Source organism: Onychostoma macrolepis, chromosome 09 (assembly GCF_012432095.1).
Source record: "Onychostoma macrolepis isolate SWU-2019 chromosome 09, ASM1243209v1, whole genome shotgun sequence".
Lineage (NCBI taxonomy): Eukaryota > Metazoa > Chordata > Actinopteri > Cypriniformes > Cyprinidae > Onychostoma > Onychostoma macrolepis.
The window spans coordinates 26,921,908-26,978,736 of record NC_081163.1 but is presented as its reverse complement, the minus strand read 5'-3'; the positions used below and the strand labels follow the sequence as shown (position 1 = coordinate 26,978,736).

The window sequence follows — 56,829 nt, the reverse complement described above, 5'->3', positions numbered from 1 at the left end:
CAAACTCAAAGTCATGCTGTTTCAAAATCTGTCTTCTGCGTAACACAAGCATTGCACAGAATGTTCATGCCGATTTTTTCAGCATATTGAAAGTAAATAAAAAAGCACCATGAAGTATCAGCAGTAACTCAAAACTTATTTGCACATATTCAAATAATGTGTTAATGTGCACCAGGTTTGATATCAATGGCAGTGGTCATGTGTCTCATAACTGATCGTAATGAAGCAAGATTTAATGTACAGAAATGCGAAGATTTAAGAGATTTTAGTAAATAACAAATGCAGCCCATAAAGACTTGGAATATGACACTTTAATTGTGTGGGAAACTACGTTTCATCCCTTTCCATACTGTTTCCAATGTCTGGAAAAAAGCAGCATGAACATTCTTCCAAACATCTCCTTTTGTGTTCTACAGAAGTCATTCGGTTTGAAACAACATGAGGGCGAGTAAATAATGAGAGAACTATTTCTTTGAAAGCAAGCATCTCCTACACACACACACAAGTCAAACCACTTGTAGATTCGAGAAGAACAGAGTATAACGGACTCTCAAGAGATGCGAATCAACAACAGATAAATGGAGGAGGAATTCTGCTTGAATGCATACAAATCAAATGATGTAAGAGTCACATATCATGTTTTAGATCCCAGTTCAGATCATCTCTGGCTTTTTGCATACATTGTGTTAAAAAAATACAATTTATCATGATGGATCTTCAGTGAACGTACTCTCCAAACCATGTAATCATGTTTATATACAGGATGTACAGATGTGTGTGTGGCTGAAGCAGTCGGCCGAGGGAGAGATGCTGACAGTCTTTGGTAGAAACACAAGGAAAGATTTGATGCAGATCATTCAGATGATCAACCAAACCAGATCCACACAGTCCAAAACTTCTATCAGCCAGCCGTGCTCGAAGACACAACGTCTCTGTTTAACCCCACAGTGCCGGGGGGAGATTTCAACAGATCTTGCTCAATACACAAACTGCACCTCTTAATAGGGTGAATCTCACAAAAATGTCCAAGTCACATTTCATCTCCATAAGAGAGAGAGAAATGTAATGCTTTTACAATAAGGTCACATAGACTAGTAAATGCTTTATTTTTTAAATTACTACATTTATAATTCGTTTTGTGACACGTTTTGTGTGTGTGTACACATGTGTATATACTGTATGTATATACACCTTATATATATATATATATATATATATATATATATATATATATATATATATATATATATATATATATATATATATATATATATATATATATAGAGAGAGAGAGAGAGAGAGAGAGAGATACACATACTCTTCATATTGGTTCATAAAAGAACTGAATTAAGTATTTAAGTGAATTTAAGTTTTTCATTAAATTTTACAATGAAATTAACATCAATCAATATATATATATATATATATATATATATATATATATAAACAAACATGAAACACTATCAATAAAATTAAGAAATGTTTTTTCATTTTGTAATACAAATAATTATTTTTAATTAAATTATTTTGATTACTATAAGATTTTTTTTCATATTACCATAGTGAGATCTAACGGGAAATTAGATCCCCCAAACCTGGGGGAAAAAAAACAACCTTAATGGTCCAAAACAAATCAGCTATTTTTTGTATTTGTTTTCCCTTTTGATTCTGGAGTGAAATACAAATAGGGCATTTTTTCATGAGATTGACCCAAAAATTATATTACACCTAGTTTGACAGATGAATAGAAAAGGCAAAAGTACAGTAAGCAAGAGAGGATAAAAGAGACAGTAAACATTTAGCCACTCAGAAAGAGGAGTGTAAGACAGACAGAAGGCACACTGCTTTAAAAAGCATAATTCAGTCACTGCTAATGTACGAAACACAACAGTAGTGCCAGACACAGAGGTATCCAGACGTTACAGTATCAAAAACTTGTTTGATCAGAAGAGCAATGGGAAGACCGGCGAGAACTGAAGTCACGTGATCGCGAGGAGGCAGGATGTTACGGACGCTCGAGTCCTGCCACCTCACCACAGATCAAAGGTCAAAGGTGACAATAATGCAAGAGGATGGTGTTAATGGGAAATAGAAGAACGGTTTATCGAATTACCGTGCGCACACACCAAGAAACACAGGAATATGAAGTTTAAATCAAATTATGACTAGAAGATAATAGAAAACGCATGAATACAGAGTGTGTTAGTGAATTACAACAGGTTTCTGTTGCCAAAAATGTTCTGAGGGTCCACATACTCCTTCACCGACTTGAGCATGCCGAGCCCCACGCCGGACACGCTCTCTTTCATCCATTCCTTCCGCAGTTTTCCCACTGTGAGAGAGAGAGAGAGAGAGTGAGGGATTGAGCAGACGTGTGCGAGCTGCTGTAAGCGCTGGATGATGGATGTTGTGGGGTGGGTGGCACTGCTGAAACGCTGAGATGTTTTGCATGATGTGATTTATGGAGAGCAGCAGACTATCAAACTCATTATACTGCCTGCGCTCCCAGCGGAGAGAGAGAAACTCTTCCTCTGTCTGTCTGTCTGCTTCTCTCATTTTCAGACTAAATACCACCAAACATACATCAACGTCAACTAAATTATCACACCACTTCAACAAAAAATAATCATTAACACATAAATTAACACCAAACAATGTACCAAAACTACTTGTAAGCACAATTCAAAAAACGATATGACACTCAATCATAAAACGAAGTGTGGGTAGATGCCAGGGTGTTGCGCTAATCTAAATGTTTTTAGCATTGCTAGGGCATAAGCCCACTCGATTGATTACCAATATTAAAACCTATAAGCTGATGATTAATTTCATGTTATGGCCAATAAATGGCTGTAATAAATAAATAAAAAACACTCAAAACTAAAACCGTTTTAAATGCTTCAAGTGAATTTAGGCATTACAATATTATATTTTAGTTTGAAAATGAATATTAATTCCAATATTTGCTAAAGATTACATTGAACAGTGTTATTAAAACGTTTTTAAAGACTATTAAATCATCATGAAATTATCATCTTTATTAAGTCATTATTACTATTGTTGTTGTCATTATTAAATAATAATTATTATATCATTATTGTGAACTTTAAGTGTTAGATGAAGGAAAAAGTCATCTAAATGCAAAAATGAACATGAACAATAACCTAATTTCAGTCAATGCAGATTCATTTAAATGTCTTATCAGCAGAGATTCAAACCTGAAATTATACTAATAGATACAAATAAAACTAAATTCCAACAAGAATATAATATAATATAATATAACAATATTTCTCCCACATCTTTAAAACAATGGCATGTCCTTTTTGTTTGGTTTGGTTAATATAATACCACACAACACATTGTTTGCAAGAGCAATTAATCATTAATTACTAAATCACTATAATTAAACCATTATTGATATTGCTGGTGTTGTTACATCATTATTATATAATTATTGTTGTTGTTTTAAAATATCAACTTTGCGTGTTAGATGAAGGAAAATGTACTCTTAAATGCAAAAATAGGGGAAATGAGCATGATCAATAATTCAATACCAGCCAATAACAATACATAAAAAAGACATTCCCTAGATATGATTCACACCTTTACTGTATGTTTCTATAAAACTAAAAAATTACAAAAACATTTATTGGATAATAAAAATGAAACCAATGTCCAAAAAAGATAATGTAATTATATAATATAATACTGTTATGATTTCTTTCCCAGATCATTAAAACAATGACATGTCCTTTATGAGTGTTCGGGTAATATAATACCACACAGCATATTGTTTGAGAGAGCAGCAGTTTAGGGAGCCTTGATGTCCTGTCCCTGTCTCCTCTCTCTCTGTGTGTCACACGCTTAATATGATTGATAAGCGAACAGACGGCATTTCGTCATAATACGTTACTGTTTGAGAAGGGGGCGGGGTTTAGGGCAAGGGCAGCTCACTATTGGCGACACCCCAACCAAGGACTCTCTCATACATATGCAAATAGGTCTTGCTGTGACAGAGCCAGTCACCTCACACGAAAGAACTGAGGCCGGCCCACCGAACACACAGCTAGCCAATCAGGAGGGTGCACATCGGCCCCTCCTCAAACCCCCAGTGGTGTATTTGTGTCTCTGCTGGGCGACAGACAGAAACAGAAGGAGGCATGACTGCATCATTGCCTCCATCACGGAGATAATTTACACATCTATCATCTCACCATCAGCCCATATTCCCGCGCTCTCTTTCCATCACTATCCTGTCACTATTCATCTCTCATAACCACTTTCACACAGCTGAGACATGCAAAAAACTCAAGCCAGAGACAAAAGCATAGGTGTGTGTCCAATAACGGCTGAATGAAGCGGAAGCAGTCGGAGTGTGTTTGAGGCTGATGCACTCGTTTGCCCTATAACCCCTGCTCTTCACCTGCACAAACATGCGCATGCTGTTCGTAGTCCTACGCTGTCCTCAGGCATGCGTTTACACACGCTGTGCTCTGAGACTCTGCCATCAGCTCAGAAGAAAGCTTTAGGCATGTCTGCATGGTGCCAAACAAACAAACCCGAAAAACAAAACTCCTGCTGCGAAGTCCAACAAGAATTCATCTGATCCGGGTCACGGCACCAAAAAATAAAACGTCGTACTTCGTAGCGGTCACATTAGTCTAAAACATATACTACTAGGAATGTTGGCGGCAGAGGTGATTGTTGTTCTTGTGAGCGCTGGAATGTTTTATTCATTTTAGTGAATCGGTTCATTTGGACAGTTCATTTCACAACTCACAAATGATTCACTGATTTGAATAATTTTTTGATTTTTTGAGACATGACTTTCATAATACAGGAAGACCTACTTTTTGTAGTGAAATAAATGTTTAGTTAGTTCTCTTTGTTAAGGTTGCTAGGTTTGTTTGGACAGTTCGATTCAATGAACCACTTACGCAAATGATTCACTGATTTGAATCATTACTTTCAAAATGTTCTTGGAGGCCCTTTTTTGTTATTCATTTTGTTTGTTAGGTTTGTTTGGTTGTTTAACTTCAATGAACACACAAATTACTGATTTTTTGAGACCGTTTTTGTAGTGAAATAAAATGTTCAGTAAGTTCTGTTTGATAGGGTTTCTAGGTTAATTTGGACAGTTCATTTTAATGAACTTTTTAATTTCACTAATGGTTCGTTCTCTTTGCTAAGGTTGCTAGGTTTGTTTGGACATTTCAATTCAATAAACCACTTACACAAATGATTCACTGATTTGAATCATTACTTTCAAAATGTTCTCGAAAGCCCTTTTTTTGTTCTTTTTTAGTTTGCAAGGTTTGTTTTGTTGGTTAATTTCAGTGAACACGCAAACGACTCACTGACTCGCACATAAAAAACCAACAATATACTGATTAATTTTATTATTACTTCCAAAATATTATAGGAAGCCCTACTATTTGTAGTGAAACAAATGTTTAGTAAGTTCAGTTTGATAAGATTGCTAGGTTTGTAAGGAAAGTTCATTTCATTGAACTGCTTAATGTTTAATGATTCAGTGATTAATTTGAGTCATTACTTTTAAAATTGCGTTCTGGCGCTCTACGGCTGCCACCGCATCATCCAGGTGGATGCTACACACTGTTGGTAGATGAGTAGATCTCCTCTCACAACGCAAGAGCTTTGAGTGCCTAGAAAATCGCTGTATAAATGTTACGAATTATTATTATTAAAATATTCTCAGAAGTCAATAGTTTTCTAGGGTTGCTACGTTTGGACGGTTCAATTCAATTAATTGCTTTATAAATGATTCACTGATTCATTCCTTTTAAAATGTTCTCAGAATCCTTTCATTTTTGTAGTGAAATAAATGTTTAGTTAGTTCTGTTTGCTAGGGATAGGTTTTTTAACTAATCCATAGTGTTAAGTATCAATGTCAGCCACCTCCCAAAGTTATACAGTCAGATGACTGACAAATGCTTTGCAAATTGGTTTGACCAAATCATTAAAAAGGACTCAGTAAAAAAAAAAAAAACACTCATTAACGAATCAGAAATCGTTACTTCTGGTAATTCCTTTCCATTCTCCATCTTGCTCTCCCTTAAGGCTGTTTGCATGGCCTCTCTTTAACCCTTTATCTTTAACAGAGCAGCAAATCTATTTTAACTGTTTATCTGTTTAATGACGTGCTTTTAAAGTGCAAAGGGCATCTTTTTGTTAGTTTAGTTTGCTTAGATGTGTGTACACATGGCCAACGTGTAACAAAGAAACTGTGCGCGCTTGTGTTTAAAGCGAGTTGAGGTCTGGCAAACGTGCTTGGTTGCATTCACAGCTCTGACCCGCGGTAAACACAGGTTAGTAAACTGTGCCTTTCTCTCCTGCGCCCTCCCACCTCGCAAGTCCAGACTACATCTGTTTTTCCAGATACACGCACACACACTTCATTTGTCATGCTGTGATTGTGTGTAGACAAAAGGGCCTGTCGGCAGGCAGATAGTACCACAGTACCGCTATTAATCACAATTACAGAGCACTCCCCCACCACACACACACACTATCAGCATGGCTTGCTTTCTTTCTTTTAGATCGCAGTCAGTAAAGTTTATAAATATCAGCTTACCATTTCCTCTCATTTTAAAGGTACAGCTCACTCAAAAATTAAAAATCACCTGCACGTCATTTATAAATGACAATTTTCTTTCTTCTGTGGAATATAAATGATCAATTTAATCTTTTCAGTGAATAGATCTGAATAATTCTTTCACAAATCTGATTCTCACTGATTCGATTCGTTTGCAGCACGTGACAACTCACTGGAGAAGATTGTTAGGTAATAATCTTAAATTTCTCACAAATAATTTGATACATTTTTAGAACTTAATGTCCTTTTGAAGCCTGAAACTTACATTTTTTTCAGTTATTATTCTTCAGAATTTTGTTTTGTGTTCCACAGAAGAAGAAAAAGTCATTCAGGTTTTTGGAACAACAAAGCCTGAAGGTATACCATTAGGTTAAGAAACGACAAAAGATCTGTAATCTTTGAGTGAACTCTGCCTTTAACAGTCCAGAATATAGCACTCGACCTCATGTAGGCTACAGTATGAGTGAGTGTGTGTGTGTGTGTGTGTGTGTGTGTGTGTGTGTGTTTGTGCCTGTGATTAATGAGTGTGGTGATGTTTAGCCAGCAGCTGGCGAATGGTAATGTTGATAAGTCATGTGTTTCAGACCCAATAAACCAGGACAAACCACTGACCCAAACTCTACAATTCTCTAAAAAAAGCTGAATTGTCGAGTCTAGAGACAGAGTACTGTATATGTTGTGTCAGGTAGAGATCAGAGTGAGGGAATATATTCATTTATTTCAGATATCGTGTGGTGAAATTCACCTCCATGGTGGTGAGACAGACTTCCTCCGTTGGCAAGAATCTCCTCCCGGGCTGCATGCTACATAAAAGCAAAAAAAAAATTGTCAATATCTACTAGGGCTGAGAATCGAAAATCAATTCCAATTTCAATTCCACCTATCAATTCCTGTGTGCGCATATTTTTTTAGGTGGCGAAAAGAGGCTGTTAAAAATGTATTTGTCTTTGAATCATTCATTCAACAGATTCATTCAAAAACTGATTCATCCAGTAATGAACCAAGTAAATCTTGAGTGAGTCATCGAATCACTCCATTCATAAATTCCATGAGATTTTGTTTAGTTGTCTAATGTTTTTTCTTCAGAATTATGAGAGAACTACAACCTCCATTTAAAGAAAATCCATTTATCCAGAATCGTGCAGCTCTATTTTGCACACAAACAGCTCTTAATAAAGTCCAGTTTTATGAAGCTGGCTGATTTTTGTTCATGGTATTAAGCAACAATTAAATGTTTTGCAAAAAGAGAATAAATGTGTTTGATATCAACCATACTGGAATCGAAACTGGGAATAGATAAGAATCGAAATCGATAAACAGAATTGGAATTCCAATTGGAATTGGAAAATTCAAACAATACCCCACCCTAATATCTACTTATTTTAAGCCAAAAACAGAACCATTTCTTTGTTTTGAATTTAACAGCAGTCCACTAAACCTACAGCTGAAACAGCACACTGTGATGGCTTTAAAATCGAGAAATACATTCACAGGTACTTATTGGGGAATACTGTGCTTGTTTCAAGAGTGATGGCTAATCTTATCTTTCTTACTGTACGTACCTCCACTTGTTCATAGACGTGAACTGGATCACTCAGACCCCGGTAATTAAAGGCAAAATAGAAATACACACAAGCGCCTGCATCATACGTCTGTGTAACTCTAGAAAGAGGAAAACAAAGATTTTAAAAAAGTCAAGTTACAATGCTTTCAAGCTCTTCTGGGAAGTTCCTACTTACTTTTTCCTATATTGACACCTAGTGGTGTGGATGTAGCATCATGCAACAATATTATTTTTCAGTTCAGTTAGATGCAGAAATGTGCCATTAGCAGTAAGCCATGATTTTTTTTTTTTTTTTAATATATCTAATATTTTAAAAGATCTATTGTCCTAAAATTATTTTAAATGATTTTTAATTTTACTTTTTATAAAAAAAAATATTTTAAAATATCTATTGTCCTAAAATTATTTTAAAATTATTTTTAATTTAACTTTTTATAAAAAATAATAAAATACTAAGTGCACTTTCATGTAATCATGAACAGTACACAAAATCTATGAAGGTGATTTTAAGTTGTTGTGTTTCCTAGAATTAAAGACGCTGGACAAAATGTAGTTAGTAACATTATTATATCAATTAGATATTTGCTTGGAAAGATTTATAGTCATTCTCCATCAGTAGTACACAAAAAGCATGTAAAATAAATTGTACAGTTCATTTTCACAATCATGATACCAGTTTACTGTAAATTATAGATGGCATATCTAAAGTGCATGTATCCGCCACTATTTCTTTATTTGACCAAGGAAGTCAAAAAGTCTAGGTTCAACTGAAAATCTAAATTGAAATTAGGGCTGAACGATAAATCGCATGTGATAATCATGTGCATCTCGTCAGTAAAGCCGGTTCTGTGATTAGTAGTAAATCTCCATCACGTACTTTCAGATGGAGCGGCATTTAATACACAGAGCCGTAATTCACTGACAAGCTACGCAATACCTCATTCATAATCACAGATGAATCGCCTTCGATTATGAACGTGATATTGCGTAGCTTGTCAGTGATTTACGGCTCTGTGTATTAAATGCCGCTCCATCTGAAAGCCTGTGATGGAGATTTACTACTAATCACAGAACCGGCTTTACTGACGAGATGCACCTGATAATCGCATGCGATTTATCGTGCAGCCCTAATTGAAATCAAACTAGAAATCAAATTTTGATAAATTTCTCTTAGTTTTCTATTTTTATGTTAGAATACACACCTCTAACCACTGATCTGCGATAGGATCAGTAGAGTTGGATGTTTCTATAATTAGTTATCTTAATGTTCTTCCTGCTAAATCAGATTTGCGGCTTCTGTGGGATCTTTTTTGCCCCCAGAAAGACTCAAAAAGAAAGGGAGGAGCATTGACATGCTTTCTATCCAGGGCCTGCCTTTGTGACCCTTGACTTTGAGACAGTGAAAGTTTAAGGGCCGTGAGTTTGTGTTATCTGGTTTTGCAGAGGTTAAATGGCCACATCAATCATGTCACACACAGCTGGATAGAGAAAGACAGGAAATGAATGACTGAAAAATGCACTTCGGCCCAAATCTCCCTCTCTTTCTGTGTGTGTGACGGTAAAGGTGAGGTCAGATTGAACACAGAGTTCATTAATCAATATATCAAATAGCGTCAAACTAGATTTTTACAATTCCCCGAAGTTGCCACCAACATTGCTAGGGTCTTGAGGGTAATTTATTAAGCATAATACTATATGTTAATATCCCAGATGATTGCTAGGTGCTTAGTTATGGACAGCAAATCAAAGGTCAAAGAGATAGACGTGTGTGTGTGTGTGTGTACCTGCATGTGGAGAGTGGAGGGAACTGTACTCCTCTCTCCTTACACTCTCTTACAATCCTCTCCTTCACATTCCTGCACAAGTCCAAAACCCTGAAAGAGAGACAAAAATGATAAATACTGATGATGTGTGAAGACTAGACAGAAGTGGCCAAAAATTAACCTACCTATTCACTGCTTACTATTACTATTATTCGAAAAATGTTAAAAAGAGTGAAATTACTAAAGTTGTTAAGACTATTAAATGGCTAAATAAATAGCACAAAAAAAAAACAAAAAAAACAGTACAACAGCACTAAACAAAAGAAAACATATGTAAGACACTCGTATATTTGAGCTTTTGAGTCTTGGGATGTTTTAAGTTATAAAGACTTCACAAGTATGTTGCACACTTGACTGCTTTAAGTTCACAATCTGTATAGGTTCACATGAAGTCTGAAAGTTTGTGTGTCTTTGTGGGAGGTCAAGGTTTTTCATTTGACTTTGTGTCCTTGAAAGCTTCCCACCTCCACTAAACCATTCAGACAGAGACAACAAAAGCACCCAAGAGAGTGTGGGCAGCAGTGGGTGACAAACAGAAAGTGCACAGTGCAAAAGTGATGGCAAAGCATTGCACTGTCTGAGCATTTACCTGTCCCAAGGCACAGACGTCTCAAACGACTCTCCGATCACATAGTAGTCCATTCCCAAATCCTGCACACATACACAGATGTTACATCAATGGACAGAACTTTACTCCGTATTTGGGGATTTTAGTTTCTCAATTGTTCACATTGAGAATAAATAATGTGCAAGCTAAAAGTTAATTCAGTTCGAGCGTACATTTAAGTACAAATACACAACACATATCAACACACCGTCTTCTATTTCTAATATATATACATATACATTTCTGTTCAAAAGTTTAAGGTCAGTAAGATTTTCTAAAATGTTTTTATTTATTTTTTAATGTATTTTAATGTTCACCAAGGTTGCATTTATTTGATCAAAAATACAATAAAAACAGTAATATTGTTAATTACTATTACAATTTAAAACAGCTGTTTTCTATTTAAATATATATTGTAAAATGTAATTTATTCCTGTGATTTCAAAACTGAATTTTCAGTAGCATTACTCCAGTCTTCAGTGTCCCATGATCCTTCAGAAATCAGTCTAATATGCTGATTTGCTGCTCAAAAAACATTTCTGATTATAATCAAATGTTATCAATGCTTTATATTATTTTTGTAAACTGTTTTTTTTCAGGGTTTTTTTTTGTTTTTGTTTTGGATTAATATAAAGTTCAGAAGAGCAGCATTTATTTAAAACAGAAATCATTTGTAACATTATAAATGCCATTACTGTCACTTTTGATTAAGATTAATGTGTTCTTGCTAAATAAAGTGTTAATTTCTTTCTTTAAAAAAAAATTAAAATTAAATAAATTAAAAAAAAAACTTACTGAACCCATGCCATGAAAACACAAAAAAAAAGTTTCATGAAGGTGCATTTTTGAGTAATTTGAAGTCTGGTGTAATTAAGGAGAGTAAATCAGTGTGAGGAGCTTCATAACACACCCGCAGATACGCGATGACAAACGTCAGCATGTAACCCCTCTGACCGTTATCCTCTCCTGCTGCCAGACCCCTAAAACACACACACACACAATCACACAACAGAGTACAGGTCACTGGGAAGTGAAGGAGAAAATATACATTATCAGCACAGTCAGTGTTGCAAAAGAGAAATCATGAGATGTTTGTGGTCCGGTGAACATTTCCTGCATGCACACACACACACACACACACACTCACACACACACACACACACACACACACACACACACACACACACACACACACACACACACACACACACACACACACACACACACACACACAGAAACAGTGGATCAATAAGGTCAGCTGTGGGATTCCCCTTCTATCCATCACAATCAGCCTCTAATTAAATATTCTCAAAATCAACACAAGCTTTAACACAGAAATCATTCAATCTGTTCACTCTTCTCCTCACACACCCATCACTGCCACTGAAAGAGTCATGATGAATGAGGGAGGATGAAAAGACAGAGACAAACGCTCGTGCTTCTGTATACAATCAGAGAGATCAGTTAAGGTCAAGGGTCACGACCCTTACTGGTGAAACAGTAACTCTGGTTCCACAGAAACAGCACAGATTAGAAGAACACACAAAACTGAGTGCATTCTCACCCGAATTTGGCTGCGATGTCGTAAACCTGTTTTTCATGCTGCAAAACCTTCCCACGATCCCCTTCAAATAACAGCGTCGCGACACACAGGTGGTGCGGGTCGAATCCTTTAAACTGAGAGCGGTATTGCATGATTAGATGACATAAAATCAAAATTTATCAGTACACATTATTCTGAAAAAAAAAATTGTGACTATCTATTATCAAAATGTATGAGCCTTTGACATTCTCTGCCTCTAAAATTAGTTTTCATTTCTGTTCTTATTTCAAGGCTGCGTGGGTGGGGAAAAAAACTGTCACCCAATAATATCATAGCCTACTTCACACGAGGCAATCAAATCAGAGGATAAAAATCAATAGCTATATTTCTTGCTTTGAGGGCAGAATGACTGACCAAGTATTTCAGAGAGCAGAGCGGTGTAATAGCAGCATGGACAAATACTGAAATCCTTCAGTAGCTGTGATGGCAAGAGCAGCCAAAAATTGGCACTTATTCTGAAATGTTGAATAAAGATAATAAATAAAATAGTAATATAAAAGTCTTCAAAATTATGTAATAACAAAAATGGAAGTATGGGAATTATGTAGTGAACAAAACACACACACACATACAAAGAAAACAAAAAACAATCTTTTATTTAAGCTTCTTTGTCTGATTCTGTTCACAGATTCAATCAGCCAACTTCATGAAGTGCACCCTGAGATGCTTAGATGCTCTCCCTCTAAAATAAGTTTTCATTTCTGATGTAATTTCAAAGCTGTTTGGGAAGGGCAAAAATAATATTAGGATGTAGTAAACAAAATAAAACAAAAACCAAAACTAATGTAAATCTTGGGATACTTTTAAATTACATTGTAAATTGTAAAAGTATATTTGTACGTTGCACGTTGCACATAGTAAACATGAACTAATAATGAACAATACTTCTACAGCATTTATTAAATCTTAGTTAATATTAATTTCAGCATTTACTAATGCATTATTAAAATCAAAAGTTGTGTTTGTTAACATTAGTTAATGCACTGTGAACTAACATGAACAAACTCTATTTTCATTATCTAACATTAACAAAGAATAATGAATAGTGTAATAAATGCATTGTTGATTGTTTGTTCATGTTAGTTAATACATTAACTAATGTTAACAAATGACACCTTATTGTAAAGTGTTACCATAAAATAAAATAAAAATAAAATAAAATAAAAAAACAAAACACAATTTGCAATTGCAATTTGGGTGCTACCCAAAAACGAAACATAAAACAGAACAAACCAAACCAAAATTAAACAAAAAAACCCACAAAAAACAAACAAACAAAACTCACATTTAAGTTTCTTTGTCCGAATCTGTTCACTCTAGAGATTCAATCAGCCAACTTCATGAAGTGCATCCTGGGATGCTTTTAAGATGCTCTGCCTCTAAATTAAGTTTTTATTTCAGATTTAACTTCAAGGCTATTTGGGTGGGATAACAGAATATTACTTTGGTGTGTTTTTGTCCAAAAAACACAAAATAAATGCATAAATAAATTACACAAACAAACAAACAAACAAAAAAAACATTTATGTTTAAGGCAAGACACTGCAGGCAAAAACCTTATTTTTCATGCACCTCTCAATTTTGAGATTTTTGGCTTTTCATTAAGTATTTTTTTTCAAAATAGTGGAAAGAAAACATCCAAAATTCACCTTTAAGTGTTTCTTTTATAGCACTTTATCTGTTTGTGTCTGTAGATTTCAATTTCAATACATATCTTTAAAGGCTGTTTTCTCAAAATAAGATTTTTCTCCTGCACTGAGCCAAAAATCTCCACTTCAGTAATACATACATACACTAAACTTTAGATAGTAAACAGTTTTAGTACGATCTATATTCTGAAGGTTTTTACAGAGGGGTTTGTTCATATATAATTTGCCTGGCTGTATACAACATTTTATTTAAAAAATAAATAAATACAATTCTAGTGTGATTTTTTTATGACGTTTTACGGTGTGATAAAAAGAATATCCAAAATCCCCTCTGTAAAAACCTTTGAGTCTAATATGTCAAAATAAAACAAGAATTTTGAACCTGGCTACATCCTGGATTTTTGTTCTAGAAATGTATGCAAATTAGTGCATATTCAATCTGATAACACCTCATTTGCATATTTCAACATAGCATTTCAGAAAAACATTTAATACAAAAAATCTTTGTAATTCTTATTGTAATCAATCAACTGTGTAAGTATGGTGATATCTATTTTTTTTTCTTTTTACCTGATTCACCTGGGGTGTCTCGCCTCAAGTTCTGACGGTCTGATTCTGTTCACTCAATCAACATTCAATCCACCAATTTAATGAGGAACATACTAAGGATGTTTCATTTCAAGGCTGTATGGGTGACTGATGACATTAGTGCATGAAATAAAATCTTGCAAATGCTCCCTGCTTTAAATGCAGAATACTGTGACTGACCAATCAGAATGGAGTATTCAAGAGAGCAGTGTAAGAGTACCTAAATGTTGTCTTGACACACATTGACAGTTCTTTCTCACCTTTGTGATGTAGAATTTTTTCAACCCGTCCAGGAACGACGTGAATATGGTGGACACTTGTGGCTTGAGTGCATGACCTGTTAAAACAGGAATAAAAACATAAATAAACCTCAGTATTAAGCATGCAATCATTTAGCATTTTTTGTGTGCAGTCGAAAGCTTTCCTCCGTTTAAAAAAGGAGAAACGAATGACTCTCGTACTGTTCTAACGTCACCAACCATCCCTCAGTTTTGCCCCTTGGATTTCCCAGAGGCCTTTGTGTCAGATTTATTAGCGGTGTGAACAATAGCACAGTAATGACTGGAGACAGAGAGGGAGAGAGAGCGAGAGGGAACGCAGTGAGCATGTTTCACAGGGGGTTTGTCATAAATCATCCTGATAGCAGCTGCTCTGATATGAAACGCTGCTAAATCTCACATACAGAGTCAGAATTATCTCAGAACGAACACTAAATCTCAGATTCATTCAAATCAACTGAAAACTGACATGAATCGGTGTGAGAAATATCTCAAACATGCTAGTCACGTCACAGTCGTTGAATTCTGGTTTGTGTTGTGTCCACACACACTCCCCCTGTCTCTGGCTATCATGTCCTGTGTGCTATATGGTCTCTCAGTGCTGGGCGCTATGATGATATATACCACGCAATGGTAGAAAAAAAGATTACCGATGACCGATTTCTAGTAAGTATATTTATCAGAATTTACACACAAGAATGACTAAACTTAGAAAAACGTGTCAAAACTGAGCAGGACGTGTCCCACATAAGTCATGAAAATGAAAAACTTGTTATTAAGTAAGGCATCTGTTATGTCAGTGAATTTAGTTTTAGTTTGTGGATGCTTTATAACGTCACAACTTGGTGCATTAATAAAAACTCATCTGAGGTACAGTGCACACATGAACTATTTAGCAACAGCTTCAAACATGCCTCACTTAATCAGAATTAAACTAAATATTTGTACATTTCTAATATAATAAATATAATATTTTTACTCATTTCGTGAAATGAGTTTGAACTTATTTATTCCTTTTTTTGGTAGTTTTTGCATTTATTATCTTTTGCATCCAATATTTTGCTTTTGCATTTTTGCATCCAAGTTAATAAAAAAAAAATCAAATAAAAATAATAAACGAACATAATATAATGAGTTGTAGTTCCTTTGATTCCTTTATGTATTAATAGTGATTCCCTAAATTACCCCAAAACAGCCATTACCACTGTTATGTAATGTTTAATTTCTTTTTTTCTTGAATTTCATCAATATACACTAGCATTAAAAGAATTTGGGGTCATTTTTATTATATTACTTTTTTTTTTTAAACAAATCAATACTTTTATTCTGCAAAGATGCATTAAATCAATCAAAAGTGACAGTATTTTATAATGCAGACTCTTATAATGGTACAAAAAATGGTTCTAGTCATCCATTTCTAATCCTAAAAAAAAAAAGTTTCATGGTGTCAAAAGTAAATAAAATAAATATGTAGAACAAGAGTTTTTCAACACTGATAAGAAATGTTTCTTGAGCAGCAAATCAGCATATTAAAAAGATTTATGATGGGTCATGTGACACTGAAGACTGAAGTGAAGATGATGAAAATTCAGCTATACATCACAGGAATAAATTATATTAAAATTGAAAACAGTTAATTTAAATTGTACTAATATTTCACAATATCCTCAATAACTCACAATAAACTCGTTTTGCTGCACTGAATATATAAATTCAATAAATGAACTAGGGTACTTTACCACGATGTAAAATTACTTTATTCTGAGACAAACTTTTTTTGGTCATACACTTTGCAGTACAGTAATGTTTACACAGAACAGATTTTCAGTCATTTCAGTCACATTCAGCCCCAGCGACCTTCAGTTTGTGAGGATCCAAACCCTTACAATGCATCTGAATGCACTACAACGCTCATTATAACAACACTCATTATCTCCCCTTTCTTCTGTTTGCGATTATAACACACATATAAAAATAATACAGCCACACTTCTGGGCTTAAAGAGTGTGCATGCTGCAAAAAGCATTAAGATTACAGAGACTGGAGTCTTCATTAAAGAGTCAATACATCTCTCTGCCTCTCAGAAGTGCACCGTCGATGAAAACACAGAGCCGAACAGGAGTTAATGAGATCCCTGGAGACGGGGGAACTTTTCCAGATATATCTGGCAACCCCTCACAAATTCCCCCACATCTCCGCATGTAACGTTATAAACCTCGGCTGCACTGTGAGCTTAATTGCTGCCAGGGCCATTTTTCATTGTTCCTGAATTGTGTGTTTGTGCATTCGCTCGCTGCTCAGCTGGTAAAATAATGATCAATTTCACTTTATACGAGGCAGCGCGAGTAGGGGTTCTCCAGAGATAAATTATACCAGACCAAATTAAACCACTTGATGTAATGAATACACAAAACAACAACAACAACAACAAGTAATAAAAACCAAAACAAAGCTCTCAAATGCTAAATCTTCCAATTCATCTCAGTGGAGTGGAATATGACAACAAATAACTGTCTCTAAAGCCAGAAATGGATTATAACTGATGACTGTGGAAACACAGGCTCTCTGTGTTTCTCTACTTCTTGCTCTCAGTTTTCCCATATTACATAACCAGCTCGTATCACTCAGATAATATTCGGTTATGGATACACAGTGTTGTAGGGAATTATGTACCTGTCAATGACTGTACATCACAAAAGAAATAGTCTAACTAAACCGTGGAAACCGTGTTTGTGATGTCACAAAACACAGAAGGCTTAGCTTATGAATATTAATTAGGCTTTGCGCACATAATTTAAAAATGATATATTGATTTTGAAATCAGGTTTGTGGCAGAGTAATTACTTATTGTAAAACTGAAACGTAAACAATAACATTAAGATTGCCGTATAACTGTTCAATAAACAAAAAAGTGTTATTATTACACAATTTTACAGAAGTGCTTCAAATAAATGATGTAATTTCTTTTTGTTTACACACACATATACATACATACATACATACATATGTACACACACACACTCATGTCTGGTTTGCTATCCTTGTGGGGACTCTCCATAGGCGTAATGCTTTTTCTACTGTACAGACCACATATTCTATTGCCCTACACCCAAACCTACCCCTTACAGGAAACTTTCTGCATTTTAGATTTTCAAAAAAGGTCATTCTGTGTGATTTATTAGCTTGTTTACCTGTGGGGACCTCAATTTAGGTCCCCACCGTGACATGAGTCCCCATGAGTCTGTGTGTATTCAGGTTTAAGTCCCCACCTGAATAGAAAAACAGGTACACACATATATACACATACATATACACTAGTATTATTTTAACAGTACTGTAATTAAACCAGTATTATATTATGAATAAAATATATGCTACCATTTAAAAGTTTGGAGCCAGTAAGAAGTTTATTTATTTATTTATTTTTTAAAAGGAAGAAATTATGTTTATTGATCTAAAGTGACAGTTAATACATTTATAATGGTACAAATTATTTCAATAAAAAAAAAAAAAATAAAAAAATAAAATCTGCTCTTTTGAAATTTCTATTCATAAAATAATCCTGAAAAAAAGTATCACAGTTTCCACAAAAAAATATTCTGCTTTGATAATAAGTAATTATGTAATTACAAATGCAAGATACTGCTTCCCAAAGCAGACAGGTGACTGCATGTGTAACTAGGGCTGTCGCGGTTAAGGAATTTCCCTTGCGGTAATTTTGAGTGGCTCAATAGCGCGGTATGCGGTATTATATATATAACCTGTGTCTGTCTGTCTGTCTGTCTGTGTGTGTGTGTGTGTGTGTGTGTGTGTGTGTGTGTGTGTGTTACGATGTAAGGAGGTCATATTCAGAAACCAATCAAACCGAAACTACATCGCGTCGAAACAGGAAGTGAAGTAAACAGAAGAGAATCACAAAATAACGGTCCACATAACAAAACATAAACCTGACAATAAGATCATTAGTATATTGTTAGCCTATATACATACAGTTAGTTCTGATCCTCGCATCTGACTGGACAAGATACTTTTTCTGTTGATATTTCACCTGCGTGTTCTAGACGGCTGTCAGTCAGTGCAGCTTCATTGTTTCGCCTCAAGGTGGCGGCAAGAGACTGTCTTTTAGTGAGTCTTCATTCAACTACACGTTCAAAAGCGCTGATTCATTCAGAGATTTGTAATGAAACACGTTGTTTAAATTATTTTAACTTTGAGCGCCACTTTTAAAGGCTCGGCTGACCAGCAGAGCGTCGATGCTAAGACAGATTTCGCTTTCCTTGGACATGACAACCTGTTTTCACAGATATACATGACTCGGCCTGAAGGACAGACGCAGGTAATCGCACGCGATCAGTCGATCTCTCTCTCATTCGCACGCAGTCTGTTTAGGCTTGTTAAGTGCAAATTTACTGAGCCTCTGTGCAAATCATCATGGTACACTTTGTTATCATTACTAATATTCAGTACACATGCACGAAGTGTAAAACAAGATGGGCGTAACCTTACGAAAAAGAAAACACTGAAATATCGCGGCTGCTGCGGTTGTTGCATTTCTCTGCGGTTATGCTCGTCAATAGCGCGGTATTGCGATATTGCGGTTATCGGGACAGCCCTGTGTGTAACTGCTCTTTCCTGAGGTTTGTGTGATTGGCTGGAGCAGAGCAGTGCTGATCTGAGATCAGCCCACAAAGGACACAAGGCCGCACTCCTCGCCAGCCCTTCTGAGACAGCACTGTAACCATGACAACACACCCTGCACTCCCATTAGCTTCTTTTTAGCATGCCTATTATTATCATATTGGCTGTTTATTAGTACGTATAAAGCACATATTCAGCATGACTATATTTTACATCCCTAATCCTACCCAATACCTAAACTTAACAACTACCTTAATAACTATTAATGACCAAGTGGTTTTGGGTCCCATTGATTTCTACTGTATGGACAAAAAAGTCAATGCAAACCGAAACTGTTAGGTTACAAACATTCTTCAAAACATCTTCTTTTATGTCCCACAGAAGAAAGAAACTCCTACAGGTTTGAAAAACAACTTGAGGGTGAATAAACAATAAAACTTTCATGTTTCAATGAAATATCCCTTTAAAAGTATTTCAATAATGTAAGACAAAAAACACAAACGTTTCGGCTCAAAGGCCTTCCTCAGTGTATTAAAGATTTTAGGTTAAAGGATTTGTCCTTGTCCTATTGGTGATAAATGTAGAATAAAATGAAAAGAAAAGACCGTTTCATGTGAGTGCGGATCATGGTTTTGTATAATAAGTGATTTAATAGATTAACGCACCTAAACGAAAGATCAAGCGACGGAAGAGCGCAGTGCAAACAACTTTTGTGGAATCATCATACAGTAACCAGCAACAACCACCCTCTTCCTCTTCTCATCAGAGACATGAAAAGCAGCACTAAGCGTCTCGCACTATCGGTGCTTGTAATGATTTTTGCGTCTTTCTTGAACAGTTTTAATTGCCTCCACACTGCGGATATGTTTGCTGCGTTAGTGTGCGCCTCTATTTGATGGCATCACATCATTGTTCGGTACAGTTTATTCGGTCTTTTCGCTTATTCGGCCGAACACCGTATGAGAGTTTTTTGCTGTTTTCGATCAAATAATTTTGGTTGAAGAACATTTGATGCATCCCACCCTAGACAGAACAGTTAGCATGCTTTGCTCCAACTTTCCCCATTTACCGTTGTCGCTTGCGAAAACACAATGACTGCACCATGGGTGGAAGCTTTTTAAAGATTAAGGGTTGGTAGTATTATAATGAGATCCCCTTTCTACGTCAAAGGGGGAGTGAAATCTGAGCGGCTCAGAAAGGCTTACCAAAACAAAGTTACTGGGTTTTTCTTTTTCATGTTTTCTGGGTTGGAATATGCACCAGGGACCCGATTATAGCACTTAAACATGGAAAAAGTCAGATTTTCATGATATGTCACCTTTAGACATTTGCCGGTATTCGGTAATGCGATATATCACGATAATAAATATGCACAATATTGTTATCGTGCGCACTTCAAAATACAGCTATATTACAAATTGATGGTGCTGAACAGCAGAAATGCAACCGTTACCCCGGAAACCCAGTAAACAAAGCAGCTGCTGCTTTCTGGAATGTATTTAAATTACAAATTGTTGAATAAAGTCGTTGTTTTCTTTGCGCACAAAGTATTCTCATCGCTTTGTAAAATTATGGTTGAACCACTGATGTCACATGGACTAGTTTACCGATGTCCTTGCTATGTTTCTGGACCTGGGAACATTACAGTTGCGTTGCTGTCTATTGGAGGGACAGAGAGCTCTCAGATTTCATCAAAAATATCTTAATTTGTGTTCCGAAGATGAACGAACGGGTTTGGAACGACATTAGGCTGAGTAATTAATGACAGAATTTTCATTTTTGGGGTGGACTATCCCTTTAATGTTAGTACATTATCTAAGGATAACCAATGAGATCTTATTGTAAAATGTTACCTATTGGTCTTTATAATTATTTTGCACTTTAATCTGTGAGAAATGATAATAATAATACATTTTTTGTATTGCTTTATTGTATATACATTTTCAGTCATTCTTATTATAAGAAAAAAGTTATTAAACCTACTATACTTTATGACAACACTTTTTTGCAAATAAATTTAAATATTGTGATACTACCATATACCGTGATAAAAGTATTAGCAATTAATCGCAACATGAAAATTTGATACCGTCACATGCCTAGTCACCTTTAAGCAAAGATTTATATTAACAAGTCAGAAAAGACGTGGATCTTTTGACAATGTTCTTGTTCACAAATCAAGACTGAATGACTGAGTTTAGTGATTCGGTTCTTGAGTTCACCGAGTCAATCATCTGGTCACAACTGACCAGAAAATCATTATTCGCAATGGTTTTTATGTTTAATTTAATAAATCACATAAGCTATCACATGATTTCACAAGTCACATGGACTACTGCCATTTCTATTGCTTTTTTGTTCCTTTCTGAAGGCAGCTGTTGTCGTTATGAACTGTCATTGTAAAAGAGCCGTGTAAAGACTCTTCAAAATACCTTTTATGTTCCACAGAAAAAACTAAGTAATATTAAGGAAAAACAAAACTCACCAAACTGAAATTGCTCATTGTCCATTAGCCGAATGGATGCTGGAGCGCATCTCTGAAACAAAAATAAAGAAAATGAAACTTCAGACAGAAACAAATTAATATATGGAGATGTATAATGATGACCCTCACCCATAGTTTTAAACAAATCTACAATATTATTATTGCTCAGCAAATATTTTTTAGGAAACACCTACACTACATCGAAATGATATTCCAATTAAAATAAAACCTTATTTTTTACAGGCAGCCGTGGGCAAAGATAAACACAGAGAGAGGAGCAGTGCAGGTCCTGAATAGCATAATCAATAATTTAATTTTAACTTTGGATCACAGTTTGTTTATGGACTAATAAGAAGCAGTGCTGTACAGAACGCTAGCACTGCGCTTGCTCATCAATAACAGCTACACCAGCAGCAGGTCCACAGACTAATGAGAGGCTGAGATCTAAGGCCATTAGCCAGAGTCTGAGCAGAACTGCAGGTACACACACTGTAATGAGAGCCGCTGCCTTACTCAACAAACTCACACAGATCCCAGCCTTCAAATCAATGCTCTCTAACAAACATGCCATAAGTGTTCAGCATGTTACAAGGCATGAAAGATGTACAGATGCACAATATGCAGTATTAGATACTAGTAAATCTATATAATAGCTATATAAAATTATTATATGAGTTTAATTTATACTTTTGGTATACTTAATGCTAAATATATACAGTAGTGGTCAAAGGTCTGAGGTCAGTAAGATTTTTTTTTAAAGAAGTTAATACTTTTACTCAGCAAGGACAGATTGAACAAAAGTGTAAAGACATTTGTAATGTTACGAAAGATTTCTATTTGCTCAAACGTGCTAGCAATTTATTAAAACAGTGGGCGATATGGCATAAATATCATCTGATTTTTTAAATTATTTTAAATCACAATTCTTTGTCATGTTGGTTTTACTATTTTGCATGTTTTTGCAAGTGAATTTCCCTATTATAAAGACAAAGCCTTTCAAGGTAACAAAATATTTGTAAAAAATGGTGGATATTTAGGCCAAAGTGGGCGGAAATAAAAATCTTTGTCATTATTTTATCTTTGTTATTAAAAATAAACACAACGATACACATTACAAATACACATAATATACAAATAAAACAAAGAGTGTTTTATTTTCAGGTACAATAGGTGTATTTAGCAGGAGCATTCAAAAAACTGAATGAACAAATATAAAAATAAAACACTATATAGATTGATTCCTATTAAAGTAAATGTATTAAAGTTTTCAGTCAAGAGTAGTGAGTGATTTTTCTCTGCAGTTCTGTTGTTTTATTAACATTAAAGGAATAATTCACCCAAAAATAAAAATTCTGTCATCTGTCATAGTGTTGTGTTTATACCATCACTCAAAAGTTGTTGTTTTTTTTAAACCTGAATGAGTTTCTTTCTTCTGCTGAACATAAATGCTACGTTGAAGAAGGTGGAAAACCAAACTGGTTGCTGGTCCACATTAACTTCCATAGGATTTTTTTCCTTCTATCAAAGTCAATGTAGACCAGCAACTGTTTGGTTACCCACATTCTTCAAAATATCTTCTTTTGTGTTCAGTACAAGAAATAAATTAATACAGATTTAGGACAACATGTGAGTGAGTAAATAATGACAAATTAAATTTTAGGGTGAACTATCCCTTTAATGACAGTCGGCTGCATGTTTAGTCTCCTGTCCCTTTAAGAGCTGCATGCATCTGTTTTTCTCTCAACTGTTTACTTTCATTTTAGACATAACCAACTGAGTCTGTATGTAAAGTGTGTGTGTGTTGACAGTATTAGCGCAAAATATAACTTAGTTCAGTTATCAGGCGCTGTTTGACAGGCTTTTTTCACCGCTTCGGGTGTATGCGCTGAGAAAAAGTGCACGTCAGAACAGCACATGAATGAAACGTTTAACCAGCAAGGCTTTAAAGCAAATATGCAAAGAATGTACTTTTGTGACTGCGAATAATTATTATATTTAATAATAATTATAATTGTAACACTGATAATAATAAGAAATGTTTCTTGAGCAGCAAGTCAGCATATTAGGATGATTTTTGAAGAATCATGTGACATGCTTTATGAAAATTAACCATAGTGTTATTATAGTAAAAGTGTACTAAATTATAATTTTTTTGGCAGGCTGATTGCCATTTTGTATAACCACAGTTTACAACAAATACCATGGTCAAACTATGGTTAGTGTAGCAAAACCTTGTTTAATTTGTGTTTACCATGGTTTAACATAACCATGTTTATTTATTTATTTATTTTTTGTAAAACGGTGGTTAATTTTCATAAGGGACCAAAGACTGGAGTAATGATAATGATGAAAATTCAGCTTTGAAATCACAGGAATAAACCACATTTTAAAATGTATTCAAATAGAAAACATTTTAAACTAATATTTCACAATATTACTGCAGACTTGGTGAACACAAACTTCTTTCAAAAAATAAAAAACTTTTTGATTGGTAATGTTCTGGTAATTTGCATCAGTAATGTTATAACATCATTTTGAAATCAGCATCACTCAGATTGTCTGAATCAAACCATCTCTAGAAAATTAAGTTATAATTTATATAAATAAGTAGTTTTTCTGAATTCCATGTAGTCCTGTACTGACCTGTCTGGCCACCTCTCTCAGGCACGCCACACCCTGCTGGAAGTTTGGGAAGACAACGGAGCCGTACTTCTGATACTCAGGAATGGGTCGGATCTTCAGTGTAACTTCAGTCACCACTCCCAGAGTTCCTAAGGAGCAAGACACATATTAATCAGCTTAAACATATGGGAACCATGTGGTCACAAAGAATATCACAGCAGTGATTGGTTTTAAGGTTTGATCTGATTCACAATTACTGTCTCACACACAAGGGCTGAAAATGTGTGTGATCTGTAAGATGCATGATTTGAATAGTCTTTAAAATCAAGCACAGGATATCAGAGAGTTAAATGTGTATGCAACACACACACACACACACACACACACACACACATACATATATGAATGGAGCCTCTGGCTCTCTGCAGGAGATCTGCATGTTCATTTTCACCTGAACGCTCAAGTTTCTTCCGCTCCAAAAGGAAGCAGAGAGATTTACAGACTGTGTTCTGTGACAAAGCAGGTCAATATCAAACGGCACACTGGGGGGAGAGCAGAGCCACCGAGGGCCCGGCGCAGCAGGCTTCCTGTCCCAAACCAGCATGACCTCTGACCCCTGAGGGAAACCCTGCGTCTGCTGCTCTGAGACTGGCCTTCTAGACTCATTACTGACAGACCAGAGCGAGCGTACGTGTGTGAGTGTGCAACACTGGTGATAAAGTCCTGTGGAGAGTTTATGCTCCCCATCAGGGAGACCGTATGCTGGACGAGGCTTTATGAGCAGAACAAACCTCAGCAACAACACACCACTCATCCTCATCCTTCACTCACAGTCTTCATTAAAATGTAAAAATACTGGAAGAATGCTCTGTAAAAATGTTTGTAATTTTTTAAAGAGGAAGACTATAAAATGCATCATTAAAAACCTGTTAATTTGTTTAACAGTCAGTTACCTTATCATACAAGGTAAAAATATATGGTTTAACGTTGCATTATATAGAATTTTACTGTAAAATACTGCCATATTTGTGGTTTTCATTAGTAAAAATAATGAATTAATGTATAAAAAGTAAATAGTTAACATCGCAGTATATGTAATTTTACTGTGAATTTATAGTTTTTGGAAGGGAAAACTGAATTATATAATTTTTGGCAAAAAACAGTAAATGTTTTAACATCACCTATATAATTATACTGTAAAATACTGTCAAATCTATGTTTTTGGAAGTAAAAGGGACTTATAAAAATTATGGTGCAAACAGTAAAAGTAAATAAATTATGTAATTTTACTACAAAGTACTGTTAAAAAAAAAAAGTATGTTTTTTGGTAAATAAAACTATGATTTGCCATATCATTTATGGTAGAAAACAGAACTTAAAAGTAAATGGTTTAACATCACATACGTAGCTTTACTGTAAAATACTGTATCAATGGCTTTTGAATTACTATATCATTATGATAACTACTAATTATGACAACTATATAAATTACCATATCAAAAACAGTAATGATACATCCCAGAAGTCCCTGCATGACACAGCACATATGATTACATTTTATTTAAATAAATAGTTCATTTTTTCTTATTTTTTATCAGGTGTGTCCTTTAGGGTGTTTTGTGTTACATTGTATGATATTAAGTGAATGTTTGTTGAATATTTTAGAGTAATGAGTGTCACCATAATGGTGTTTTGTGTTTGTGTGTGTCCCAGTCCCTGTTTATTTTCTATTCAATAGTAGTGGAAATGTTTTATGAACAAGAAACTTAAGATGAACTTCAATTCATCATGTGGCTTTCACCTATATTATTATGGTGGTTATAAGAACATTTTAGGCTACAAAGAAGATTTTGGTAGTTGGTAGTAACTTGGTATATTAACACTATATCACTCAATAAAATTTACAATTCTAAAAAAAGTTTATGCCATCCCGTAATATCTCAAACATTGTCACAGTAACTTTTTTTATGATGAATTTCTGGCAACCACAGGTGGGTTTTTTTTTACTGTAATTTAACAGGATATTTTTACAATGATAACAGACATCACTTAGGTTGTGTGTATTTAACCCTGAATATTCCTTTAAACACACACACACACACACACACACCTCTCAGACGAGAATCCTTACATCTAAAGATCTCCTGACCCCCGTAAAAACAACAACAATAACTCTGTCATCTGAACTTTAGCGTGTCAGAGGGGAAAAGGTGAAACGGCCTTTCTTAAGTGTCTAAATGCCCCTGACATTACAAAGCCATTAAAGAAGCCAGATGTCCTTCCTAATGGAATCATGAATGTTTAATTAATGCAGATTAATCCCGGGAAATATTCATCCTCCCACAAAGAATTCATACGAGCCATAAAAAGCTTCACAGACCATTTTACCAAACACAACGATTACGACCCATTTTCATCAGTTCAGGGCTTCATGAACAGCTTAATGAATTTTTAGAGAGACAAATTAATAACAATATCCTTTTATTTGGATAAAGTTGATACGTTTAAACAGCATCATGACACATAAGATATCAAGCACATAGTTCTGACTTGTCGCCCTCTCTGAGGAGAGTGTGAGAAACATTGGCATTGAAAGCTGAACATGTTTCACTGCCCTCTACTGGCTCACAGGAAAGCCCAAACATAGTCTCAGTTTCAGACTCTCGTCCCTGTCCACAAAACTGGAAAGCACTTTGAAAATCACAAGTTTCAGTCAGATGGCATGACTGCTACGTGACTTCTGGGAGGAAGAACTATGGACTTTCCAAAGTTTTCCAAGACTTGAAGAACTTAAAAGAATAGTTCACCCAAAAAATGTAGCATTCCATCACTTGCTCACTAGTGGACCCTCTGCAGTGAATGGGTGCCGTCAGAATGAAAGTCCAAACAGCTGATTAAAACATCACAGGGGGTGGACTTTTTTACTGGAGGAAGCGTTATTATGGATTATAGAGTCATATTTGGGCCAGAAGTGATGGTTTAAAGTTAAAACACCAATAATGATGGATTTTTTTCCTTATGAACACACTTCACAAGATATTATTTGATGGATTGGAGTGGTGTGGATTACTTGTGGATTATTTTATCAGCTGTTTGGACTCTCATTCTGACGGCACCCATTCACTGCAGAGGATCCACTGGTGAGCAAGATGTAATGTACATTTCTCCAAATCTGTTCTGATGAAATAAATGTACATCTACATCTTGGATGACCTGAAGGTCAGTAAATAAATTTAAAAAAAAAAAAAATGGTTGAACTATTCCTTTAATATCAAGTAAGCTACTAGAAATGTTCAGTTTGCTTAATTGTACATTGTATAATTTGTTTTAAATTGATCTATCTTTAACTGTGCTTGGTCACTTTACATGTTGGTCTCTTCCTAAGCGTGTGGTTATTACTTTGAGAAAAAAACAAAAAAAAAGGGGCAGAATGGACAAGACTTCATGCTGATATGACTGCAGCTCTACAAGAGAAGCCCAAACATGGCAAAATGACCTTAGATAAAGATAAACAAAACGTTTGCTTTACAAATCTCTCTGATTAAGAGGACTGTTTTTAAGAAAAGTGATTGATAAGAACTCTCACTACAGTATAAACACCCTTATTATGCTCATCACTATCAGTGACCCAACCAATGTAAAACTAACATCAGCGTGCACAATTAGAAGAGGCTCCAATCTAAGAACAGATTGTCAAGTTATATACTTCAGTTTTTTGTGTACACTAAGAAATGTGTACAGTGCACAAGACTTCCATTTTGTCATCAGGATAGTATATGTGCACAATTTTCTCACACAATATTAAATGCAGTATACTTGGAAAGGCTATGTGTTCAGCGGTACATACGCTAAACATTCACATTAAAACTGAAGTATATTTTGGGCTGTTGTCAGTTAGCATTTGTAACTTTTTTTTTTTTTGATTTTTTTTTATTTAATTATTTATTTGATTATTTAGGGATCAGAAAGAATTTGAACTGAATTTGAAGTCGCTCAAAGTGCAATCGCTAACAAAAACAGGCTGTAATTTCACCTCAAAATTGAGAAATTTTACATGGGGAAAAAAACAAGAAGTTGTTCGAAATGTTCTTAATTGTCAAGAAATTAAAAACTTTCATGGTCTTAAAAATAGATTTTGTTTTCTTTTATCACTATTATTATTATTACTGTTTAGACTTATTTTTTTGAGGGGAAATACAAGCCAGATGTCAAACATGTTCTTGACACATTTCTGAAGATTCACTGAGAAACGGATCTTTTCAGAAACACTCCTCACACAAAACATCATGAGTCCGTACCCTCTGAGCCCAGTATGAAGTGATGTATGTCGGGGCCGGTGGACATGCGGGGCCCCAGACAGCTCTTCTCAATCACTCCTCTAGGGGTCACCATCTTTATATGCACCACCTGGGAACACATGAGATCACAGGTACCCTGAATGACCTGAAATACATCTACACTGCAGGACTGATGCGGATGAAACATTTGAAGTGTGTGAGCATGAATGTGAACTCTGTCCCAGACCTGTGTGTGTTTGTGTGTTGAGAAACAGGGAGACATACCAGTTCCTCAATGTTGCCATAGATGTTTTTCTTCATGCCTGATGCCCGTGTGGCCACCCAGCCGCCCAGAGAACTGAACTCCATGGAGTCCGGCTCGTGGCCCGTACAGTAACCATGCTCATTCAACTATAAATCACATAAAAAAAAACACAAAACAACCTCAACAGAAATGTACAAAACGAGTGATGCATTATTTTCTGTACATAATATTTTTCATTAAAAAAAAAATACTTTATTAATCAAACTCATTAAGTATGTTTTTTGTCTAAATAATACAGTCTCTGACATTAAAAAAAATGAAAATTCAGTCATCGTATATTCACCTTGATATTGTTCCAAACCTGTATGAGTGTCTGTCTTCTGTTGAGCACAAAAGAAGATATTTTGAAGAACGTGGGTAACCAAATGGTTTTCGGTAGCCATTGACATCCATAGCATGAAAAAAAAAAAAAATATCTATGGAACTTTTGGGTGACTAGCATTTTTCAAAATTATTATTTTGTGCTCAACAGAAGAAACACACTCATACAGGCTTGGAGCAACTTCAGGGTGAATAAACAATGACAGATTTTTCATTTTTAGGGGAACTATAGTAAAAAATAAATATACTAAAATGCATTCGAAATACATTTATTTCATGCTAAGTACGCTATACAAATACATTTACATATTTACGTACTTAATAAAAAAACACTGCAGTTATACTGTTGGTATGCTAAACTGGTATACTTGCAGTCTGCTAAATTGGAACAACTAATTTTGTACTTAATGTACTTTAATTGTGCAGAAGTAGTGCTGAAGTCCAACTAAAGATGAACTGAAGTATATTTGATTGTGCTGAAGTGGAACTATTGCAAATATACTTCAGGTACACTTTAAATATCTTGCATTTAAAGACTGATATTATTCCCCATTAATAGTGACATTAAAACACATTTTAGGCTTAACATTCGGAAATGTGCATTGTGCACAAGTAATAGTCCAAATAAAGATTAATAATAATTTTTATATCAGTAAGTCTCGAGCAACATGTCAGTAGATATGTTAATAGATTTGAACTATACCTTAGTATGAAATAAGTGTATTAAATAGATTACTTTTTTTATTTTATTTTATTATTTATTTTATTTTTATTTAATGAAAGATGTTAATACTTTTATTCAGCAATGACACAGTAAATTGGTCAAAAGGGACAGTAAAAACAAAGTTTCACAAACCTGTCTTTACTACTTTGAAAAAATTATTTATTTATTTTTTTAATTATACCAATCCCAGACTTTTGAACGGTAGAGATATCTGTAAACACAGTGGTGGTAGAAATCCTTGGCGATCCAGAGATTGCTCTAATACTAGCAAAAACCGGTTGTGTCACATTCTTTTTGAAACACAAAAACAAATTTCACTATAAATTAAATCAGAATCTTACTTTGGGCAACTAAATTTTTATATGAAAAACAAGAAACAAAAAACAAAACCCTGGATATAGTACACAGAGCAGCTGGTGAACAGATGTTGAACATCATAGTTGTTACAATATCACGAATTCCAGCACAGCTGGATCACAGTACTGACCAATCAGAATCCAGGAGCTGGACGATATCGGTTTTATAATAAAAATTCTAATCACACCACTGTCAATAAAACACACCAGCCTCAAAGGAAATGTGTTTCTGGACAAACACAGTGGTGTTGAAGCCTTATGGAGCGTTTCAGATCTGTTTCCTGCGGTCAGACTCATGATATGGAGTGTGAGCGTGACAGCTGTATACCTGTGAGAGAGCCGATGGTCTTAAATGGTCAGATAAAACACACACTCCAGGTGATTTTATTAAGCAAACCCCCAAGAAATACAAACACACTTTAATGTTCCACCATCTGTCCTGCATCCCTCCAACACACACACACACACACACACACACACAGTGAAGGACTGATTGTAATTCATCTCACACACACACAAAAATACACCAGACCAGCGGCCATTGCCATTTTTTGACATTAGTTTGATGGGACCATCTGCTCTGTGTGTTTTGGTGGACAGACAGGAAGGCACAAGCAAATGGCCTGTTTTTACCCTTCAGCATTAAAATGAATGCTGGCACACATGTGCACACACACACACACACACACACACACACACACACACACGTGTTAGGTTTCTATGAATTGTGGGGACTTTCCATAGACTTCTATTACTTTTATACTGACCAAATGATATTTTCTATTCCCTAAACCTACCCCTTACAGAAAACCTGTTTGCATTGCTACACTTTCAGATAAACATCATTTACTATTTTTAATAATTTTTTTCCCAAGTTTAACTATCCTTGTGGGGACATTTGGTCCTTACAATGTAGCATAAACAAGTACACAAACACACAATAAATATATGTATGTGCTGTCAAAAGATTAAATCGCATCAAAATAAAAGCTTTTGTTTACATAATATATGCGTGTATACTGTGTATATTTATTATGCATATATAAATACACACACATACAGTATATATTTTGAAAATAATTCCATGCATTTACATATGTTTATATTCATATAATTTATATTATATACAGATATATATGAACATAACATTTTTCTATATTTTCTATTTATATATATGCATGCATGCGTGTGTATTTATATATACACATAATAAAAATAAACAGCACACACACATATATTATGTAAACAAAAACTTTTATTTTGTATATATCCTTTTATTTTATTTATACATATACATATACATACACATACACACATATAAACCGAATATAAAAGGAAGCTCTTTGCTCAGAAATGAACTGGTTATTGTAGTGTGCTTGTAAAACCAGTGTGTAGATGACTGACCTGTCTCTCCAGATCCTGTCCGATGATTCCAGCCTCCAGATGAGCTGTTAGATTCTTCTCGTCAATCCACAATATCCGGTTCTAAACAAAAGGAACAAATAACTGAATATGACAGACCACTCAGGGAATCCTCTAGTTTTAAAATTTATAATTCAAGAGCTGAAGAGCATTCAGAGCACTCTTAATGGGACAGTTCTCCCAATAATTAAATTCAAATCAGTAAAATGTTTACCACTGACTTTCACTCAAAATATCTTCTTTTGTGTTCAGCAGAAGAAATTAAGTCTTCAGGTTTGGAACAATGTGAGGGTGAGTAAATGATGACACAATTTTCATTTTTGGGCGAATTATTCCAATAACCCATTTAATTTCAATGCATTTTTTGCAACCCTGTTACTAGAACACTTCCAAATATGATTAAAATTTTGATTGTTATTTTCTAAGAACAAAAATCAAACAAAAACCCTATGCCAAAATTGGTAACAGGGTTGTATACTACTCACTGAATATTTTTTAATCATTTTTTTTAACCAAATTTACCAGGGATTGAATGGTTGAGCTTGCTGAAAGCAGACAAATTTGTAAAAATAAGACAGAAAATGGAATGAAACTATGCGGGAGACAGTTATACTACTGTTCAAAAGTTTGGGGTCTGTAAGATTTTTCTTCATGTTATTAAACTTATTAAGTCTTAATTCTCTTAACAAGACTGCATTTATTTGATCAAAAATGCAGTAAAATCAGTATTAAAAAGAGTAATGTTGTCAAATAACTGTTCTAACAAGATCTAACTATTTCAAAATGTATTTTATTCCTGTGATGTGAAGCTGAATTTTCAGCATCATTACTTCAGTGTTCAGGGTCACATGATCCCTCAGAAATCATTCTAATATGCTGATTTACTGCTCAGAAAATATTTCTTATTATTATCATTGTTGAAAACAGTTGTTCTGCTTCATATTTTTGAAATCCTTTTATCATCGATAAATAGAAAGTTTTCAATGTTGAAAAGTCTGATAAATATAAAGCTCAAGAGAACAGCTTCTTTTTTTTTTTTTTTAAATGGAAATGTAACATTATAAATGTCTTTACAGCCACTAGTGATCAACGTATTAATGCATCATTGCTAAATAAAAGTATTAATTTGTTTCAAAACAAAAAGTCTTACAGACAATTTTGAATAGTAGTATGTTTTTGTCAGCTAAAAATACATCAATGAATTAAATATCAATTCATGACATGAGTGTTACAAGTCAGAAATCAAAAACACATGAAAAGTCAAGAAGAATACATCAACTTTTAGAAAGACGTTCCTCTAAGAAGTAAATCTAATTTAATATGACTCTAAATTAACCTCATCATAAAGACATCCTTAAGATGAATACTGGACTACAAAAAAAAAAAAAAAAAAACAAACACTGTATGTGCAGAATTTTAATATAGAATTTTAATTTTTGGGAGAATTCTCTCTAACGGTCAAACTATATAAATACAGTTTAAACCCTGATTTTGTAAAATGTTATTTTCTAACAAAAGACAACCAATATACAAAATGGAAAAAAAAAAAAAAAAAAAAAAAAAAAAAATTGTACACGAGCATGTGGCCAAAAACACAAACACACAGTAAAATTTGAGATACACTGCAATAGATACACAGTAGGTATAAAAGACCAATTATAATGATTGGAGTAGACTAGAATGAGAGAGGGAGAGAGATTTTGATTAAAGTGCAATAGTGTTGACATTGTGAGTGTGTTCGCAGGTCTCCCACAAACCACATGTCAAACTGATTCACGGCCGCTAAACTCAGCCCACATATCTGAGCTTAGGGAGTCAGGACAGAGAGAGGTCACTGTGTGTGTGTGTGTGTGTGTGTGAGAATGAGAACCACAGCACCACAAACTGCTGCTTTCAGTCTTGTCTGATCTGTAATAACTCTGAATTTCCTCTTGGGCTGACGAGTAAAATCAGCACATTTTGTGAATTTCGCAACAGAAACACACATATAATCAGGCTTTAGCTGGTGTGTGTTTCAGGCTTTCTGAGAATCGGCCGGGTTTTGTCCTCTTGTTTCCACAGGGGTTAAATGCACTTCAGGAGACCGCCCCGTCTCCACAGGTGGCTCCGCCCCTCGGCTATCAATCACGCCACCGTGCTCATAAAACAACCGCGCTTATGACTCGCTGCCTTTCATGTGCATGACCCCGTGACCCCTAAAACAGGCCAGCCAAGGTCAGAGCAGCAGATGAAGTATGTGGAGAGGGGAAAACGAGAGAGAAAGTGCAGGAGAGGGTAAAGTAAAGGAGAGAAGTACAGACAGGTACAGTATACAGAAAGCTCTGTAGGCGTGGATATTTAAAATATGCACCATAGAGACAGACACACACACACACGGGTGCTAAATGAGTGTCAGTATGTCACACCTGCATGCATGTAAACACTCACCATCTGAGATGTGTCCAAAGAGACAATGGAGCGAGTCTCCTCACGAGGGCACTCTAGAGCACTGGACACACTCGTCCCACCTGATCGATAGAGAGACACAGAGAGAGAGAGAGAGAGGCGGGGTTAATATTGTAAGAAATCACACATATTCAAACTTACAGGATCTGAAAAACAGCTCTGTCAACACAATGTAATAAAAAAAATAATACATTTAAAGTATTTAGGTTCATGTTCTGAATACTTCATTAAAATTATTAGATAAAATTAGTGCTGTCAAACAATTAATCACATCCAAAATAAAAGTTTTTGTTTAGATAATATATGTGTAGTGTGTATATTTATTATGTATATATGTAAATATACACACATGCAGTATATATTTTGAAAATATTTACATGTATTTACTTCTATTCATATAGTTTATATTATATATAAATATATTTAAAACATAAACAACTTATTTTTCTTAAATATATACATGCATGTGTGTGTATTTATATACACACTTAATAAATATGCACAGTACACATACATATATTATGTAAACAAAAACTTTTATTTTGGATGCGATTAATCGTTTGACAGCACTAGACAAAATACAGTTCAATTTAATTCAATTCAAATGAGCTTTATTGGCATGACTGTGTAACATCACAATGTTGCCAAAGCAATAGATATATTATATAAACATACAGATAAATAAAATCTGGGAGAAATACATATACAGTACACTGCTCAAAGTTTGATTGGTAAGATTTCTCGAAGGCTGCTTGTGTTTGCTCAAAAATACAGCAGACATTGTTAAAATGTAAAATAAACATTTTCTATCTGAATATATTTTAAAATAGAATTTTTGTGATGGTAAAGCTGAATTGTCAGCATCATTACTCCAGTCTTCAGTATCACATGATCCTTCAGAAATCAGTCTAATATGCTGATTTGCTGCTCGTGAAATTGATTATCATCAATTCTGAAAACAGTTGTGCAGCTTATTTTTTTGTGTAAATGTAATCTACAGAAAACAATGTTCTTTTTGTCATTTAATTTGTATTATTTTTATTTGGAGCGTGTTCAGAATTTGGGGAGAGTGAATAAAACAGCAGGAAAGCGCAACGATGCATAAACTAAGCACAAACTAAAGATATAACATTTAAATGACATGCAACAGCTAAAGTGGTAGTTTTTTATCTTGTTTTATATATAAACAATATTTAAAATGATAATTCCGATCATCTGCATTAGATACTTGCCTCCATATGGTATCAAGCAGACATCGTGTTTGCAGGCCAGTTCCACAATCTTCTCCACATCATTGTGACAGCCTGAAAAAAAAAATGAAATGACCACTATAATCCACTTTCATGTGACTATTAACAAAACATCTCTTATGCTTAGAATACTGTTCAAGACTTTTTTTTTATGTTTTTGAAAGGTCTCTTATGCTCACCAAGACTGCATTTATTTTTATTTAAAAATAAAATAAGTAAAAACAGTAATACTGTGAAATATTATTGTAATTTAATATAACTGTTTTCTATTTTAATGTATTTTAAACTGTAATTTATTCCTGTGATCAAAGCTGAATTGTCACCATCATTACTCCAGTCTTCAGTGTCACATGATCATTCAGAAATCATTCTGATATGCTGATTGCATCTCAAACATTTCTTATTATTATCAGTGTCAAAAAACATTTGTGCTGCTTCATATTTTAGCAGAAACCATGATAGTTTTTTCAGGATTCTTTAGCGAGTAGAAAGTTCAAAAGAACAGCGTTTAGAAATCTTTTGGAACATTATAATGTGTTAACTGTTCCAAACTTTTGAACAGTTCTGTACAACTGCAGAACATTTTTGTTCTGTAAGGAAAAAAAAAAAAAAAAAACTCAAACCCTTTTACCTCCAGATAAGTGGATCAATATCTAGCACTGACCCATTGGAGCACATCTGACTGCCCACTAAACATCCCACACAATAACACAGTGACAGTGAATCTAAGCTCAATACCTTACTGTTTACAAATGGTCACATTTCTTAGTGAAAGAGAGCATTCAGTTGGAAATAATGTAACCTGGAGTGTGATTTTATTCACTGGGATGTGATTGGACAGTGAATAAAAGCAATTTCAGATCAATTTCAAATTCACATTTCTTTGAGATCATAAAATACAGGCATTTCTCATGTGTGTGAGGGGCGCAGAAGGTTTTCTGAAGGTGACTGTGATGGTTACAGGATAATCTACTGAGGGTGAATCCTGTATGATTGGAGAACCGTTGAGGTAAAGATGAATTCTCCGAGAGAGAATATTCTTTTTGGAGGCGTATAACGGGGAGGCAGATGATTTGCTGGCTGCTTGGGTACTCTTCTAATCAAAGCTCAGCCATCAATCAGAGAGAGTGAAATGGGTGCTGTCAGGACTCCGCCAATCAGAGAGCAGCTGCTCTGGCAGCTAGAGTATCACTGGACAGCAAACGCCCCCTTTCTCTCTAATTAAAGCAGTTTCTCATGAATATGAATTAGCACTCAGCCACTGATGCTTAACCCTTTGCAGTCACTCACTCGGCCAAACCACCATGTCGGGCACCCGTCCTATCCTCCCCTCGCGCAGGGCAAAGATCTCATGCAGGCAGTGACCTGAGGAGGACAAGAAAAAAGCTTTCAGAAAGACATCCAAATTCAGCTTGTTCATACTAGTAAAGTACTAGACAATAAATAGCACCCAAAATAAATGGAAAAAAGGGAGTTTTTTTGTAATATGAACACATATGGTCCAATTTATTTACTTGAGGTACCCAATAAGATTTCAATTAATACTGTAACCTCTAAATAAACATATCACCATTTAAAAGTTTTGGGCGAGTATGATTTAAGAAATTAATACTTTTTTATTCAGCAAGGATTCATTAACTTGATCAAAAGTGACAGTACAGACATTTATAAATAAATTCTGTATCAAATGAATTCTCTTCTTTTAAACCTTTCCTATACTATTTTTAAAAAATCATGGTTTCCACAAAAATATGAAGCATTTTCAACATTGATGATAATAAGAAAAAATGTTTCTTGAGCAGCAAAGTGATTATGCTGAAAATTTCATCACAGATATTAGGTGATATTTCAAAATATATTAAAATAGAAAAAAGTTATTTTAAATTGCAATTTTATTGTATATTTGTAGTTTACTGTATTTTTGATAAATGTAGCCTTGGTGAACATAGGAGACTTCTTTCAAAAACATTAAAAAAAAAAAAAAAATCTTACTGACCCCAAACTTTTGAATGGTAGTGTATGAGGAATAATAAATTAAACTACTAATTTTCATATATAAACTAAAGAGTAAAGTGTTTTGATCAAATATAAATTAAAATAAATAAAAAAATATTTTTTAACAAACTTGTTTATAATTATAAGTAAACTCTGTAATTAAAAAAAAAAAAATCCTTAAATCAAAATAAAATAAAAACTAAAATCACATAATAATAATAATAATAAGAAGAAAGAAAACCTATTTTAGAACCATTAAAATTCTGCATTGTCATATTCAACACAATTTATTAAAACAAGGTTGCATTTCTTTATGAAACAAATTTCCCACAAGTGAAATAAGTACTAACACATTGCAAAATGAAACCAAAAAAAATTTTGAAAACTTTCTGCCAAACACAAAGACGGCAGTTCTGTACCATGAGCTCGGAAAACCCGGTCCTCTGGGTCATGTGACATGGCCAGACCCGCTGCTTTCAGATCCTCGACGAAGGGTTCGTTCAGGTTAGGAGGAGCAACTGCACTTAAATTCAGACTGGGCTGGAGGAGGATACACACCCCATATTACACACATACACACACAACACAACACAAGAGTCTGATATACAGCAGGTCTGATATACCACACTTGACTTACTGTAGCAGGAGATTTGTGCTGTAAATTGGCGCCAAACGTGGCCTCAAACCAGTCCTTCAGACTTGGCAAAATCAGCCCACTCAACCGATACCTGAAACCACCGAAACACACACCCATCCAGTCAAGCGGTTTCATTACAGTCATGACCCACAACACAGCAAACTAAATTTGCATTGCCATGTAAAAGATTCATGTAAACGTGTAGTTTTTTTGTTCTTAACTCAACTCAAATTGTATACAATTAATAACTCATTTAATCGATTAAATGTTTCTGAAGAACAACTCTCACTCTCTGATCTAATACTGTCAGATGAGCCCTGGATTTGGCCGGTTGCATAAACTGTTTAGACTAGTCTTAAAAAGTCATTTTTAATTTTTCCTCAAGACTGGTCATAACTTTTTTCATTCAGTTATGAAAAGGCAGATTGGTCTTATTTGTATTGGAGAAGTAAGACTGATTACCCCTTGGCAACTGCTAGTTGGTCAAACTAGTTCTTAAATCTTAACATGGTGGCTAAGTTTATGCAACTGGAGCCTGGTGTTGAGATGCAGCAGTGCAGATTCCAGACACTAGATGGCATGAGCACACCACACTACACTGAACCATGAAAAACTACATCATGTGCACCTCCAATCCTCAACACAGAGGAGCTGACAGTTCCTACCAAATGTTAATATATATTTCTATTTACACACACACGCCTTGTATGTGTTACGATACAAACTTGTTTAAAAGTAAACTCTGGGCAGTCGTGGCCTAATGGATAGAGAGTCGGACTTATAACCCGAGGTCATGGGTTCGAGTCTCAGGTCCGGCAGGAATTGTCGGTGGGGGGAGTGAATCTACAGTGACTGAGGTGCTCCACTGCTCTGGGTGAATATTCACGGTGTATGTGTGTTCACTGCTGTGTTTGTGTACTTGGATGGGTTAAATCTGAGAGTCACAATACGTCACTTCACTTATGTGTTAGATTAAGCAGCGCCACTGTGTCTGTATGATTACACAGAAAAGGACACATTGTGTGACTGTATGATAGATCACCAAATTTAAACAGGAACATAAACTTCTCCATCCGGGCCAGTGTTATGAGTGCCACGCTCTGTGTGAGAGGCTGTTTATGCAAATGTTTAGAAATGTTTCAAAACACTACAATGCCCAAAACTGACCTTGCATAGCTAGAAGAGTACTGTATGTTTCAACCGAACTGCAGAATTACTTTAAAAACAGGGTGCAATTTGTTCAAAATAAATAAATAAGTCTGAGTTTAAAGGAGAATGGCATTTTTGAAATTTTAATGTGCAGATTTACACTGCCGTTCAAAAGCTTGGGATCAGTAAGATGTTTTTTTTTTATTTGTTTTTTTTAAATGGAGTCTCTTATGCTCATCAAGGCTGTATTTATTTGATCAAAAATACAGGGGAAAAAAACAGTAATATTGTGAAATATTATTGCAATTTCTAGTATTGGTTTTCTGTTTTAATATAATTGAAAATATCATTTATTTCTGTGACGCAGTGTTGAATTTTCAGCATCATTACTCCAGTCTTCAGTGTCACATTATCCTTCAGAAATCATTTTAATATACTGATTTATTATGAGTGTTGTAACTGTTGTGCTGCTTAATATTTTAAGGAACCTGTGATACTTTTTTCTTTGATTCTTTGATGAATAAAAAGTTGTAAAGAACAGCATTTATTCAACATAGAAATATTTTCTAACAACATAAGTCTTTTTCTATAACTTTTTATCCATTTAACACATTTAACACTGAATACAATAATTAATTTCTTTAAAAAAAAAAAAAAAAAGAAAAGAAAATAAATTTACTGACCCCAAACTTTTGAATAGTAGTGTATATTGTAACACAAAATTTATTTTTTGAATAAAAACTGTTCTTTTTATTTATCAAGGAATCCTGACAAAAGTATCACAGGTCCCAAAAAATATCAAGCAGCACAACTGCTTCAAACACTGATTATAAATCAGCATATTACAATGATTTCTGAAGGATCATGTGACACTGAAGACTGGAGTAATGATGCTGAAAATTCAGCACTGCGTCACAGAAATAAATGATATTTTTAAGTATATTAAAATAGAAAACCGTTATTTTAAATTGCAATAATACTTCACAAATTTAAAGTTTTTTTCTGTATTTTTGATCAAATAGATACAGCCTTGAAAAAACATTAAAAGTCTTACTGATCCCAAATTTTGGGCGCCAGTGTACTTCATACAAAATTGTTTACATTTAATTAACATCTTTAAAAATTAACTTATTGAATATAAATTTATAATATATGGTTAATGTTTATAATATGTAAATGGTTATAAATATATAATTTACAAGCTCTATAAGGCAATAAGCGTACATTTTATTCACTTGTTCAACATTTTGAACACTATTCAGCCATCTTATCCTGACAAATTTGTAATATCTCCTTTCCATCTTTGTCCAGGATAAGTGGTATAATATTTAAAGTAATCCTGTTGCCCATACAAATAAAAGCCAGTGCGGTCCAAAAAAAAAAAAAAAAAAAAAAAAAAGAAAATATTTTTCCTTGTATTATTCTACAGAAGAAAGTAAGTCATACAGACATGAGGGTGGGTAAAAAGAGTAAAAAGTAAAAGGAGAATTTTCATTATTTGGTGAACTATCACTTTAAGATTGTAGTGCTGTCAGCTCTGATTGATTAACACATTTACTGTATATCATTGAGTCTAATTAGAAGTCTGTTCTGAGTCTAACTGGTGTTTGTTTGGTGCCTCATACTCACCGTTTCCCTGTGAACTCTGCTTGACCCTTTTTATTGAAGAGGAACCTCGAGTCACTGTAACCCCAGCCATTCCACTTCATGATCTCCTGTCTGAAAGAGAGAGAGAGAGAGCCTGAGTTTTAATATCATTTTATATTAGTCAATAGCAAAGAACATTCAATGATGTACAACCTTCATCTTTACGTCTACAAATATAATATTCAATTTTAGTGGCCATTATAGTGACCTGCAGATATAAACCGCTCCAGTCCTTATATTAAAAGGTCTATATGATAACAGGCACTCATGACCGAATGACAGAGTTACTATGGAAGTCCTGAAGGTCACACCATTCACTTCTGCTGAGACAAGATGGACAGACCTTCAGATAAGAAAGGATTTGAAAGAGTCAACAGCAGTTACAGCAAATGACCTGCTATCATGATCTATTTGAGGCACTGCATGAAAGTGCACAGAACTTCACAATACAAAAACCTGCTATTAAGTTTTTTCCAAGTTTAAATTATGCTTAAAGGTTGTAGTTAGGGAACCTTCATGCTTTAAAAAAAAGAAAAAAGAAAACAAATGGTACATTTCCATATGAATCGCATTGTACGAATTCATACTAAATATTTATTTTATATACATGTTCTACGATGTATCTTGTTGTTGTTTGAATTGAATTCAAGCAATTGAAGCCGAATTGTCGCTAATTTAAAAGTGAAAGTAAAATACGCATGGTGCTTTTACAAGCTTAAGCAAAGGAAAGTGAGGGAAAGTGGAAAAACACAAACGAACTAAAAACAAACAACTGCTTGACGCCGAATTGCCGCAAATTTGGAAGTGAAAGTAAAATGCGCACGGTGCTTTTACAAGCTATTTAAAAATCGAAGGAAAGCAAGGAAAAGAAGGAAAACTCAAACTCAAGGTGATACCGGTATTGTCACAAGTCGATTAAACGGTGGGAAAATTTCCTCACCGTCACAACCCTAGTTCATGGTTCTCTGATGTTGGTTATGGTCACATGACATGCAGGTAAACAAAAAAATATTTCTTTTTTTTTTTTTCATTTTAAAATGATTTGTTTTCATTTAAAACATTTTATGATTTCATTAATTTAGCTTTTTATTAAACTCAAAGTTCCTTCACAAACCCAGTTTGGGAAAACTTAATGTAATATAATGTTTAATGCACTTCATATTGTTGATAATGAGTGGAATATATTTTCTTACTCTTTGTATTTTATCAATTTGGTACAAAATTGGTATCCTATTTAAATCAATGCGAGAAACGAGATATTTCAAAAGTAATCTAAAACTACTCAGATTATATTACCTAAAATATGCAATGTAATGGATTACGTTACTAACTACAATTTTTGTCATGTACATTCATCAGTAACGGTTTATGATGTGTAAGGAATCTAGCACTGGTTGTAAGGATATTATCTTAACTTGAGGGGTTTCTGGCAACTGGTTTGTGGTCTTTAGGCATGGCCTATCACAAAAATAACAGCACACTCCTCTTCTCGTTTCTCAAACCTCTACACATGAGTAACATGATGATTGCTGATCAATGATTTGCTTATCAAGTGAACTAATGCGCACGTTGGTCACACCAGACTTCGGTGCAGCTGTGATCTCTGGAGTGTTGCGCCTGCTGTGGGACTCGACTCAAAACACACACTGTCAGTTTGCAGAAACACGTGAGCGGGTGATCAGAGTATGCGGGAATGCAGGTCTGCTGCTGATCTTCTGAGAAACAGACAAAGTCAAACCCTAAAACACTCATCAAACGCACGGGACACACAGCCGTTCATGAGGACTTCAACAGCAAAGAGCAGTTTTTATGTTATATTATGCTATGTCCAGCATAAATCGCACAGGAAAATACTTTATGGATTTTTTAAGCATTGTAAACTAAAAGACAAGGCAGACTATTCCTACTGTCAAATTCTGTCTTCTACTCACCTATATCATGAGTTTCTTTCTCCTGCTGAACACAAAATTGCTATTCTGATATTAATATTTTGAAGAATGTTGGTAAGAATGTTTGAATGTTGGTCCTATCAAACAGTTGACGGTAGCCACTGACTTGCATTGTAATTTAAAAAACAAATTAAAATAAAAATAAAAAACATTTGAGGATCAGTAAATGAAGATTTTATTCTATCCATTTAACTTATTTAAAAGGTGCACAGTTTAGGGCTAACCTCAAAGCATTTTAAACAACTTAAAGATGTGGTCAATTTGCCATTTCTCTGCAAATTTTTGAGGCAAAATCAAGAGATTTCGACACGAATCCACACGTTCATGAGCAGTGTTGGGGGTAACGCATAATGCAAGTTACGTAATCAGATTACTTTTTTCAAGTAACTAGTAAAGTAACTCATTACTTTTAAAATTTACAAGAAAATAACTGTTACTTTTTTAAATAAGTAATGCTTTTTTAAAATAATGCAAGTTACTCTGTTTTCCCATTCACTAGGGCTGGGCAAAAAATTGATTTTTCAATCAATTGTTTTTTTTTTTTAATGATGTCGATTCAATATCGATTCTCAAAAGCTGCGAATCGATCTTTTCCGGTATTTATTTCAGCACACATTTAATACAAGATCTGATTAATGTGATTCTTATCATTAGTCTTCTCCACTAGATGTCACCCTTATTTACCTTGCGCGATGTTACAACAGAGAGCCTGTCATTCATTCAGTGCTTATGGCGGAGATACTGTTGACAAGAACCAAGAACAAAGCTATACACGTGAGTCGTAATGGTCGGGTGAAATGCTATAGTTATACTATAAATCTGTGGAAGCATTTGATATCACGCATAAGGCGCCATGATTTCCGCAATGAATGGAGGATGACGCGACGCACTGTTTTGTTTACTACACACATACTAAAGCGTGGACGACGCTCGCGGTGTTTTCATCTTCTGCAGTCTCACTATATGATGATATTAACACACTGCTGCTCTGAGAGTCATTTCATTAGCATTTTACAGTTTAATTTGAGAAAACTACCGTCATATTACATGATACACAGCAGCTACAAGTTCTTCACGGCAAACTGTCAAAATAAAAGTTTAGTTTAACACAGGAGCGTAGCCAGAAAAGAGACTCTGGGTGTGCATCAGAAAAACTGGTTGTGCCACATTTACTGTCAGATTAATGTGCAAAAAAAAAAAAAAAACAAGACTGTGTATTACTAATGTTACAGAACAGACTGGGCTGATATAGCCTGTAAAAATATATAACATCTCTAATTACGTAGTCGGAATGAAAAGGTGCATTTCTTTATTAAAGTTCATGTGGAGATGGCGAGTGCAGCGTCGCATTCGGCAACTTTATCTTTTCAGCCGACACTGACTGAGAAGAAATCACTAGTTTATTAACAAATAATTAAAATGTTTTCTTTTCCCTTTCCCCCAACATATTCATAATCATTAGCCTACTTTTGCCATTGCAAGTTTTATACGTGTGCTTGAGCGGAATAGGCTATACGCCTATATATTAAAGGACGGTTAGTAGTAGGTTATTATATTAATCAATTTACGTGTGACTAGTGAAATCTTTAGTCGGGGACAGGCCTACTTGGCACAAGGAACCGATCCATTTTTAAAATAAAATGCTGACAATTCAAAAAGTGCGCCTGCTAATCACGTTATATTGCAATGCACGAGTTATGAATGCGTAATAAGTCAAATGTTTTTATTTTATTTCATTTCTTATGGGTGCTATGGCAGTGCTTTGGTCTTTCTTGGGGGTGCTGAAGCATCTACTAGCCCCTCCTTAGCGTCGCCCATGTTTATTACGATTAAAAAAAATAATAATTCTGAATCTGTTTTTAGGTGTGCCAGCTGCCACTGTGGGTGGCACCGGCACACCCTGGCACACCCGTGGCTACGCCCTTTAACGTTAGGAACAGTATTAAGACCCAATGCTACTACTACTAATAAATATTAATAAATCTTTATTTTTAAAGGAATAATCCCATTTGTTTTCTTTTTAATTTTAACAGTAAACCTCTGTTGTGCAGCACTTTGTTTGCCAAAAAATAAAAGGGTTTAATTTTCATTTGATTAGGATAAATTAAATTAATGTTTTATGCCTTCATCTGATTACCGGAAAAATTAAGAACATTTTATAGGGCCCTATTATTGTTTAAGAAAGGATTCTATGCAAAAAAAGAATAGGTTTAAAATATTGCTTATGTGGCCACAATTTACTTTATGTTCTTTAACAATGTTTACACATCCACACCACGAGGTGTCTGTGTAAGTCCAAGACAAGACAAATACACTCTCGTGACTCTTACAGCAACTGGTGGCTAATTTGTATGAATTCGTATCTCTTTCATAAGTTTTTGGAAAATCATGCTTTTTTTCTAAAAATTGTACATTAACACATGAATCACATTATACAAATTCATACAAATCACCACCTTGTAAGGTATTTACAGTATGTTTTCTCATGATATCAGGAAACTTATCCAGCTAACAAAATAAGCCAGTTTCCAAAAATGGACCCTACAGGTAAAAACTAAAGACAATATTTGATCTTTCTTGAAGAGTGTGACATTTTTGAGCAGTTTTGTTCATCTGACACACACTACCAAGAGGAAATATTTTACACCCCTTCAGTATAATGCCTGGCAAGATAAGGTAATGCAGAAAAGCAAATGTTGCCAATGACTATTGGCAGTATAACAACCTTTACATCTACCATTTCTCTTTGACAACAACATTTAACACACAGAAATTCCAGCTGTATCTTATCAATGAACTACACTGGATATACACTACTATGGAAAAAAAGTGATGCCTATTGTTCTGAAATGTCTCAAAAAGTCTCACTATTTATTTACAGAACATGACGCATGTTGGGATACACTTAGCCTCGAATACCACTCCGGAGCGTTATATATGAGATAGTGTGGGGCACTGCGCTTTGGCGTTTTTAAGACCTAAGACAGTGTTGCGCGCATGCGCTCTCAAGTGGCCAAGACTGCAAGTGTGGGTATTTGGACATATTTGGCCTTTGTGGTCTTCATACCCACTTGAACACTTGGGCCAAAAACAGGAAATACATCATGCAAGTGGTCAAGTGCAAAGACCGCAAGTGTGGGTTCATACTGAGAAGTTCATTCAGAGAAAACAGGATATGACCAAAAAAAAAGTAAAGTTCATCATTTGTAAAATCTTTCTGCTGGGTCTCAGTAGGTTAAAGGTTGTTCAATGTCCAGCACTAGATGGCAGCACAGTGACATCATCCCACATGAAGGAAGTACATTTTCACTCTTAGCAAACACAAAGTCAGGCCACCACAGCCCTCATCCAATCGCAGCACAGCTCTGCCAAACTAACTTTTGACATACAAAATACAACTTGTGGGGAGATCACCTCATATTAACTAACATTCATAACAATAGACTGCATGACCAATAATCTATCCACTAAATTATAAGAGTAAAGTGATACCAGCTGTCACAGAAATAACAAAGAAAAGCAAGTAGCATGGAGATTATTGACCAAAAGTGTGTATTAAACATCCCAGTGATGAGCCTCAGGCTAGCGCTGTTGACTCTATATACAGACAGAAATAACCAACACCCTTTCCTTTTACAGAAGCACAATCACTTCCAGTGCAAGCACATGCCTAAAAACAGAGGAAACCGAATCAATGGGGTTTTCAGTCTTTATAGACAGAAGGCCCCTAAACTCAGACTGGCAGGCAACACCTTCCAGAATCATTCATTTTAGCAGATTACTCAAGATTTGGAAATCAGTTAAGAGTTAGAAAGCTCACCAAGCTCTATAAATATACTCCAGATGAGCCTCTGGAGACTTTCAGAGGACCCAAGTTTAAAGACTGTCACCTTTATTAAAGCTAAACCTTTTTAAACAAAACCAGTTTCTGTAGATGGAACATATTTCAAACAATCAAAGCCCCATACAGCACCACATGTCTCGCTCCACATGACTTCTGCGACATATTTCCAATCTTCTGACAGCCTTGTGTGAGGAACAGACCCACATTTAAGCTATTAGCTGAAGAAATGCCCTGGTTCTTCCATCTCGTTAACTTGAGGCTGAGTAGATGACGACAGACCTTATTTTTGGGTGACCTATAGCTTTAAGGGCTGATGCGAGTTTATAATGTGCACTGGAGGAACCAGCAGCAGACAAGCGCCTTCTTCACCACTGGTTTGGTCGCGGAACTGGTGCAAATAAGCACAATAATCTATGTAAAGAGAAAACAAGAAGATCTGAATGTGTCCATCAGTGTGCAGATATCGCGCGCCACCGCACCCACCTCCGAGATGAATGGACACTTTGTTTAGATCCAGCTCTAGATCGCACATACTGATACAATGCATCGCGCGCTGCTGCTGCTTTACTCCTGTTTAAACGCAACGCAGTGTTTATTTCTGAGTCGGTGTGAAGAGCCGGATCTCTCAGCACACAGGTTGAGTCGCACATACCTCCTCTTCGGTACCGGTGTCGCGCTGCTCGGCTCGGACCGGGGCGCCTCGGCTTTGCACTCCTGCGCAGCGACGCTCGCATTTTCATCTTCTGGCCGTTTCTGCAAATGTCCGGCTATGATCCTGAGTCTCTGCTGTGCGCTGCTGCTGTTTGACGCCATGCTGCTTCCGTGTTTGCTGTCAGAGGTCAGCGGGCGGCCGATGGAGATTACACCCGCGTCCCGTCATGCACCGCGCTCCGCCTCCCTCCCCGAGCGCTACGCTCCGGTGCGCTATTACTGACTGGAGTACAGAGGATTTCCCCTAAAATGAATCCTAAATCATGCTGTTTATTTTTAGCTAGTAGATACCACTTTTTCAGTATGTCTCTATCTTATATCTAAAAAATATATACACATACACACACACACATATACATTATATATATATATATATATACACACACACACATAGGCTCTATATATATATATATATATATATATATATATATATATGTGTGTGTGTGTGTGTGTGTGTGTGCTAATATGATAGCATGTTTTTAAATACATATTTAATCATTCTAAAATAACAATTCTAAAATTCTACAATAAAATTATGAAATCCTCAAAAATATGAAATAAACTATATAGGCTATAGGCTATATAGGGCTGGTAACTGATTAAGTAGCCTAATCAAATACAAAATCTGATTCCAAACATTATAGTTGTAATTACATTTCATAACATTTTAAATTGTAATCATTCTAAAATAATAATTCTCAGATTCTACAATAATAATAAAATAATGAAATCGTCAAAAATATGAATTGAAAAAACTATATGGGCTAGCCTATATTGGGCTGGTAACTGATTAAGTAATCTGTAAGTACGTACTTACAAATATTATAGTTGTAATTAGATTCCATTACATTGTAAAATGTTATATGTTATAGCCCATGTTAAATGCATTTTGACGACTTTGTGGGAATAATTCATAATTAATACATCAAAATAAATGCATTTTATTGTATTTTCTATCATTTTCATAGTTTGTGTTCATATTTTAAATAACTAAAATAATAATTGTAAAATTCTACAATAATCGAATAATTATGTGTGTGTATAATAGTAGTTTTTATGAATTTTAAAGACATTATTCATAATTTAATAAGTCAGTGAGTCATTTAACCATGTGTTATATGTCTTTGAAAAGCTTTAATGTTCAATGCACAATATATAGTCTATTCTTTTCTCTTTTTTGTATCAATATAGTACACAATAACGCTAATCAAATTTATGTGCGATTTAGGTCAAAAATAATCTAAAAGTAAAAATAAACAAAAAGTAGTCAGAATACATTCTAAACAGCAGTTTTATTTAGCTTGTAACAACAACAAATTACTTTTGCCACAATTTTTTGGGTTCCATAAAGAACCCTGCTTTAAAATTGCAGGTGTGAAGAACCATAAATCACTTCAACATAAAGCGGTTCTTCAGGTATAGTACACTCTTGGAGTTTTGAATCAATAAATCTCTGAAAGAATATTAAATGATCAGAAATTTACATGATAGCATCACATTAAGAAACCATAATTAATGAGACATATGTCAGCAGTCCGTCAATGTGTTTGTAAATGATTATTCTGAACTTATGCTGAGCACCCTCATGGGTTAAATGGGATCTGTGCTGTTTCAATCTTTATGTGCTTGACTAATCAGTCACAGATGTACTTTTAAATGCACTTCAACAAAACTCCTCACTTTTATTTCCCAGATGCATACTTTGCATGTTGCATACTAATATTTCAGAATGCAGTTTTTCAGACACACATTTATGACTGAAAATCTGTTCTGTCAGGGCCAATAAAATTTCTTTTCTGTCCTCTTAGTATGGATGACGCATGTCAGGCCTTATAGTGCCATTACCTGTGTCCTTCTGAGTCATGTGACCGTGAGAGTAACTCGGAGAGTAATGTGCTCGTCTGCCTCCTGTGGGTCTGATGATGTCATCACAAACATGTACACTTTCCATTTAAAGTGCTTTCCCTCGTAAATATGAGATACTTAATTTTTACAACAATGGAAAATGCCACATTTTTGAGTTCACTGAGGTTACGGAATGGAATGCCTAATTGGAAAGTGGTGTGTTACTCTGCAACGGTTATTTTTAGACATTTAGCAATTGTGGTATAGCCTCCGCTATGCTAATTGAGTGCTTGGAGAAGACATTTTGAAAAAGGATCATATAAATAACACAAATGCATCGGCGTATCTGTGGTCCCCACACTCAAAGGCTGTTCGCGCCTGTTTCCGATATTCGTTAGCAGTTAAAGCTAAAGGAATGATCATGTAAAGGCAGGAGATGATGATAATGATGTGATTTATTTGTGCATGTTCTTGAGGGACACAGGATGTGGAGTTTACTGCTGTTTTCAAGGGGCTGTTACAGCTTCATCCAGATGGAATGATTGTTTCCTCCAGGCTTGAGCTTTAAACTCCCAAAACAAAGTTCTGTAATGCACTGACTGCAAACAATTAGAGTCGGAGTGTATCACAGAACTTTACTTGGAAAGCCACAGTGCTGCTTGCTAATTTTCTTTCTTCTCGGTGAAACTCTTCAGCAGGGCCCTCTGAAAGAAACAGACGTGTTACATTTCTCTGTATAAATATACATCATCAATAATTCTTGGTAACATATGTTTTTCCATTACTTGAACTTATCAAAATAATTTAAAGGAATAGTTCACCCAAAAAACTGAAAATTTGGTCATCATTTTCTCACACAAATGTCGTTCCAAACCTGTGAGTTTTGGAAGAAGTGCCATTGACTTCCATATTATGGGGTGGAATACTATGGAAGTCAATGGTTATACCAGCAATTGTTTGGTTACCAACATTCTTCAAAATATCATCTTTTGCGTTGAGCTGAAGAAAGAAACTCACACAGGTTTGGAACGACATTTGAGTGAGAAAATGCTGACCAAATTTTCAGTTTTTTGGGTGACAAGATTCAACTTGATATTTTTCGGTCAGTTTAATATCATTTTTAAAGATTGAGGATCTTATGAAAAATATTATGATAACTAAAAAAAAAAAAAAAAAAAATGAAAATTGCTGACTTGACTTTTACAGCCAATTTTTTAAATTGAAGTAGGTGGGATTGTTTTATCGAGTATAGAATAGTTAATAATTATATATATATACCAAACACACACATCTTTATAATGAAAGATGGTTGACAGGCGAGACTGATCAAAGTATTTCAGAGCTGGAAGTGAAAGGAGGCAGGCCATAACTCCTGTAGCTCCATAATAGCTATTAGAAGAAGTTAGATGATGGATAAGATGCATAGAGTTGGAAACTTGGACTCATTCTCATTCACACATGCATATAATCACCACACCAGCCTCCACGATGAACACATATGGCGGCCTATAATACATATTCAGAAACAGATGCCTACTTGCATAAGATTCCATGCAAGTTAAGTGCATGCAACAAAAAAAGACAATGAAAGAAAGGTAAACTGACACATGGAGAAGAAAAGAAGCTTTATTGACTTTACTATTACGCTCTGTCTGTTTGCATAGCTGTAATTGGGGCAGCCGATACGTAGAACAGCTGACGTGTCGAAAAGGGTCCAAATTTGGAGCAGTGCATTACCGTATCAAAACCATAACAGCAGTTTGGCATCCTGGAATAGATCTCAACTTAACACATTTATGAAATGTCACAATGAACTAAAAGAGAAGTCACAATCTGAAGAAAGGGGAAACTGGGAATGCCATATGTCATGCATTTGCATGCAACTTCACGCAGACATTTAAGTAACCATCTTAGTTTACTTTCCATAGTTAAACTTACCAATCTTGCCAAAGTTACTTTAAGGCTTCTGTGGGTGAATATATCAATGAGTGACGGGCTGACAGTGTTTTCTGAGTTTACGCGCACAGTCTGTGAGTGCAATGCACACTTCCAGAAGGGAAAAAAATGTAAAAGAACATACCTGCTGCTGCAACTCACGAGACAGTCGACACTGAATAAACGCACTGGGAGAAGAAGCGCTCTGTCTAAACCCGGTGGTCGTCTCTGTCAAAGCCCCTGAGGATTTCACTCGTTGGTTGAGCAGATGACGCTCGTGCAAACTGTTGATGAAGCTCTTGTACGCCGCGTGCGCGTCCGCGCAGCAGCTGGAAGAATGTCGACGTGGAGCTGCCAATCGTGCGCGCGCAATCACGCACGCGCTTCAGGAGAGAAAACTACAGTGAGCTGCTTTCAGGCGCCGAGCAACAGAAGATACCAGTCTGTTACAGTAGTTCTGGAGATACAGAGAGGTTCACAAGATATGGATCAGAGCGCCTGAGACAGACAGACAGAGGCAGATAGATTGGCTGCCAAAACACTAACTGAAAAGGCTCTTTATGCTTTTTATGCAATAAAGTTCATGATGTTGTCGATTCAAACTACCCATTAAAACTTGGATTAAATATAACTCAATAATAGAGCCAATTCTTTTATATGGACGTGAAATTTGGGGACCAGTACTAAATTTTAGAAATTGGGATAAAACTTCAAAATTGTAAACATTTTAGGGGTCCACAGAGGCATGCCCATTGATGCCTGCAGAGCTGAATTAGGCTTATGCCCACCGAAGACTGAGATCCAGAAGAGATGTGTTCAGTTCTGGCATCACCTCCATCAATCTCATCCTGATTCAATCTGATATAAAGCTCTCCTCGCCAATGAAACCTCAGCAGAATCTCATCCTCTAAACACGCTCACTCTTCAGCTAGTCCATAAAATCCAGTAATCCAAAATAAACTCCAATGCTACTCAACCCTAAACAGAACCACTAAATTTGCCAATTATTTATTGATTAAACCATTTAAAGAAAGACAAATCCTCTCCAAAATACAGATTAAGTAACCATGATTTAAAAATAGAGAGAGGAAGACATAGACAAACATGGACAGAGCAAGAGGATCTGTAGACACTGTGATCTACAGCAAATAGAAAACGAGAAACACTTTCTGCTGATTTGTCCTAAATATCACAATGTGAGGGAAACATTTCTCCCCAGATTTGAAGCCCTGATCCCATCATTTACTGAACTTAGTGATACTGAGAAAATGCCCTTCTTACTTGGGGAAGATAACAACACAGCTGCACTAGCTGCAAAATATGTATTAACCATTCACAATGTTAGATGTTAAACATGATTAACTTGAAACTGACTTACTTTATCTTTTCATTTATTTAGATAGATTTTATTTATTATTATTTATGTTGTTGTTATATATATGTTAATGCTTTGGCAACATTGTGTTACACAGTCATGCTTATAAAGCTTAATTGAATTGAATTGAATTGAATTGAATTGAATTGAATTGAATTGAATTGAATTGAATTGAATTGAATTGAATTGATAGATAGACAGACAGACAGACATACAGACATACAGACAAAGAGACAGACAGGCAGACAGACAGACAGACAGACAGATAGAGAGACAGACAGACAGACAGACAGACAGATAGATAGACAGACAGACATACAGATAGATAGACAGACAGATAGACAGATAGAGAGACAGACAGACAGACAAACAGACAGACCGATAGAGAGACAGACAGAATGTACTGTTACTCATGTACTGAGCAGAAGTCAAATCGGATTTTTACCAAATTACCGTACATCTGATCACATCTATACATTACATACTCTAATTGAAAAACATGTTAACCAAGATAAAGGTAAAATATATGCATGCTTTATCGACTTCAAAAAAGCTTTTGACTCAATTTGGCACCAAGGACTATTTTACAAAACTATTGAAAGTGGCATAGGAGGTAAAACCTATGACCTTATTAAATCAATGTACACTGAAAGTAAATGTGGCGTAAAAATCAGCACCAAACGTACAAGGTATCTTTCCCAGGAGCGTGGAGTGAGACAGGGCTGCTGCTTAAGCCCAACATTATTTAACATTTACATCAATGAACTGGCGCTCAGTCTGGAGCGATCTGCAGCCCCTGGCCTCACTCTACACAACTCACAGATCAGATGCCTGCTGCATGCGGATGATCTGGTTCTGCTGTCTCCCACTCAACACGGTTTAGAGCAGAACCTGGACCTGCTAGAGCAATACTGCCACACCTGGGCCCTGACAGTCAACCTGAATAAAACCAAAATTATGATATTTCAGAAAAGATCCAGATCCCAGATCCCAGGGAACACAACACACATTTACATTAGGCACTAACCAGATAACACACACATCACACTACAACTACCTGGGTTTGAAAATCACATCCACGGGAAACTTTAACCATGCTGTGACAGAACTGAGAGATAAAGCACGCAGGGCCTTCTACGCCATAAAACGACAATGTCCTATAGAAATCCCTATTAGAATTTGGCTGAAAATATTAGAATCAGTAATTGAGCCCATTGCCCTCTATGGCAGTGAGGTGTGGGGTCCACTGACCAATCCTAATCAAGATCTCACCAAATGGGAAAAACATCCAATTGAGACCCTGCATGCAGAACTCTGTAAAACTATATTACACGTGCACCGGCACACAACAAATAACGCATGCAGGGCAGAATTAGGCAAATATCCTCTAATCATAAAGACACAAAAAAGGGCAATTAAATTCTGGAAACATCTGAAACTCAGTGACCCCCAATCATATCATTATAAAGCCCTGCAATACCAAGAGACGAGCAAAGAAAGCAACCCCCTCCCTCAGCTGATCCAGAGCTTCAGTCCTGATGCTTCACTAACATCTACTGATGCTCTGAATCACATCATCAAAATCAATCAGATTACTGCACAAATCAAACAGAGTTACATCACTCATTGGCAAACCCAAACACAACAACAGAGTAAGATGCAATGCTATTCGGCCCTAAAGAGAGAGTACAGTATGGCAGAGTATCTGTACACAGTGTCAGATAAGAAGCACGTTGACCAGATACAGACTCAGCGGACACAAGCTGATGATAGAGACGGGCAGACACAGAAAAACATGGCTGCCCCCGGAGCAGAGATTGTGTTCACACTGTAATCTGAATCAGACGGAAACAGAGCTGCACTTCCTAACAGAATGCTCCAAATACACGGACATACGGACAGTGTTCTATGATAAAATACAGCAGATCCATCCGACATTTAAAACTCTTTCAGACCAGGAGAAACTGCCGTATCTGTTAGGAGAACACAAGAACTGCTGTGTGTTTGCTGCTCAATATGTGTCTGCCTGTCACCATAGAAGAGAAAACACTTAATCTGCCCTGATCTGATGTTTCCAGCACATCTAGATTATATTAAACCATATTACTCTGCTATATTACTCAGATGTACATTTTGCTTCTGTAAATCTGTCTAATCCCTGATCTTATTTATTTATTTATTTTTTCTAGTTTATATACTTACATACATTAGAAATTCATTTTGCATTACATGCGTAATACTTTTTATATATTATTATTACTATTATTCTTTTTCTTTCTTTCTTTGTTAATACATACACGCACTATTTGTAAGCAGCCCAGCTGCAATTGCTTTGGCAATACAAATGTATAGTTTTTGTCATGCCAATAAAGCACCCCTTGAATTGAATTGAATTGACAGACAGACAGACAGACAGACAGATAGATAGATAGATAGATAGATAGATAGATAGATAGATAGATAGATAGATAGACAGACAGACAGACAGACAGACAGACAGGCAGACAGACAGATAGAGAGACAGACAGACAGACATATAGAGAGACAGACAGATAGACAGACAGACAGACAGACACAGACAGACAGACATATAGATAGATAGATAGATAGATAGATAGATAGATAGATAGATAGATAGATAGATAGATAGATAGATAGACAGACAGACAGACAGGCAGACAGACAGATAGAGAGACAGACAGACAGACAGACAGACAGACAGAGACAGACAGACAGACAGACAGACAGACAGACAGACAGACAGATAGACAGACAGACAGACAGACAGACATATAGATAGATAGATAGATAGATAGATAGATAGATAGATAGATAGATAGATAGATAGATAGATAGATAGATAGATAGATAGATAGATAGACTGTAAAAAATGGCCGTGATTTTTACGTTAAAAAAAACCCTGTGAAAATGCTACAGTAAAAACCTGTTAAACGGGTAACGGTAAGTTCCTGTAAAATTTACAGGGAAAAACCGTAAATTGACGTTCCCAGAATTCCCTGCATTGCATTTCAACCACAGCTGCTATTTTTTTACGGTTAATTTTACGGAATTATACGGATAGATAGATAGATAGATAGATAGATAGATAGATAGATAGATAGATAGATAGATAGATAGATAGATAGATAGATAGATAGATAGATAGATAGATAGATAGATAGATAGATAGATAGATAAAATGATTTCTATTGATTATTATTGATTATTTAACTACTGTAATTTTAACAATTTAGTTCCGAAAAGTTTCAAATGAACTATGGGACATAAAGGAAAATCAATGTAAATATAATTTGTGTAGAGAGTATTATTAGTTTGTGTGCATAATTTCTAATCAAATTGCAATTTTATCAAATTATTCCAAAAAATAAAAATAAATAATAAATAAATAAAAACTGTGAAAATTATTTATGTATTTAGGATACATAAATGCTATGCAAGTGGCCTTAAGTATGGGCCACCATTTTCTTCCAAAATGTTTAAAATAATTTCATCACAATTTGCACAACAATAAAATACAATACATTGTTTATTACACAATGGAAAAGTTCATGACTTGATTCCTCACGTGATGCACACTGTTGGACATTGTTTATTAGCAAATCACACAAACTAGTGAAAGTGTGATTTAAGTGAGCTTATAAAAGTCCACAGGCCCAAAAATGCCCATCGCTGATGAAACGCCTATTGCAATAGGCAACACAGAATACACTTTGCACTCAGTTGACAGCATGCTTTAGCTAAGTGTCACGGTGTGGGTTGATCTTTTAACAACAGTAATTATAGTTTTTGTCAAGTGAATATTTCAACATTTAAACATTCCATGCATCATTCCAGACAGATCATTCACATAGGCCAACACGGTAATCCATTTGTTTAACCCAAGCAACATTTTAATGTTCGTATGGTTTAAGGTTTTGTAATTATAAACTCTTAAATTGGTTAGAGTGGTTAAATTGTGGTTTAAAAGGCTGAAGATTAATTACACTGTGAGAAAAAAAAAAACGCTAAAACACACATATGCAATTGGAAAAGCATAAGGACGAACAGCAGGGGTCGCTATCTGACAAACAGACATACAGGTCACTGGAGTTAATAGGTTGTAGGTTAGTACGTTTTTTGTACAGG

The 56,829-nt window shown here is 35.2% G+C and overlaps 1 protein-coding gene across 1 annotated transcript; it reads right to left on the bottom strand.

Annotated features, from left to right (window-relative positions):
• Positions 1-1,293: 1,293 nt before the first annotated feature.
• agps (alkylglycerone phosphate synthase) lies at positions 1,294-47,753 on the bottom strand. Its single transcript, XM_058787617.1, has 20 exons — positions 47,470-47,753; positions 41,007-41,096; positions 38,229-38,319; positions 38,011-38,131; positions 36,887-36,961; positions 35,579-35,650; positions 34,329-34,408; positions 31,884-31,964; positions 29,039-29,164; positions 28,775-28,883; positions 24,498-24,625; positions 21,855-21,906; positions 14,714-14,790; positions 12,178-12,290; positions 11,524-11,593; positions 10,596-10,657; positions 9,968-10,057; positions 8,182-8,281; positions 7,365-7,422; positions 1,294-2,332 (listed from the first exon to the last, which is right to left on the bottom strand). The coding sequence occupies exons 1-20, from the start codon at positions 47,628-47,630 to the stop codon at positions 2,211-2,213; spliced, it is 1,878 nt and encodes a 625-aa protein (XP_058643600.1). The 5' UTR covers positions 47,631-47,753; the 3' UTR covers positions 1,294-2,210.
• Between the last annotated feature and the right edge of the window lie 9,076 nt (positions 47,754-56,829).

Bases quoted from the DNA above. Each gene is read 5' to 3' on its own strand.
- agps (XM_058787617.1), bottom strand. From the start codon at position 47,630: ATGGCGTCAAACAGCAGCAGCGCACAGCAGAGACTCAGGATCATAGCC. The intron at 35,651-36,886 runs GTGAGTGACTGC...TTTTTTTTTCAG, and splicing joins CGACATGGTGGTTTGGCCGA to GCTGTCACAATGATGTGGAG. The intron at 14,791-21,854 runs GTGAGTTTTGTT...CTGTTTTAACAG, and splicing joins CAATGAGCAATTTCAGTTTG to GTCATGCACTCAAGCCACAA.